The following is a 72,089-nucleotide window of genomic DNA, read 5'->3' as shown; positions in this document are numbered from 1 at the left end:
TTTTTACCTTCACTGGTGTGGCTAAGGAAGACTAAATTTGTCTTCTGGGTATTTCTCCAACATAGTAGTACTTGTTAATCCTCAATGATCTGTGGAGCTTCATACGTCTTAGACCAGAGGCTTGGGAGATTAGCAAAAGCACTAGGTATAAATTTTAGGAGCAGTCCTTTCGGATCATTCTAGTTCAATATGACCTGATTGATGTTTAGGGGGTTGTTTACTTAAACTCTTTAAGCATCACCTTTTCTTCATACCCCCACCCAAATAAAACCAAAATAACAACAACAACAACAACAAATCTGTCTCCTACACACACACCACAGAAGGAAAATAAGGTCAAATCTTCACTGGTTTAGGCCCTAGGGAGATGTACCGGGGGCCTTGTTAACAAAGATACTTGATTTCTAACAGTGCAGGAAGGAAATACATGAAAATTTCTGCCATCTAGGATATATGGAATAATAATAGTAACTAGTGGGATGTAAATACGTTTAGATAATATTTTTGAAAAACAGTCATGATGATTCACTTAGAATGCTATGGAGGGAAAAAAGAGTGCTATGAGTATTTAAAAATACACCTGTGAATTTTTAGTTTGACTCTTGGAAAAACAAACTCCAAATTCTTTGATGCCTTCCTCAATCTGAATTCCAGGCTGGATGGAAAATGGCACTTACTCAGAATGGCATTTTTTTCTACTGTTATGTTATTTAAAATATTTTTTTTTGTTTTTCTAAGTATCTCATTCCAACATTCTTGGTTTTTTAGCAATCTAGAATATTGGCATTTCCCAATAAAACAACAAGTTAATGGTGATGCTATTTAGATAAAGCACCCAAATAAAAGCAAAGCAAAAAATAATTAAATGTATCTATTTTTATAAAATAATACTACTTCAATCCATTGAAAATTAAATCATGTCTTATTTTCCTTTTAGCCATTCCCCTGAAAAATATCTCTGCAATAGATTTTCAGTCTCTCAAAATTACTGATATATATTCAATGTCTTGAAAGTCTTTTATTAAAACTAAATATCAACTTAAAAAAAACACCAAAAACATCTTTCGGTTGAAAGTCGAATGAAAAGTCATGATAGAAAGAAAACAAGTTAATGGTGAAACAAGTATAATTAGAATTATATTATAATGTAAAATAAGTGAATTGTATCCTACACAGTATATGTTGGCATATATTGGTATGATAAAATATACCAACTAAAAACGGTCTGTGATTTTCATTTTAAGAACAGATCTATTTGGTCACAGACCTGAAGCATTTTGATTACCAATGGCTTAACAAGCATAGTTTAAGCATTATGTTTAAAATGCCAGTGATTAATCTAGTACAAAAGTTTACTATAAAAGATTTTTAATTGGTGCTGTTTTAATGCATCACTATGTATGATCATTCCTTTACAACCAACTAAAACATAAGATAATCTAAACACTAGTTTAATTTCTATAATGCTTTACTGAGATTAAAAGAAAGTAGTTATACATGAGAAAGTAGTTAACTACTTTTGTCTTTTATGATGCCAAATTTGGGATGAGTTTCTCAGACTTTTCAATTGTCCTGGAATTCTCAGTTGTACTCAAAGTCCAAGAAGAACTTGTCTATATCTGAGATATATGAAAAATTTGTGAATTTGAGCACTGCACAAGGCTGGCAAAAATGATGAAGTATTCTGAAATAGCATTTGACTTTGAGTCTATTGCATTTGGTTCTGCACAATATTGATCAGTGTACTTGCTGGGTTAGCAACAAAACTTAGCATCATTATTCAGCACTATTTAAATGTAGCTAGAGGAACTCCTTATTTTTCTTTTTTCTGTTTTCTCTTTTCTCCCCTGATGAATTGTACCAGAACACTTTTAAATTAGACATGGCAACAGGTGGGACACTAGGGTACATCCATCTGTATTTTTGAACTGCATCTCTTGGCTCACAGGTGCCTTACGGAAAGAAAAACAACAGTGAGATTTCTTTCACTCTACCTGTTGAAAGTTGAATTTGCCAGAATAGAACCTTTAAAATTTTCTCTTAGTATTTACAGGCTTCTTTATCACCCCACAGCATTTCTGATGACAATTTGATAGACTCAGTTTCTGAATGCCCTTAGTTCAAGATAAGATCTACTCTATTCACCTGGAGTCTGATTGCTAACCATGCAAAAATTATTACAGATAAGCCTATTCAGATCTTTCTGTAAAATGCTATCCTGTGTAATATTTACCTTAATTAACTTACTACTACTACTACTACTACTCCTCCTCTTTGCTCCCTTCAAAACCCAAAAGGACTACAATTAATAATGCATCTCCAACCAAAATTGATCCATTGCCAACATCTTTTGCAAAGAGACTTTAGACTAAACAAAATAAAAAAGATTCTGTCGCAAGGTATTATTTTTTCTTATCAACTTAAAATTTGAAGTAACCCATTGATATTTTCCTTGGACCAAAATCAACAATACATTTTTGTAACTTACAATTGGTCTGCAATTCCATTTTTTAAAAATTCCACATTTGTATCAGAATACATACCTCTTGTGCCTTGTCTCACATTGTTGATGGACTTTTACTGTTGCCACTGCTGTGGCAACCTGCTAGGTGTAGATATAACTAGAGGGCTCCTCATTTCAATTGTACCGGGAATCTCAAGCTTCCCACCTAGTTCTTCTCTAGTGCATAGGCCTCTTGAGGGAACCTGCTCAGAACTCATGCATGCACCACCAGGGAATGAGATGGAGTTCACTACACTTCACTCATGGGAGATGAGCCGATAGGTTGGTCACTTCTGTGGGCAATACTATAATACATCTGGTAGATCTTGGCAGGATTGAGTTGATGACCAACTTGATAATGCACATTGGTTTTCACTTTCCTCCTACTTTTTACCATTCTCTCCATTCCCCACTTCCTATTCCTGAAACCACTTCCTCAATAAACCACCATTTGAAAGCCATTGCCACAAATTCTGCTTTTGTAGAGAATCCAAACTAACAAAGGATACTAATTTCACTTTAGGAGATACAAGCCTTAAATTGGGAATTATAAGATTGTGTTCCTTCTTGCCACTAAAAGACTAGCAAAAGGTTAGCTAATTAGTGTAAGAGAAATTATTGAGGGAATCTTCTTGCACTTATCAGTAATACTGAACTTCAAATCAAATGTTTCTTTTTCAAAGAACTTTAATATCAGACCAGAAAGTTGCTGGGGCTAGAAAAATGCTCATGAAAACTTAAAGAAACACCCCTTGCTTTTGAGAGTTCCAGGTATTTTCCCAGATCCCACCAGCTGACGGCTATGAATCAAAGAGCATCCACCAAAGTACTGGCAATAAAACAACAGCCACTCACTCAAGCACCCATCAGCCTCCTCTAGGTGTCATCCATCCTGGGCATGGTGCTGAAGTGGCTCAAAAAGAGGCTCTGTTGTAGTTGTCCATATCCATTCACCTAGACCTCAGCCTGAACTGGTAGGACCTCCAGTCATGTCCATTGGGCTTGTTTCCTTCTTCTCACTGTTATTTCAACCTCTTGTAGTTGCCAGTGGCACTGGAGCTATGGTCACTTTGCTAAGTCCCTCTAAGGCTAAGGTTAAACACTGGACATAGCTTCTTCCACCCACAAATGTCTCCAGTTCTCACGTACCCTGTAATGCCTGCTGCTCCTGGGCTTCACATTGAGACTCTACCCAGCAAAGACTCAGGGCTAAGCTGCTGTTCAGTCACACCCAGTCTGCCGTCGTGTGCAGGGTTTCTTCACAGTGGCTTTCCCATGTATTTCATTTTTAGAGTTGTCTGGGCAACTGGGAAGACTCACCAGGCCTCTTCTCCCCTGAGAGGAGCCTGCTGTTCTGCCTACCCAGGTATTCTGTCCTTCTGATTATTGTTTCCCTCTCAGATTCTAGGAAATTAATATTTTCCCCTGAAAAACAAACAAACAAACAAAAAGGCTGAATATTTTCCTGATTATGCTTCACTTGTTCTTCTTGTACATATCAGGGTCATAGACAGATCAAATATTTTCAACTCTGGAATCCTCATGCTTTAGCTAACTGCCAAATGTAGTATAAAAGTGAACTAAATAGTCCTGTATATTTTTTCTTATTTTGTCTGTAGCTGTGCTATTTATAAGCGATTCAACACACTCACCCATTTTAATTGCTTCACAGTATTTTATTGTACCTACATATGCAAGTATCTATACACACTAACATGAATAAATCTTACAATATAAAATTGAATGAAAAGTAAAGTATACAATGTTATCTACACAGAGATGTTATTTATGTAAAAACACATAAACACTGTGAACTCAACACCATATGCTGTCGTGGGTACAAATATACATAATCAAAATGTAAAATAAAGACATACCCAGAAAGAATATGTACCATCTTCAGGTTATCAGTTACTTACCCCTAGGTATGAAGAGACCATATGAAGAAAGGGCAAGAGGATGTTCTAGACGTAGCTACAACACCATAAAGTCAACAAAACCAAACAAAGAAATCTATCTGAAGCAAATATGGCCAAACATTATTAAATCTAAGTGGGTGGTACATTTATATTTTCTTATTAACCTTAGTATAGGTTTGAAGAAATTAATATTTAATTATTTCATAAAATAATAATCAAAATAATAAAATATTAGTATAATATCACAATATGAAAATAATCTGCTTCATCATTGGGCAATGTTTCAACCTCAGAAATATTACTATGGATAGCTATTAGAAATCTATCAAGATGCATTGTACATCCTCGAGAGATCTTTTGCATTTTTTAAAATCCTATTTGCTTCTCATCTGTGCTTTGGTTGAATAGAAAACAAGTTAATAGTATCTTCTCTATAAGACTCCATTATAATCTACAGTTATTTTCTTCACCTCCAGCCTAAACTAATGATTGTATTTCCCTTAAGCCAGTTATCATCAACTCACCTAGGACAGATTTTTGTTCCCCGGGGTACTTGTTCAATGTCTTGAGACCTTTTTTTTATTATCCTAACTGAGGAGATGGGTGCTATTGGCAGCTGGTGGATAGAGGCCAGAGGTGCTATGAAACATCTTACAAATCACGGCTCCCACAACAAAGAATTTTCTGGTCTGAAGTGTCAATAGTGCTAAGTTTAGGAATCCCTGCACTAAGTACTCTTATTTTCCAAATATTTAGGCATTTAATTATTTTCTTCTTAACCATGTTAAAGCTCTCCATATCTCAAAAAATGATCATGGCACAGTAACAAAAATTTGGCCTTCCCCTTGAAGGAAAAGTCTTTTCATTTTGTGTCCTCTTTTTCTGGACACCAATGTGACTCTGGATTTAAGACCATTTATCTTCTCTCTGATAGTATTTGTCTGCTTTCACTATCCTATCAAATAATAAATAAGATTCCCTCATTAGCATTTTTCCTTTGGGACTTTTTATTAAGGTCCTAACATTAAGTCTTCATTTCCTTGCTTGTATTTCTTGACATCACCAACCTGTTAAGAGAAAACATTCTAAATTCTGTATTTTAGTTGCAAATTTTTGCATTTGGCTTTTCCTTCATGTATTGGTCATTTGTACCAACTAACAAATATTGCATTTGTTGTAATAGTGAAGAAATAAGAAAGTAAATGTTTGTTTGCCCAGATGTGTTTGCTATCCACTGGGGTCCTTTAGCTACTTTCATTGAGATGCAGAGGATAGCCATTAAGTTTCAGAACTAAATCATCTGACTCAGCAAAAGGCTTACAGAGAAGATGTTTACTTTCCATAAGATTTTCGGAAAAAGTTGGAAGATACACAAAATGTCCTAACCAAGGAAAAGATCACAGATCCATAGTTGTAAAAAAATAATGTGTTTGTGTGTGTGTGGTGTGCACATACATGTGCGACTCGGTTTTCTTTTATATGAAAGATAAAGAAGTGGAATCATTTAAAAAAAACACACATTTACAGGAATTATAACTATTCTTTCATGGAGGTATCATAAATTTCATATAAAACCTTTGATGCAAAAACATATTTAACCACAATATACTGTGTTTCCCTGAAAATAAGATGAGGTCTTATATTAAGTTTTGCTCCAAAAGACACATTAGGGCTTATGTTCAGGGAATGTCATCCTGAAAAATCATGCTAGGGCTTATTTTCCAGTTAGGTCTTATTTTCAGGGAAACACGGTATGTATTAGATTAGAACAAAGGTTGAAGGAAGCAAATCCCCATGTGAAGTAAATAAAACAGGCTTTGATCTGCTCAATTTGGGAAATAAGAAATCCAAGATGATATGAAATAATAAAATGGGGATACTCCCTTTGAGCCTTGGCATAAGGCAATGCTTGTAGCAACAGTGACAAAACGGACATCAAGTCTGAACGTTCATGTACCAGGCTTATGTATGCCTGGTACACTTACCTGGACAATGACATCTACTCTACTAAAGAGGTACTTAATTTTTTGTGTTTTACTTTTAATAACACCACCGAAATTGAAAACATATAATCTGTACTGAAAAACCTAACATTTAGTGTGTGTGTGCGCATGGACTGGGTGAATCCTCATGTTAAGAAATGGGTGTGGCAGACAGGGAAGGAGAGTAGTTTGAGAAACATCTTCAGTACATTAAAATAATATTTTAATTGGTAAATACGTAAAACTGACTGTGTGACCGTGGGTAAATTCATTAGGCTCTTTGCACTTCAGTTTTCTCTTCTACAAAAAAAAGAATAATAATGGTATTTACTTCACATATTTGTTTGGAAGTTTAATACACATAAAGTACTTAGCATAGTTCCCACTCTTTGGAAGACAAGCAATCCATGTTAACTATTATAATTAAAAACGATGCTCAATCCTGGAATCTTGATGGGATCTTTTGCAAACCATGTCTTAAAAATAACAAAGTACTGAAGTTTATTATTGTTACTATTATTGTAAAATAAAGTGGATTGAAAGTGTTCATAAAACTGTTTCATTCATTAGCATTCTAATAAGATTTTCTGAGTGGGAGACAATAGGGTGGCAATAAGCCTGGTGCCCTGTAAATCACGCCTTCCCTATCTATGCCAGAGGTTGTGCTCATAGCAGTATGCCCATGAATGTCAACTGTCATATGTGTTGTTGGAGAAGTAAGTTGAGAGTGTCTTATGTATATTGTTTCACAAGATAGGAAAAAAAGAGTGAACAGTGATAGATGAGACAGGTTGCACAGCAATTGCAAAAGACCTTGAAGGCCATGGTAATAAATTTAATTATATTCTATAAGAAATGTAAAGCCATTAAATTTTTAATGTAGTAAAGAGCAGTTCTTTATCCATTCATTCACTCAACAAACACTTCCTGAGTGCCCACAGAAGCTCAGTCAGTGCCAGCTGTGGTCAGCAAGACAACCTGACAGGTGGGGGCCTTGGGAAGATGAATAAGTAGCAGCACTGTAGTGGGGAACAGGTTAGAAAGAGAGGAAACTCCAGGTGAAGAAACTCTGCTCTAAGAATAAGAATATGGAGACATAAGGTAAATGCAAAGAACCATACTATACCAAGTTCCAAAATACTGGAGTCTGTTCTTCAGAATCATCACCAAATTTTTTAATCTTTTTTTTTTTTTTCAATTCTAACAAAAATATATTTTTTTTCTCTCCATGAAATAACATTTAACCTCCAGGTGTCACCTAGTTTTATAGATGACTGAGATGGGTTTTTTCTTCCCCACTTACTAGTTATACAAATTCGGGAACATTATTTAAACTCTCTATGCCACTGTTTTTGCTTTTGTTTTTTCTCAAAGATAACAGTAATAATAAAAACCTACTGCATAGGATTAATGAAATAATTAATGTAAAGTTCTTTGTATAGTCTCTGTCACTTAGTAAGTGCTCAGCAAATTTTAGCTACAATTATTACCTTCCTACCTTTCAATGCAAAGATAGATTTCAATCCCCCAAATCTCTCCATTTGCACTTTCCTCTTTTAGTTCCTAGCTAAGAAATAGACATTTTCTCAATTGGCATGGAGTTAACTCTAGACTAACAAATGGCAGTAAAATCTTATTTGTTTCATTCAAAAGAATGAATGGTGGAATTTCAAATTATTAAGTGGATGATTAGGAATGATAATTGGTCATAAATACCACTTGAGGCCCTTTTGTAACAACTCTACCAATTTTGCCATATAGGAAAGTCTTAGGAATCTATTCAACTGCAAATAACCATCTTATCTGCCCACTTCATTTGCAAGATGGCCTTCTTACAGCAACATTGTACTCTGTGATCACAACCCTTAGCCACGAGTAACTGGACAAAGGCCTCCTGGCACACTCTGGGCCTATGAAATACTCTTTTCTAGAAATTTCGAACTAAATAAATAAGTTCTGGGTATTTTTTGTTTGTTTGTTTTCTTTTGTTTCATGAACCACCACATTCTTATCATAAATTTCCTTTTTTCTGCTTAAGTGGGCCTTTGTTAGTTTCTGTAACTGCATGTCAAAATATTCTAACATCAATACATGCCATATATTTGTTTCAAAATCAATCCCAACCTGACCATGTCAACAAATAGATGAATGACCAGGGTTTTATTAACATTATGTTGAAAATATCAAGATTTACACTATAATATATTTATTTAAACACAAAGCAGTAAGAGATTAACAATGATTATCCTCATCTTAACATAGGGAAATAAAGATATCACATTACCTTGATAAGGTATCATTTTTTTATTAGACTTTGCTACTTATAATGTCTGTCAGTTATAGGCATCATTTCTGGCTCGTATCCTTGGGGATTACAGTTATTCATTTTTATTGGTGATCACCTATCTATTTTCTGCATATATATTATAGGACAAAGCTCATAAAAATAGGTGAGAATAGAGAAATCTGGTAGACATGCCTACCAAAATGAGAATGACATTGATAAAAACTTAATTTCAAAGTCTTGAACAAAATAAATGCATCGTTCCAGGATATTTAATGCCTTTCTCAGTCCTGACCATTTGTTAAGATAGAGAACTATGAATTATTATAATTGCTTGAGGGGGCTTACATTTAACTGGGAAGTTTTGCTAAAATATTAAATCTCACAAGTGGCAATACAGAGCAAATTACAGAAGGTGTTTCACTAGCTATTTGATATTAATGTGCTTGAAAAATAAACAAAACATAGGAAATGAAATCAACCCTGTCACATATAGAAAATGGAGAATTGCCTCTCTAGTGTCTATTCTAATCCAAATCATTTTCAACATGTAAGACTAAACTCCAGTATTACACGTGCTATGTCCATTTAAATCTAACACAGTAGAACTCAACTTCCTTGATTTTACAAGTTTGGTTTTCTTCTGAGGAAAGCACTTTACATTTTTGAAGTAATAAAAACAACTTTCATTGTAGATCAATATCAGCCAAACACTTTTAGAACTTACTCCCCAACCTTGTCCATTTATTTCAAATTTTTTTCAATTTCCACAGTTGGTTTAAGATATTGAAATTAATTTTACTAACCCAGAGGGGAACATTAATATTAATTTTCATTCTGAGCATAATATAAAGAGATTCTTTCCATTATTAAAAAAGAAAAAAAAAACTGTTTAGCACATCCAAATGAAGAACATACAGTTTATAACAGCACAATAGCAATCATGAGAAGCTACAAAATGGTATTATTCTCTTAACACTTCCATCAAACCAGCCATAGAAAGTGAAATATGAAAACTAAGCAAAACTGTTCAGACAGCCATGCATAGACACATATTGTAAATACTTCTATTCAGCTTATTAAATGTTCTCATGTTGGCTCTCTGTAATTTGTGGTTGTTTCATCAGCAGAGAGCATTGTTTTTAAGCTGCAGTGAGCATCACTTTTAAGAGTTAAAGGAAATGGAGAGCGTGAAAAAGCTATGAAAGCAAGCAGACTAATTTGTGGTAATACTGAGCTGAATAAAGGACTGATTTCATCAAAGGCAGATGGAGAGATATTTCTGGTTTTTCAAATGTTAATGAATAAATATCATTTAATTTCATAAATTTTCAAAGTTATTCTGAAGACAATTATTTCATAAAAATTTCTCATTTCCACTACATGCAGGCAGCTGCACTGAAGACAATGGGAGACATGTGTGTGCAATTCAGGGCAGGCAGTAATAACTCATTACCGTGATTCAGAGGTGAATTTCACATGCTATAAAAGTTATCAGGGAAGATGACAAGTTACTGACGAGAGAATTCCTCTTAAACCCATGTTCAGGGATACTGAACAAGATGAGAATTTATGCTAGTGAAACTTGGTCTGTTTGCCAAAGGAAATCTGTCATCCTGAAGCAACACCCATGACTTTTCCTGTCCTGGAATTAACCAATTTATATTATCTGATTTTGAATTACACATGTGGAGTCTGGACATTCTTCCATAGGGCATGCTTGCTCCTTCATCTAGAAATAACTTGAAGAAAAAAGTATCAAAGAGTATCAAAAGCATCATAGCTCAGGCATATAAGAAGAAGCTGCAAATACAGTTAACATTAATTGTTTAGGATGCCACATTTAACCTTAGCTGATGAATAAGAAAGATCCTATATCCCTCCATTTTTGTCTCTTTCTTATTTTCTTCCTAATTCTCTCCCTGGTCCTGCATTATTTTTATTTTATTTTACCTGGGACCCCTTTCTTTTAAATTTCTTTAAAGTTCAACTTATAAATAAATCAAGAGGAAGCTCTTCATTTACCTATAAAAGAGGTCTACTCTGTGTTAAGCAATAATAAACATTCCTAAATTGGTACAATTCTTTCTGGACTACAAATATTTTTTCCCCCCACAGGAAATAGCACATATTATCATCTTCATAATCATAACTAACATTAATTGAAATTTACTTTGTAATAAGAATTGTTTTAAGCAATTTACATAAGTAAATGTTTATTCTCTTAACATTGTCATAAACTGAGTTCTATTACTATTGTTCTTTTAAAGAGAAGGAATATGAGGCTCAGAAAGAGAAAAATAATTTTCTGACATAACACAGCTACTAAGTGGAATAGCTGTGATACCAACCTAGACAATTTGACTCCAGAGCCTACATTTTTCACCACTATTTCTTTTTTTTATTTCTCAGATTTTAGGAGCTGCGAATGGTGGAGCCAAAGAGGCTTTCTAACAATGAGAAAATTTTAGTAGAAATGCAATAGGAACTGTAACCATTTTATTGAAGTTATTAATCTAAGTGATTGGGATTGTGGTTGCAGAGACAATGCTTAAAGAAATAAAAGCTGAAGCTTTGGCAGAGGTGCATAAACACCTAAGTCCTTGGGAAAAAAATATAAAGTGATGTAACTGTGTATGTTTTTCACATATATAAAACTTAGGGAAAATGGAAACATACTTAAGTATACATTTATTCGTTTGATATTTATTGTGTGCTTTTACTATACATAATCTGTGGAGAATACAGAAGTTCATAAACATGACCTTACCCTCATGGGTCTTACGTTTCAGAGAAGAGCCTAAAGACTACAAACATCTTACACTGGAAGGATACTTCATATTCTTTAGAGATCTCCCATAAATTTTTTCCCTGTTAATCCTCTAGTAACCCCGTTGAACTAACTAACTTTATATACATTTTATGCATTTTACATGATATCAACAAATAGAGCAAGACATTCTGATTTCAGTAAAGAGGAAATGCTTCTGTGGGCAATGAAAGTCAATTTGTCACTCAATATTCAATTGTGCGATACTGTTGTCAAGTATAGAGACTGCTGGCAGCTTCTGTTTTGAAAGTAGAGAACTGATCATGATTCTGGTTGAGTTGTACTATCATAAGGGAGAGTGATGGAGAAAATATAAGGCGAATCATTTTCCTCTTTAATTTATATCAATAATTTCAAATAAGGGTGTTTTTTAGTAGAACACTGTCTTTAGTGTTTATAATAAACTAGCATGAAAACAGAATTAACTAAGTTTACCAAGAATTTGGAATTTGCTTAAAAGCAAAACATTATATAATATGTACTAATATAATCCTGATATACGAAGGTCCCATCATGCTCTTACTTCAACCTATTGTGAGAAAGAATTTGGAATAAAATGGAAACAAAACAAAACAAAAACACAACTCTAAGGCCGAGATGTGACCTCTAAGTTTCAGGCAGATCCAGGTATATAACGAATGGAGTTTTTATCAGACTATTTACCAATGTTTATTTTTTTTAAAATTCTGGCAGAAAAAGGCAGCCTCTGTTTGACATAATTTTTTTGTGCATTCTGAGGTCTCTTGAGAAAAGTGGACAGTTTTGAAACAACAAAATGGAATCAAGAAAAGAAAGTGGAGCAAGTGAGCAGTCCCTAAGCATAACTTTGTTTTGGAACAACTAGACCAATAGCAGTAAGTACTGTAGCTTCAAAATTGTTCCTCCAACATTTGAAAATGCTGCTGCCTTAGCTAAGGGCAGTGTTTTTGTTTTGAATATATATAGTTTTGTTTTTTTCCTCCACACATTCTACTCACACGGTGCTTTTAAAATGGAACTTGTCATTCAATCGCTACCATCTGAGGAAGCTCCTGGTGTAATAGGTAAGAAGTCAAAAATAATTAAGAGAAAAGATAGTCTTGTACATCTCCCAGAAGTCAAGATAGATTTTATTTTTCTTTTTTTTAATAAATAACTCCCACCAGCCCTACCAGAAATATCACATTTGCAGCATTGTGTGATAGCATTCAACTTTTACCTTTTAGTGAAAAAAAAAAAAAAAAATTGAGGTAATTATCTTGGCTTGATTTCTTAGTGAAATATAGAGGCTTTCTGTAAAGTAAGAGTGCTAGAATTGCTTTTCCCCCCTCTTCAAAACTGATCTTAGAGTTCAAGGAACAAACTTCCACTTAAGACTGAATGAAATAAAAATCATTCACTGTAGTCAACACAAAGCAAACACCAATAATTTTAGGGCTCAATTTCCTTAAAGGATAAAATAATTTTAGGTTAATATACAAAAGTTCTCCTGCAATGATTTCACTTGCAATTTCTCTATGGAGAAGCATTCATCAGCTCCAACCGGCTTTTCAACAGAGAAATGCCCTAGAAAAAGAAAAAAGTGACATTCTATATCAAAGCAAGAGAAAGAATGCTTTAACAATAGGGAAGGTAATAATACATATTCTAGAACCAACATATTTACTACTATAATATTTTCAGTTTAGTTCCTCAGGAAGCAGAGTTCATGTGAATACTAGCACAAGCAATGCAATATCATGTTAAAATACTATGTCATATAAATTTGAATATTTAAATTTTAATCCTTTATATAAAATGCAATATGGACATTTGAAATTAGCCTCAACTTCCCGAGTACGTATAACTCCTATTCATAATATAATTATTTATTTTATAGTTCTCTTGTAGTGATAATAGCCAATATTATTTACAATATTTATTATGGTTTCCAAAGCTTCAGATTGCTTTATGCATAACAACTAAGGATTGCATTAAAGAGATCAGCATTTCAACTAAAGTTTCATGAAGTTTTTGGCTTTCAATATGCAAAACCTTTCTAGTTGGCTGTAAGTGAAATGTTGCCCCTTTACATATATGGAAGCATACCATTATCTGTACATGCAGATTACATGGCTTTTGACTATTCTCTGAAAGTGAAATTGAGAAGAATTACTTATGTTCAACCCCCTTTTTTCCCATCTTTGCTCTCCCTTTTCTTTTCATCTGACCCATTCTAAGAAAATTGTCTTAAAGTTCTGGACTATAAGTCATTCTAGATTGCACCAATGGAAATTTACACTGTACATTTATCCTACCCCTGGCCTGGAAAGGTACCCACACTAACTCAGATGACACACTCCATTCACCCAGCTCATACTCCCTACCTATGTAGACAGCTTTCAACTTTGCCATTAGATACCCGAGAAGAAAGACCAAAAGAATGTGAGTATGATGATCCTTTTCAGTAAGAAATAAAAATTCAGTGTTAAACAAGGATATTTCAAGCTTTTTAAAATAAGGAGGGGATAGGAGGCTAAAAGAGTAGAGTATTGAGGGAGATTAGAAAATTCAGATTTCTGAGTATTATAAAGTTGAGAGTTTTAGAAGAGTGTTTGTTGTGAGCTCAAAATGTCTGTTTATCCAGAACGCAGATGGAGGACGGGAAGCAGGTTTCACTGGAGGGTCTATTTGTTGAATGAATGATGGATGAAGGAATAAATAAATATATTATTTCAGTATGGGTGGAGCAGAACAAAAGTATCATTCTTAAATGCCAAAACTCAGGTAAATACTACTACTATTACTCCTGATTACAATTACCATGATGTACTCTCATCTTTACTTTATATATGAGTCTATAGGAAGTTGAGTCTGCTACGGTAATAGCTAAGTAATTTACTCAAACCAGTCTCATTTACACAGTCACTATTTAAACCCATCATGATCTGTCACATGGCCATCAGCTGCCCTGATGTTTGAAGGAGGGAAGCAGCTGCCACTATCCATCCACACTTCATATTACATTTGACTTCAGTGGAGGCGAGTTAAATAACGAATGACAGTCTTGGTGCCTGGATCCATATTTCCAATCTGGTGCTCAAGGCTGATGCTGATGACACATAAAGATAATATAAGACCCTCCAGGACAATTTCCCAAGTTGTGAGGGATCAAATAGCACATTGACAGCGTTATCACCTGCTGGTCCTTCCTGCTCACATTTCCCGTTCTTTGTCGTGGGAGATGGTTGCTTTACTGATGTCAGAAGAGACATGAACTGGAATGCTAACTAAACCTTGGTTCAGTTTTGCAAAATAGGTAGAAGTTCAGGCTGAGGGCAGAGTACCTCAGTTCAAGCCCTGGTTCCACTTCTCATTTGCTATGTGACCTTAAACAACTCATTTCCTCAAGCCTAAATTTCTTCATCTACAAGATGGGAACCACAATGCCTACCTCATGGGGATTGTTGTGAGGCTTAAATAAAATAATTTAAGTCAGATATATTATAAAATATGTTAATTATAAAATAAATATTATATTTTATAAAATATTATAAAATAAATTATATATTTTAATATTAAAAATCATTAGCTATTTTAGTTATTACAGTTGTACAATGCTTTTTTAACTTATATATAAGTTTTGCTCTAAATCTATCCATCTGAACTAGTTGTGATATTTCCATGACCTGTTGCAATGAGATCACAAAATCTCTTAAGATTTCGCAACAAATCATATCGATCTATCTTCTCTGACTTAGCCAGGTCCCTGAAGTCTTCGACTTTTAAGGGGTGATGGCAAAGTTATGCTATCAGACATTTTAACTAGACATACCTTTAAATTCCATTCCACTTTCACTTTGGCTGCTCTGCAAATTTTTAACATCCCTAGACACCAAAATCAATCAAAATTGGCCAATATCCACTACAATTCCATTTATTTTTCATTTGGATTCTCTTTCCAACATTTATTGACAGCTAGGGATTCTATTCTAGGCTGTTTCTATTTTAAGTTAAATCTACATTCCATGTTTAGCAATGCAATGCCTACAATAACCAGCTAAACTTTAAATCAAACACCATAAACACTCTCGACCAGATACTCTTACATAATTTTGTGAAATTTTAGTGAGGGTTACCCAGAGTCAAAAACGCTCTCTCTCTCTTTCTCTCTCTCTCTCTCTCTCTCTCTCTCTCTCTCTCTCTCTCTCTCTCTCTCTCTAATTTTCAAATAAATAATAACAGAGAAAAAAATTAAATATGGCATATTACAATAAACTGCCATCGGTTAACCTATGCTATTTCAACTCCCTTAGCCTTACTATGTATAAAATGAAGCTGTTTGCCTACACCATTTCTATGTTCTTTAAAAGTTTATATTTAAGACTTTAAACATGTCATATCAACATATCACTATGCTACAATATTTAAACCAGATATTTTACTCTGTGCTTCTAGAAAGTAGAAGTCCAAGACATTTATTGAATGCCTATGGTGTGCTAGACAATGTGTTAAACAATTTTACCAACATATTTACTGAATACTCACAACTCAGTGAGGTACATATTATCATTTGTATGTTACATATAAGAAAAATAAGGTTTAAAGACACTGGGTCCCTTGCCAGTGTCACAAGCCTGGTGATACACATCAGTTTGTCTGACTTCAAAGCCGATGCTCTAGCATTCATACCCTTGATACACAGAATCTAAGTAAACAAGAATAAACTGGCATTTGTGCCAATTGGAAAGGTCCCCATCTAAGTTCAGCTATATTTACCAATTTTTGGAATAGGCTAGGATATCTTTCTGGAGCCCCAGAAAAGAATATTAATACATGTGTAGAACATTAGTGCATTACTGAAAGTCCTTTAATATGATATTGTGCCTTAATTTCCTCAAGCAAAGGGGTCTCCTAGGATTGTGATACATAATATTCTAAACATAAGATGTCTGTAACAAAACTAAACTCCAAGAGAAGAATGACCAGCAAATGTTCATTTGTTCAACAAATATATTCACTGGGCCCTTGCTGTGTGTCAGACACTCTATGTACAACCGATGCAACTGTAGTCTTTACCCTGAAGCATGGACAAGCTTGTATGAACTCGGAGAGCGATTATGTGGTTCTATCATGTGAAGGCAGATTTAGCGAGCAGCAAATCAGCCATCATCATCAACAAAAGGCTTTATGCTGGGAATAATAAGAGATTGAAATCAAATATAGATTTTCACCAGATTATAGAGGGCCTTGAATGCCAGCCTAAGGAGTTTGGACAATTTCCCCAAGATGATGAATGTGCAAATCACCCTTAGTGTTATTTCTAAATTCAATTCACACCAAGAAAAATCAATGATGATTAGCATAATCAAGCATCAATCCTCTAGTGCTATTTTTGAAAGAGTTTAGATAATTCTCCTACTTTGTCAATTTCTACTTTTAAAAAGGAAATTTGCCATCCTCTTTCTCTTCACATACTCAGCATGATTAGACAGTCACTCTGTTGATTTCCTCTAGATAAATTGATCCAACATGGATTGAGCATCAAGTCAGAAGCATTCTAATACTTTCTCTGCCATTGCCCCCTACTGCTCTTTCACAACTTTTCCAGCCTCCTGGTATCATCTCCATCTCATGACACTTACGATGTGAGAGAGGAAGTGCTGTTAATCATACAGAAAGATTTTATTAGAGATGGAGGGATGTGAGATTTCTACTAGTCAGAATCTAAAGTTGGTTATGGGGATTTCCATTTTCAAAGAATGCAGGACACTAAGCAATACCTAGCAGAGCTGGTATGTCCAAAAATTAATAATAGAAAATGAAACTAGCAACACACCCTTTTTCTATATCTTCATATTCCAAGGTCAACCTTGAACTATAAGATACTTCCATCTCTTTGATTTTATAGGCCTAGAACTATAAATTATAGACTATCAATCTGGAAAATAGTGAAGGAGACAGGTTAGAACCAACGCATTTTTAGAAGTTTTCCTCATGTAGATAGTAAGGAAAATTCATTAGGTTTTTGTTTATTTTTTCTTTTTTTTCTATATAAGTTTATTTTTGATAAATTCTAAACCTATCTGACTTTCTACTATTAAGAAGAAGCTCTTTTGTCCCCATTTCTACCTAGCAAAACTTGGGATACTGCTACACATGTTTGGAGAGCAAGGAGTTCTCTATATAAGAATGGACTACTTAGATTCATTTAAAGGATTTTGAAAGTTATCCTATAAATATAACTTATTTGGATTATACTCTATGATATGAGAGAGTCAATCTATCTCACAAATTTATTACAGTTTACTTTTCATTCATTTGTTTATTTGTTTATCAATTCATTCGTGAGGTAGCATAATATAATGGAAAGAATATGGGCCTTTGGATTAGATGGACCCATGTTGAAATTATAGCTTTGACACTTAGTGAAAGTGAGTTTATTTGCTTAATCCACACAGCAGCAAGATGTATGCCTGAGAAATGTTCAGTAGTCAATCTGGTAACTTCTACCAAATTTGATATGTGAGGATACAAATAAGTTTAAAAAATAAAAGTCTAATACAATGAGGTAACTAGCTTAAAAATACATATGTAAGAATACATAACATAGACATCTAGCCAACTAGGGAAAAAAGTCATTCTGACCTACATATTCTAACATGAGTCTTCAGGATAAGAATTAGCCAGGTAAAAGGGACATAGGGATAGGGATATTGAAAGGAGAAAGTGTATCTCATCCAAGACAAGACTGTAGGGGTACCACAGCCTTGAGTAGAGAGAGGAAAAACTGGCATACAATGTACGAAAATAGCTGAGTCTCATGGAACTCAGAATGCAAAGGGGCATGCCATTATCATCCCAGCAACTGGTTTCAGCACAACACTGAAAATTTTAATTTTTGTAAGAGGGCCAATAAAGACAGAGTGATTTCATATAAAGGTTTTCATATAATTGTTCACAGTAGCCTCTTATGATTCAGAGCATTCTGTTACAATTTCTCCTCTTTCACTTATAACTTCATTTATTTGAGATGACTTTCTTTTATTCTTGGTTAATCAAGCTAAAGGTTTGTCAGTTTTGTTTACATTTCCAAAAAATCAACTTTTAATTTCATTGATTTTTTTTCCTGTTTTTTTTATCTGTTTTATTCATGTTTGCTCTAATCTTTAATAATTCCTTCCTTCTGCTAACTTCAGGCTTAGTTCATTCTTATTTTTTTAAATTCCAGTAAAAGGTGTAAAGTTAAGTTGTATATTTGAGATCTTTCTTTTTTCTTAATGTAGTCGTTTGTCACTACAACTTCCCTCTTAGAAGTGCTTTTTCTGTATTCCATAAGTTGTGTACATTGTGTTTTCATTTTTATTTATCTGAAGATACTTTCTGATTCCCTTTTGGGTTTCTTTTTTGACTCATTGGTCATTCAGAAGCGTGTTCTTTAATTTCTAAGTGTGAGTGAATTTTCTAGTTTTCCTCCTGTTATTGGTTTCTAGTTTCACACCATTGTGGTTGGAAAAGATATTTGAGGGGATCTCAATCTTCTTAGATTTGTTAATAAGTGCTTCATGGCCCAACATATGATCTATCCTGAAGAAGAATGTGTTTTCTGGTGCTATTGGATGGGATGTTTTCCATGTGTATGTTAGACCAAAGAAGCTACTATAACAATTATGCACTAACAGGTAGTATAGCTTAGAAGAAATTACTACAGTTATTGAAACATACAACCCACCAAAACTGAATCTGAAAAAAAAAAAATCTAAAACCAGTAAAGACTAAGGATATTTAAACAGAAATAAAAAAAATCTCTCAACTAAGAAAAGCCTAGGACCAGATGGTTTCAACTGGTGAATTCTACCAAACAGTTAAAGAAGAATTAATATCAATTCTTTTTAAACTCTTCCAAAAAACTGAAGAGGCGAGAACACGTGGAACTAATCTAAGTGTACATTGATGAACAAATGGAGAAGGAAAGTATTACACTCTCACACATACACACACAAATACTTCTCTGCCATGAAAATGAAGGAAATTCTGCCATTTGTAGCAACATAAATGGACCTTGAGGTCATTATGCTAACTGAAGAAGACAAAGACAAATGCTATATACTGTCACTTACATAACCAAAAACAGACAAGCTCATAGAAACAAAGTAGATTGGTGATTGTCAGAGCCTTGGGGGTGGGGGAAACAGGGTGATGTTGGTTAAATAGTACAAATTTTCAATTATATGGTGAATAAGTTCTGGGGATCTAATATATAGCATGAGGACTATAGTTAAGAGTACAGTATTGTATATATACAAGTTGATAAGAATAGTAACTATATGAGGTGATGGATGTACTAACTTTATGATGGTAATCATTTAACAATATATACATATATTAAATCATTACAGTTTACATATTAAACTTAAAACATCATACGGCAATTATATCTCAATAAAGCTTTGAGGGAGAAAAAGATCTTGCAAAATTCCCTGGAGAAAAAAACCTGGTTATTACTTAACTGCAGAATTTCAAAGATGATAAATTTGTATTAGTTATTTCCCCAGAATGGGGAAAAACATTTTTTTTTTGTGTGTCTTATTTAAGAGGAATTACCTTGACTGTTATAATTTACAGGTTTCGGTGGATTAAAAAAGTTAAATCTTTCTTTTAGTTCAAACTGTATCGAATAGCCCAAGAAGGGGATTAAAAAGTAGTTTTAGGCATTTACAACATATTAATTTTCCAACAATCACTAAATATGTAGTTAACAGCCAAATATTCCTACTTACTTATTTGTTTCCCCACTGTTAAACCTTTCATAGGATTAACAGACTGAAATTATCATTTGTTTTATTTGGATATTAAAATATTTTGGTCCTCTGGTCATCTATAATTTTGAGAATTACTACTTCTGTACCACTTTTTTCTTTTTTTTTTTTAAACATTTTTATTGTGGTAATATATACATAACCTGAAATTTACCATTTTAACTGTTTTTAAGTATACTATTCAGTGGCAATAATTACATTCATAGTATTGTACATGCATCATCACATCTATTTCTAAAACTTTACCAGTCCAAATAGAAACTCTAACCATTAAGCAATAACTTCCCAAACCCCTCTTCTCAGTTCCTGGTAACCTGAAATCTACTCTTTTACTCTATAAGTTTGCCTATACTAGATATTTGACAAAGCATGAGCAAGTAAAGAAACAAAGATAAATTTGACTTCATCAAAATGAAAAGAAAAATTGCATCAAAAGACATTATCAACAGAGTGAGATGACAATTTACAGAATGAGAGACAATATTTGAAAATAATGTATCTGATAAGGGTTTAATATTCCAAATATATAAAGAACTCCTATAACTCAACAATAAAAAGACAAACAACCCTATTTAAAAAAATGGCCAAAGGACTTAAATAGACATTTCTACAAAGAACATATCAAAATAGTCAATAAATACATGAAAAGAAACTCCATAGTTTTAGTCATTAGATAAATGGATAATCAAAATACAGTATATATCTACAATGAAATATTCACCCATAAAAAGGAATAAATGTCTGCTAGATGCTACAACATGGTTGAACTTTGGAAATATTATGCTAAGTAAAATAAGCCAGACACAAAAGGACAAATATTTTATGATTCCTGCACTGTTTTTGTTCATCTTCAGCATTACTGAAATTGCTTCACTTCACCCACAGTGTTTCTGAAAGTCTGGCATTGTTAGTTTCTATCTTTTAAATCTGTTGGGGTTGTGCATGAATCATCTGTATACTAGTTCCTCATATAAAACATCATTTCTTACAGAGAATGCTATACTTTGAGTGATAATGTACATTATAACATACAATAGTTAAAACATATAAACATACACATATATCTTAATCCATTCAGGAATCTATAACAAAAATATCATAGACTGGTGGCTTAAACAACAAACATTTATTTCTTATAATTCCGGAGGCTGGAAAGTCCATGATCAAGGTGTGGGCAGATTCAGGGCCTGGTGAGAGTCCACTTATCGATTCACATAGGTCTGTCTTCTCAGTGTGTCCACACATGAAAGAAGGGGTGAGAGAGCTTTCTGGGGTCTCTGTTATAAGGGTACTAATATCATTCATGAGGGCTCCACTTACATCATGTAATCACTGCCCATCACTCCCTGCTCCTAATACTATGATACTGTGAGTTATGAATTTGGAAGGGGGGGGGTGGACACAAACATTCAGGTTACTGAAACATGTATATTGAAGTAATCCTTACATCAAACCTTAATGAAATAGAGTTTCTGTGATGATATTTAATTCTAAGGAAAATGTAGAGGCCACTCTTGGTATTATTTATAAAAATAACATTACTTCAAGTAGAACTACGTAGAGAATTTGGAAAACTAGACAAATTATCTAAGCAGGAGAGAAATATGTACTTGGTGTGAATGTTCATATGCATTTTATATTTTTATATGTTTTGTTTGATAAAAATGCAATATTAAAATATTGCCCAGGAGAAAAATAAATAGGTACTCAGACTTAAGTTTTTTCCTTAAGTTTCTTTTACTAAATAAAAATTAAGCATTAGATATTGTGAAACATGGAGAATAAAAGAGATATCTTTCCTATAACAAATTGTTGCATTTGTATAAGTTAAAGTATTTTTTATGGAATTCTTATGTTTAATACAAACATTAAAATTATGATGTTTTAAATGTACATCTTATAAGAATTATATTAAATATATTAAAAGAGGTCCAGCCTGTGACTAACAATAAAAACCACGTTGCATTGCATTTTTACCTTCAAGAGAACTCTAGAATCCAGTATTTCTGATGCTTTTTCTGACTAAAAATCTCTACTCTCAGAACCACAGCTGATGCCAAAGATAAATAGAATTGATTCTAAAGCAGCCTAACAGGCAACATAAAAACCATTTCTGCTGAACAAGTTCTTTCTACTTTGGGAATCCAAAGCCTAATCTTGTTACATTTGAATGTGTAACCCTGTCCTGTCACATTCTGATAAGCATCTTTTAGTGCTGGAAGAGCAATTTTCTCTTTAGCTTTAAAAACTTCTGCCTTTACTATAAATAGCAAGTGATTTATTGTCAACTTGCAAAGTTTATTTTTGAATTTACATTTATTTTCATTTGTGTGAATATTTTTAGGTTTTGGAAAGATATTGAAATTTGAAATGGTTTTGATTTGCACATATGGACTCGCTCTTTTTATTTACCTCACTCACCTTTCTAACAATAATTCTCTTTATGCATTATCCTTCAAAGGATCCTGACTTGGACTTCCTGTTGAGAATTATTTGGTCTTGAAAGATGAGGCAGAAAAGTGATAAAGGGTAAAACATCCAGACACGATAGGAATTAATTCTTTATCAATGAAGTAGTTTAATTATCTTTTGATCTACTCTGCAAAAGTATTTTGGAATACATCTATTGTTTATATAATCATAGTACATTAACTTCTCAAACATACAACTTTTTAATATGGACCAAAAACATAAACTTCAATTGCATTCAAAATACAAATTTTAGCCATGGATAAAAGTGGTTCCCCAAATATATCCATAGCTACCACAAATTTTAAATTTCCATTTGTGTACCCCATACCACTATAACATAATTTATGAGAAAATAGGTGCCCAGGAAATTTGAGCTGAATGAATGCCTTTCAATATTTGTGGTACCAGCTTGATCATTGTTCATTTTAGGGAAGAACTCTTGTGTCCATCTCCTCACGTTTCCATAGAAACTTCTATTAGAGTTACTTTCTTACTCCCTTCACTCACTTTTCCTCAGAAGACAAGGAAGGACTTGCCTATTTATGATTTTTGAAGAAAACACGAGGCTTATTAGTTTAAGATACTTCCTCTCTCTCCTTCTGATCTTTTCTTCCCTTGTTATTCATCACTTGAAATTCGGAGACTGTCCTATTGTTGGACACCTGCCGTTGTCTAGTATCAATGATTGAAGGGAGGGAGTGTAAATATGTTCATTCACATGGAATGCCCAATTTCTGTTTCCTGGATATATTTCTGTTGTCTGACTATATCTTTTATTTGCCTTTTGAACTCAGGTGGAGAATAGGGATGTTATGTTTGGCCTTCTAAAATTCTAATTGTTTGTAGAATACAAAATAGCTAGCAAGATTTCCCATGTTTGATGTTGTCTGAGAAGCTGCTCTCATGTTCCCTTCTACAATGAAAAAATATCCAGTTTGATCTCTCCTTAGCAGCTCTCCAAGGGAATGGCACAGCCAGGAAAGGTTTTTGATGCAATAAACCAGATAAATAAATAGGTTTTTGATTGTGCTATACCTGTAGTTCTCTAACTTCAGCATGCAACAAAGTGTCTAGGAGTCCTCCTTAAAATACAGATTGCTGAGCCCCTTCTGCAGAATTTATGACTCAGAAAGTCAGCGGAGGGACTGAGAATTTGCATTTCTAACAGGTTTTCAGGTGATACTTACGCTGCTATTCCAGAGATCCCATGTTGAGAGCCATTGTGGCAGGGACTCACTTGAGGTGTGTCTTTAAAAATATTAATGCGTGGGCTCTACCTTCCAGATATGTAGGTTTGATTGGTGAGGAGCCCACCTATCAGTATCTGCTTCCTAAAAGCTCCCCCAGCTGAGTAGAATGTGCCATAAGGGTTGTAAACCACCACAATACACCAAGCTTAGCAAATCAATGATTCTGCAGTCATGAAAAGCAATGAGGGTTGCCATAGGTCATGCTTCAAAGTGCCCTTGCAGTAGTGGACTGTTCTGCATTGGTTGAGCCTTATTCATTTACTCCCACCAAGTAAGCTGATTTGTTTTACTTCCATAATCCCTCCTACTCTTTTAGATTATAATTGGAAATGTTATACTGAGTAGGGTGCATGATGACAAATAATTGATAAATGAGTCTGATTATTAGCCATTAAGTACGTATAACTCAAGAAGGATCATCACATTAACGTTGTTGTTACATGTGAAAGGATTAGAACTAAAACCCCATGGTATATAAGACAAAATGTTGAAATGAAAGATGACATTTTACAAACAATTGCAAAGTGTATCTGTGGGGACAGAGTCCCAGAGAGCAGTTTCCAGGCTCTCGACCTCAAGTGGAGGGGTGCTGGCTCAGGTAGTAGGTGGCCGTCAGCTGTAGCTAGTTGGCCGTCAGCTGTAACCATTGAGCCATTGGCCACTAATATAACTGCCGCGGCTACGTTGGGGAGTCGAGCAGAGTTGAGGGAAGTCAGAGAGTTGGTCGGTTGGCCGAAAAGCGGACAGCAGGTCGCACATTGTGTGAATCCAGCCTCCATTGAGACTATAGTGGTACGACTCCCCTACCTATGGCTCCGTGGGTGTTCCTTTTTGGCCTCACCATATCCTGTGTTCTTGTGTGGGGAGTGGGAGCTGAGACCCCGCATGACACCCCGCATGACACCCCGCATGACAATATCTTTATATTTATAATTGATCAAGTAGTATTGTAGCCTACAGCCATTAAAGGGATAAGAAAGAAGACTCATTCAAATAAAATCTAGATATTAGCCCACCTAAAAGTAAAACATTAATTAACAGGTGATATTTTGTCAATGCAAAGGTAAACAACACTTTTCAGACCAAAAATATGCTAGCTAATGTGTCTGTGCCATTTTTAATAAATAACATATAATTGCCTGAATGGATAGCATGTTCCACCCAATCTTGAAGTAGCTTACCCTATTTAAACATATTCATACTTCAGTCTATAAAACAAGGTTCTCTGCCCTTTATCATGAAGATAGAAAACTAACCATTAAGAATCTATTAAATTAAGAACTGTTAAATGAAAAAAGAAAATAAAAAGAAAACAATAGCAGTGTATTCCTAAAGCATATTCATAGTTTTGTATTCTTCCAAGGAGTGAAAGTTTTCTGAATGAATGGAAAAGTCTGTGAACTGTGATATTTTTCTTTGTTTAAAAATGTTGGTGATCCTTGTGCTCAAGAATTTGAGGGTCCCTGTTATTCAGATGTCAGCCTAAGGCAATAGACTCTGAAATGCACTATGTACAATGGAAAATCATTGCAAAATGCTCTGGTTTCACTTTATGACATTTCTGACTGATACTGGGCACAAGTTGTCAACTGAGATAAACTTTCAGGTGAAACCCAATTGGAATAAAAGAGCTTATTATCCTCCACAGACAAATTCTGTGGAAATAAGTTATCTGGTCCTGGGACTCATTTCCTTACATTTTTAGATTCTACCACTTCTGTATTACAACTTCCATTCAATTTTCAAATTAAAAAAAAAAAAAAGGAAAGTTACCCTTTCCATTTTCCTGTGATAAATGACATTAAATTTGTATTCTTACCCTTGCTGACCAAGGCCACTGTTTATTCAGGGAGGCTCAAAAAGTCTTTGCCCTGGTAGTTCTCAGCTGAAGTTCCTTCAAACTTAGTTTAAAGCCCTTTTCTGGGTCAATTCCAAAGGACTACTTCATTTAAATATCAGCTTTTACAGAGATGATCCTTCTGACCCTAATTAAGTGGAGCCACATCCTTTACCACTTTCCAGGAAAATGCTATCTTATAAGAATAAAGCCTGAAAAATGTAAACTAATGAAGATATTCCAAGCTAAACAAAACTACTAATAAAGAGAAGCCAGCTGTTCAAAAACTAGCCCAGGCTAGGACCTTAAGAAAATGAACTTAATGGTAAGAGATTAAAAGCATATACAGTCGTCTGGGTCAATAATGCTAATTGTCCCTGGCTGGATGTGATCTCGCTTAGCTATGAACTATCATAACACTTGGCTTGAACCACATCTTTGTAATTGTGATTACAATTGTGATTTTGGGTTAACTACATAACTGTTCTGAGCTTCAATTTTTTAACTCATAAAATGGGGCTATAAATAGTCAAAAATGACTGATGTGAGATAATGCAAAATACTTAGTACAATAGCACCTGGATTATATATCAAATATGTATGAATCCTTTTAGTGTATACATACACTATAAAAATACCCTAAAAATAAGTTTCTTATACCAGAATAATAGGAACCATTTATACAATGCTTACTATTATTCCAAATAATTTACATGAATTGGTATATTTAATTCTCACAATAATCTTATGAGGTTGAACCTATTATCATCTCCTTTTTGCAGATGAAGAGATTAATGCGTGGAGAATCTTCACCAACGGTCAACCAAGTAAATTGTTGAGCTGTGATTTAACGTAGGTAAACTAACTGTAGCAATTGTCCTTTTAGACCCTTTGTTCAACTACCTCTATTGCACTGAATTATTGTCACCACACATGTCTTGCAATGATGTGAAAATTTTTTTGTTTTTTGATCATTTTAGTATTAACCCAGAAATTGTGTGTGAAGAGGTTGATATATTTTTAAATGCACCATACTTACTCTGTTGCATGTGGAGATCCATTCATTCTTTGTTCCATGAGTTTATTGGATCTGCTAATTTGTATACAGTTTAAAAATACATTGAATATTATAGGATAGGAGTTAATTCCTAGGGGATTCAGAATGGCAATCAGATAGTCTCAAGCCACCTAGGATCTTTTTCTCTCTCTCTCATATTCATTCTGAGTATAGAGAATCCTGAAGTTCTTATTAAAGTAAGGATCCCAGATCCCTTCCTTAGAGATCATGATTCAACAAAGTATTGAAATCTATATTTTTAATAATTAGTCCTGATAATTCTTATGATCATCAAGTTTAGAGAAACCTCATCCATTAAAAAATGACAACAAAATGTAATTCTGCGATAATTTTAACAGTATTAGACATTAATTAATACTTAATTAGGTATTATTGATTAATTCCAGGTATTGATATGAAATTAACAGATATAATGAGAATATTATTTCTAAAGTAAGAGCTTCAAGTATATGACAAAACTGATCTTATTGTTTCAAAGCAATTTTTCATACTACTAAAATTATTGGGAGTCACATTTCCAAAATATGATAAGTGAAATAAAAACCGAGTGTGTTGACCTGATCTAGAAGCAACCTTCCTAAGAATTTTTAGACTGAACTCTTCAAAGGAATCTGTCCATACTCGCAATGATTTTAGTCCTCAACACTTAACAAATTCAAGTTTCAGTTTTTATTGTTCCCAAATGAGGAGTTAACATGGCATAGGTTATTTGAGTTAAGAGTGCATGCCTAATTATGGGCACAGGCATTTCCATATGTACACTTGTGCATGTACTGTCTTTCTGTCCCTGGGGAAGGCACGAGGAGGACTTTGGGGTGATAGATCAGTTCCTAAGATGGTAACTGTGTTCAGTCATATCCCAGGATGAGTGACAGACTTTGCACTGTAAGACAGTTAGGATGGTAGCAGTGGAGGAGAAGGGAAATGTTAGATCTTAAGGGAAAGAAGTAAAATTGAGACAAAGTAATGTCAGGAACCTTCTTCAGACCTCAGATGCACTATGAGGTAGCATAATTCAGAATTTAATAATGTGGATTTTGGTTTTGTCTGGCTTCTATCGTCTAAGGAAATATATACGATTGTGCTTTTATACAAAGTGATAGCCAAGGTAATTGCCACTAAAAGGTGAGTTCACTGGTATTGTTATAAGCTTGACACTATAGGTGCTTCAGAGTGAGAATCATGTGTCCTCATTTTCTTCTTGTTATGTAATTATACCGTGTTTCCCAGAAAATGAGACCTAACTGGAAAATAAGCCCTAGCATGATTTTTCAGGATGACATCCCCTGAACATAAACCCTGATGCATTTTTTGGAGCAAAAATTAATATAAGACCTGGTCTTATTTTTGGGAAAACATGGTAGCTAACACGACAACAAATAGATTTTTTCATGTTTCCTTGCAAAACCCTGAAAGGTACTTCTATTGGTCTTATAGAGAAGGAAACTGAGGCTAAGAGGTGAAATAGTTTGCCCAAGTTCACACATGGCTAGTAGTAGATGTGAGATATGGACCTAGATATGTGAGACTCCAGAATTTTTAATAAGAACACTGAACTGTTACTAGCACTGTTTATCCCTCTTTGTGTGGTCAGCTCCTACCTCAGTCGTACCAAAATAGTGTCCATATGAGAAACTTAGAGATGTCTCTTTTCACCCTATGGAGATTTACCTCTCAGTCATACTGACCCTGCCTCCATCTTGGACCTTTCATCTCATTTCTAGTCACTAAGCTGCCTGAGACCAAATCTCCATCTTTGAATCCTGGTTCTCCTGACTAGACATACCCATACAAAACTTCCTGAATCTCTGTGTTGACTTGATTGCTTTTTCTTCTAATTTCTTTAGCTACATCTTTGCTCCCTTATTTTAACTTTTCTTGTTTTATGATAAATATACGTAAAGCTCTAAAGTTCTAACTCAGCTTTGGCTGTGTCTTACAAATTAACATTGAGTGTGCATCATTAACAATCTTTAAATATATTTTAATTTATCTTTATTTTTATTTTTTAAATTAAATTTATTGGGGTGACAGTGGTTAGTAAAATTACATAGGTTTCAAGTGTACAATTATGTAATACATCATCTATATATCACGTTGTGTGCTCAGCACCTAGAGTCAGTTCTCCTTACATAACCAAATCTTTGACCCCCTTACTCTCTTCTACCATCCTCCCTCACCACTTACCCTCTGTTAACCACTATTGTCTGTGTCTATGATATGAGTTTTTGTTTGTTTGTCTTGTTCTTTTGTTGTTTTCAGTTTTATATCCCACATATGAGTGAAGTCATATGTTTCTAGGCTTTTTCTGTCTATTTTGCTTAGCATAATAATCTCAAGATCCATCCATGTTGTCGCAAATGGCAGTATTTCATCTTTTCTTATGGCAATGTAGTATTCCATTGTGTATATATGCAACATCTTTATGCAGTCATCTACTGGAGGACATTTTGATTGTCTCCATGTCTTGGCCACTGTAAATAAAGCTGCAATGAATATTGGAGCACATTTATATTTACAGATAAATGTTTGCAGATTTTTTTGGGTATCTTTAAATGCAAGGATTATTCAGTGAGATAATAGTTTCCATATATTGGACTTTTGTCATTAATCTGTTATTAATTCCTAATTTTATTGCATTGTGAGCAAAAACATAGTATATGTGATTTTGGTGTTTTATAGTTTATTGAGTATTTAATGATTATTGGTGAGATAATTCATATCTATTATAATTATTATATTATGATTTATTTTTGTTATTTTATATTTTCATATGCTGTAGTTGTTTTTTCCTTCTCCCATTAGAGATAGTGTTTTCTTCTTTGGTTTAAAATTATGCATTCTTTTGTTGTTATTGTGAGTAACTATAACTTTAGAACCATACTAATGATTTCTATCTTTATTGATTTTTTGAACATATCTACCACTTCTATTTCTATCCTCCAATCATTTATCTTTTCTTTTACATTTTCTATCGGTTTATACTTTTCTGCTGCTTTCTGGGAGAGGATCTATCTTGCCCCTAACAAGCTCTGAGTATTTTTAACAGGCTCTTATGTCCTTTTGGTCTCAATATGCTGATACTGTCTAAAATTTTAGTATCAGCTTACTAAGAATGTGCTTTGCCTTTCTCTACTTTTGTCTTAGATTTCTTTCCCCCTCCTAAAAAAACAGTTAAGTCTTTGACTATTTTGCTTCCCATAGTCTCTTATAGCAACTCTTAAATTGTTAAACCTGTTTCTCCAAAAGTATTTTCGATGAGGGTCTTTGTACACTAAACTTCCATGACTGTTACTTCCATTATACTCTAATTTTTCAGCTCTTTAGTCACATTTTCTTTCTTTTTTCTGTTACTTTCTGGGAGAATTCTTACATATGATATTTATGTATTCTTCAGTATATATAAATCTTACTAGTTATCCCACTTGTTTCCTAGGATGGAGAGTCCTAGGAATGACAGAACCATTGTTTATCATGCCTATTTGCTTCCACTTCCCCAGGCAATTACGCTCATCAAATTTTCATCTTTAATTTTGTTTTCTTTTCAAAACAATAGGATTGGGAGACGGCAGTCCCCTCATATTTGTAATCCATCAGTTACAAGGTGGGAGCAGAACAATGAATGCTGGAAGGTGACATCTCAGTCCACATCTATTTTCTTTACCTTCTTGCCTGATATTATTCTATTTCTGTGACATTATCATGCAGAGACCCTAATAGTTTGGGCAGTCTGCTAATTTCTGAGCTGAAGGGTAAGGTACTGTTTGGCCAAAGGCAATAGATGTTAGAGCATTAATTGAAATTTTGTTTCTTTCACTCCTATCTGTGACTACCTTTCACCTCAGGCATTAGCCTTGACCTCTCACAAATGTGGCAGATCAAGTCAGCCTGTGTTCTTTCCATGTTATCTTATAATTTTTATTTTGTTTTGTTTTGTTTTGATAATAGAAACCGAGTTTCTCTTTATTGCTCTAGTTTAAGGTTGATGTTAAAGGTTAAAGTTAGCAGTTAGGCTCTTTTGCCATCTTAAGAATCCTTAAGTTTCTGTATTAGCAGAACCTTGGTTTCTCAAACTCTTCAGGACTTTAGATAAATTGGGGCTTGTCTTATTCTAGCTGGCCAGGCCCTATATACACACATGCAAACATATGTACACATCATGAAACTAGAGTTCCACCTTTAAATCCCAGACTTGTGTTTACATTCCCATTGTTAACTAATCTCCTGTGCACCTGCCTATTTGGATATTTGAACCTATCTGGGGTGTTAGTGTTAATCCTGTCAGGAAAACTGTCATTTAATATAGAGGGTGCCAAAAAATGTATACACATTTTAAGAAAGGAAAAAACTGTATTAGAATTGTAATAATATATACCGATAACAAAAGATGAATACAAGTCATGTGTATACATTTTTTGGCACCCCCGGTATAAGGAATGGGGTATATAGTTATGGAGGACAGTAAAGGCAAAAAAATCGACCAAAGTAACACTGAGATAGCAACTGCAGGAAGCAGAGACTGCTGCTGTTGCTGGGGGAACACTCAGATGAGGAACACACAGAATGGGGATGTCAGCATATAGAATCTTGGAGAAGGGGCACTCTAGAGCTCATACTAAGGCCTCTGAAAAGGCACCAGCCAACCGGGCTAATATCTGTGACTACAATGATACTGGTACTGAGAGTATAGAAATAATCGGAAACTGGGCCAGGTGTTACAGCTCAGTGATGCTAACAGAAAGAAAAAGCAGACTGGAAGAGATCTTCTGTTTCTCTCCTCCATCCTTCAAGTCTTCTTCTAAGCCCCCTACTAGCATAGCTGAACAGGGAACCAGCTGAAAAGGAGAAGTGTGGTTTGCACAGTCTCAGTCCCAGGTTCACAAAGCAGAGTACAGGAGAGTGGGTTTGGAGCTGAACAATCATTTCATTACTAACTGCTCTTGGATTTTCTGCCTACTTCATGGGCAACACACTTGTATTTACCTATATGGCTCTCTTCCAGTCACCTGCCAACTTGCCTGGTATGACGTCTAGTGAGCACTGGTCATATTCCAGGTTGGATACCCAATAGAAAGGGAATTGGCTCTGGGAAGCCTTTAAAGCTGTATGTGCCAGAGGCTCCCGAAGCCATAAGCTCTTATCAACTATTTTCTCCACTTACAAGGTCAGATTCCAGAAGAACATGACTTGAAGACTCTGATTAAAGCTTGCAGCAGCAGGTATATTTATCTGAATAAGGGACCTTTATTTCTACTCATCACTGAGAGAAAATGGGAACAGAGCTTATTTCTCATTTCTGATTTAGGTGGATGAGTAAAAAAAATCATGCATAGATTAGAAGACCTAATGCCCAAAGAGATTAGATGACTTGCTTCAGGTAATATAGCTCATTAATGCCAGAGCCATATCAATCTTCTGACTTATCCTGTGTTTCTCCTGTTACATTAGGGTATCAATTCAGTTTCACTTTAATTGTAGATATAGACAATGCACATTTACATATTATATATATATATATATATTATATATATTATATATATATATATATATAATATATCATATATATATCTTCCAAAAATTTGGCTCAGTGTATCAGAAGATATGAGTTTGGAAAGAGTAAATTCTTTTCTCTCTGCAGTTTGTGATCTAAATGGAAAGATAAAACATGTATGTACATGGCTATAATCCAAGGTAGAAGGAGACATTCTCTCCTGAAGCAAGGTAAGTAAGTAGAGTAGAGATCATTAATGTGTGGGGAAAAATAGAATCTATCAAAACTCCTCAAAATGATCACTCCAAATAGTCAGGGAATGCCAAATATTTAATGCAGGAATTTTATATAATTTAAAGTATTATATATGATAATTGCAAAAAAATTTGTCTTTTAACCTCAAGTGTGAGTTACCTAAATTTTCTGATTTACAATTATTTTTAATGCCATTTCCAGTAAAAACAAGCAAAGACAATACAACACACAGAAAAACTATATAGCCACAAGGATGTGCTCTCATTCTGTTTTGATTAAAATTTGTTGGGGTGACAATTGTTAGTAATGGTACATAGGTTTCAGGTGTACAATTCTGTAATACATTATCTGTATATCACATTGTATGTTCACCACCCAGAGTCAGTTCTCCTTCCATCACCATATATTTGATCCTGTTTACCCTCACCTACGACCCCCTTGCCCCCTTACCCTCTGGTAACCATTAAACTATTGTCTGTGTCTGTGAGCCTTTGTTTCTTAATTTGTTTGTCTTGTTCCTTTGTTGTTTTCAGTTTTATATACCACATATCAGTGAAATCATATGGTTCTCTGCTTTTTCTGACTGAATTATTTCACTTAGCGTAATAATCTCAAGATCCATCCGTATTGTTACAAATGGCATTATTTTATCTTAGGCAGAATAGTATTCCATTGTGTATATATACCATATCTTCTGTATCCAATCATCTATGAAAGGACACTTTGGTTGTTTCCATGTCTTGGCCACCATAAATAAAGCTGCTGCTTTCCATTATAGTATTGGAAGTCCTAGCCAGAACAATCAGGCAAGAGAAAGAAATAAAAAGCATCCAAATTGGGAATGAAGAAGTTAAATTGTGACTTTTTGCAGATGACATGATGCTATATATTGAAAACCCTAAAGACTCTATCAAAAAGCTATTAGAAACAATAAACAAATACAGTAAAGTTGCTGGCTACAAAAGCAATGTACAAAAGTCCATTGCATTCCTATATACTAACAGAAAAAGAAAAAAAAATCCTTTTGTAATTGCAACAAAAAGAATAAAATACTTAGGAATAAACTTAACAAAGGATGTGAAAGACCTATACACTGAAAGCTATATTTTAAAAAGAAATTGAAGAAGACACAAAGAAATGGAAAAGACATTCCATGCTCATGGATTGGAAGAATCAACATAGTTAAAATGGCTGTGTTACCCAAAGCAATATACATGTTTAATGCAATCTCCATCAAAATCCCAATGACATTTTTTAAAGAAATTAGAACAAAAAAATCATCAGATTTGTGTGGAACCACGAAAGACCCTGACTAGCCAAAGCAATCCTAAGAAAAAAGAACAATGCTGGAGGTATTATTACACTCCCTGACTTCAGCTTATACTACAAAGCAACAATAATCAAAACAGCATGGTATTGGCAGAAAAACAGACACATAGACCAATGGAATAGAATTGAGAACCCAGAAATAAACTCACTTAAATATGGACAGATAATTTTTGACAAAGAAGCCAAAAACCTACAATGGAGAAAAGACAGCCTCTTTAATAAATAGTGCTGGGAGAATTGCAGAGCCACGTGCAAGTGAATGAAACCGTGTACCAAATTAACTCAAAATGGATCAAAGACCGAAACATAAGACCTGAGACAATAAACTGCATAGAAGAAAATATAGTTACTAAACTTATGGACCTTGGGTTCAAAGAGGATTTTATGAATTTGACTTCATAGGCAGGGAAGTAAAAGTTCATTTTTAAAAAATGGGAGAGAGCCTGTATCCACTAGATCTACGGATATTACAAAATTGCATCCTTGTGTATTTTGTGTTGAAGTAGCTATCAATTGCAACACTAATTTATTGCTCAAATGTTGAAGAATACAAATCACCTCCAAATAGTTGAGTACAAATAAACTTCAAATAGTGCAGCTATTTACCATAGAAGTAATACAAATACGGATCTTGACAAAAGGAGCTAAGAATTTTGATGTCAATCATTAGGTTATTTTGCTGGTAATGTCAAATACTATTAACTGTAGTGATAAGACTGAAGATATTATAGTGATATATGAAGAAGATAATTCCATAATCACCAATAGTAAAAGAAAATCAGGATAAAGATCCAAAGCAGTGACATGCCTTTTGGGTTTTATTTGTTTATTTGGTGAACTGGTATCCATTGTTCCCAGAATGCTAATAATGTTGTAAAAAATCCTGAGATATTCTTACATTTTCTCCATTGCCTTTAGGCAGGAATTTCTTGACACCATTCAAGAAAACTGCCAACATACTTTGGACATTTGCTGGAACAATTTAGAATCAGAAAATTCTTTTAGCTAAACTATCTCTCAGAAATTTAAGCTCATTTTCTATTAGCTAAAATGCAAATTAATACTTCACTTGTGTCTTTTTTAGCCATCGGTACCAAAAAGTAGTTTTAAGTCTCCTTTAATTTATCTCAAGATTTTTCAACCTCAACACTATGGACATCTGGGCTGAACACTTCTTTGTTGTGGGGGGAAAGCTGTCCTGTGCATTAAGATGTTTAGCAGCATCTTCGGCCTCTACCCACTAGAGGTCAGTAGCATTCACTCCTCCCGTTATGACAACCAATTATGCTTCCAGACATTACCAAATGTACCCTGTGGGCAGAAACCTGTGGTTGAGAGCCACTGCTTTATTTTTTTTAAAGACTGCCTCTAACTTAAAGTATCTATTAGATTAGTACCTCATTATACTAATGAATCTATTTAAGGCAAACATGGGCATTGAGTTTGGAGAATTTATGATGTAAAAGAGGTGTGGAATTGGGAAGATGGGCTTGAAGAATATAGGACAATGAAGCATTTTACCATTAGTATTTGCCATTCATGCTCTTAGTAGACATTTAATATATATTTGTCAAGTAAACTGACCATTAAAGAGAAACCAGGTTTAGGGATTTCTGGGATGCAGAGATAAGAGTCATAAGAGGAAAGTGGAAGAAATGTAGTTCAAGAGGATATAAGTCAATATAAAACTGAAACAGGCTTTGCAGGAGGTCAAATGTTTAAGGCACAGCAAGATTTTGCGGGTATTCAAAGATTTTAGAGCTGGTGCTCAATCTTATGGTATTCTGACCCATCAGCAGAGGAAAAAGGGCTCTACAAGTGGTCCAAAAGGGGTTTCTTGGGTCTCTGAGAGTCCTGAGTCAGACAGGGAACTTGAGCACTGTTGGGGTTTGGTGAGGAGCTACATGTAAGGTACAAAGAGAGGTCCATAATAGATCATAAAGAAAATAAATGAAGGCATGAGTTTGGGGTCAGAGGAGACTGAATATTGAGAATGTACACAGATTGGGAAATGTGACTGGCTGGGCAAGCCTGCAGAACCTTTCCTGGTGTTAAGGTTCTCATGGAGCATGGAGTTTGGGTCCAGGACACCTTGCGCTTACTCTTAGTAGGATACTGTTGTAGGAGATTCTTACAAAATTATTTTGAGTAGCTGCGTGTTGTAAGTTCTGTGTTTTCATATACATCTTATAGCACATTGCCAACCTCAAATACTTTCGCTACTCTTCCTGTAACTAGATCACTTACTATGTTTTTCTTACACACAGAAGAAACATTTTTCTCTGCATTTTCTGTCTTGTTTAAATTTATGCAGCCATGGTTATTTTAATTAATTTTACTGTCTATATGAAAAAAATACTTTAAGAAAATAAATATTATTTCATCTATAATTATTGGTCTTAATATTTATTTTTATAAAAGGAGACATGAGAAACATCACCTAATTAAATGGGAAATATGGGCTTCAAATGTACTTAGGGTACAGGATTTAACATCTGGAAACAACTGTGCATGAAAGGTTAATTTCAGTTTAAATATTTTCTCTAAGAGTTGTCTTAGAATACTCTTTCCAAAACAAAGAATTAAACTATTTGTTAGATTTTCAAGTGTTTCCCTAAATATTCAAATGAAGTAGTGAGGTGGTGAAATCTCTCCTCTGGCTTAAGATATTTTCCACTGACTTATTGTAACTACACAGCATGTTATAATTCAGATGCATGTTATAAATACTTTGAATTACCTAATTTCCGAAGGAAGAAAATATAATCCGTCTTTGACATCTTTAGATATTATTTTTATTGTTTGATAAATTTACTAAATTGTATGTTTTAATTGAAAAACTGGCTACTGGGAAAAATTTAACATACATTTTATTAACCCAGATAGACTGTTTCTACATCATGATATACAACTGTATTTTTCTTGATAGTTTAAGATTTCCTTTGAGTCTCTGTAATGATATTAATCACAGTTGGCCATATGTTACTAATATTTGTATTTATCTATTTCTGTTATTAATTTAGGAATAGCAAATGTTATAGGTGGCCATTCCCTCTTTCCTTTCCCTTAGCAGATATTACCAAGTATTCTTCCTGCTCAGGCTACACACAACCTCAGAATCCCCCCAAATATGGCACTCCAGGCAGCTATTAATAATTTTTAGAGTGGAGATGAGTCTTCATGATGGCCAGTTTTATATGTCAGCTTGGCCAAGCTATCACACCTGTCATTCAATCAAACACTAATTTAGATGGTGCTGTGAAGGTATTTTTAAAATATGACTCACATTTATAATTAGTTGAGTTTATGTAAAACCAATTATTTTGAATAATTTGGACGAGCCTGATTCAATCTGTTGAAAGACATTATGAACAGAATTGAGATTTCCCATCGCTTCTCGGCCTTTTGGCTAAGATCAAGTGCAGAATTGAGATTTCCCTGAGGAAGAAGACGTTCTGCTTGTGGACTATAGCATCTGCTCCTGCTGAAGTTTCCAGTCTGCTTTTCTTTCTGGACTGCTGTACAGATTTCAAACTTGTCAGGTTAGCCCCCACTATCATTTAATCCAATTCCTTGCAACAAATCTATTTATCTATCTATATCTTCTATCTACTATCTATCGTCATCATAATCATCTCTCTCCAACAAATTCTATTTCATTTGTAAATACGCTTTCATTATCATGAACATAGGACACTTTTGGGCAAACATCAGAGGACACCATGAATTCATTGTGATGTATTTGCTCGGGGTGGGGGGAAGTAATTGATGAACATTAAGGAGTATAATGTCCAGAAAAATAATATTTTATTGCTACAGTATTTAAATTTTGTTTTTAAATCTGAGAACCTTCTTTGAAAAGCACTGTAGTCAAAGTGGATCATGTTCAGAGAAGACCAAACTGGCTGATGAGAAATAAACCATATCATATAAAGGAACTACTGAAACCACTGTATTCCTTAACTTTATACAGTGACATATTTCAATTATTTCTCGATAAAACTGGAAAAAATTATGATGTTTTATAAAGTCGTGTATCATCCCCAGCTCTCATGCCATGTTAGTAGCCAAAGAAGGACTCCCAAGTCTCCTCACTTCTAATCCAGGCTCATTTCTTTTCTAAATTGTTGACAGTGAATTACTGAGAAAACATGGACATGTAAAATTTCATTCCCAAATTGAGGGAGACAAAAGTTTAGAAATGTTTCTGTTTGAAGAGATCATTTTCATCCCTCATTTTTCTGTTATTTAGTTGTTTAAGTTCACATGTCTTACAAAAATTGATCAGGTTCCCTCTTCTAAAAGACAGTACCAGAGTTGTCTAACTTGTATCTAAGCTGGGAAGAAAATTAGTGGTAGAAATAACTTCCATTTCTTCATAAGAATAAAAGAAGAAATAATATTATTAATATAAAACCGAGCACTCATGAATTTAATCTTCAAGTTTTAATATTTACCTTAAATAAAACTAAATCAACACAAGATCCTTGAAGTTTGCCTAATTTTTGATTACATCATTTCCTCTAGTCCTTCATAAGTATATATTTGAGGTATCAGATATAAAAATAGTTAATTTACTATCTTCCTTTCATCTATACATGATTCTTCTTTTCTTAATTTTTACTTACAAAGCAGAATTGAAGACATTAAACTCTGGTTCTGTTTTTATATTATTATCAATAAACATATGCACACATATGTAATACCCATGTGCTTATTTCATGATCAGTCATTTATAAGTAGCAAAGCAGTAAAACAATTTTTTTTGCCTACTGCTGTTTCCAAGGTTGAGTCAAAAGTAACGACACTCAAAATACTCCCCATAGAATTTCAGTTCTTCTAAATTACTACTCTGAGAATTTTTTCAAGTAGAAAAATAAAATTTTCTTGCAAAATATTTTTTTATTCTATTTTTAATCTGGATTCAGCTAAACCACTTGAAGAAGCAAACTGAGTTCTTAAAGTGACTTGAGGATAAAAATAGAAATTATTCATTGTACCTGAGACTCAACCTTTGAGTCTGTTTAAGATTGAGTCTGTTTAAGATCCCTTGGTAGTCAATGAGCAGTTACATTTTTCTTTTTCTTCATATCATGCATTTTGGAAAAAAAAAAAAAAATGGACAGAGTGTGGTAACAGCACCCTTCCAAGATATGATCAATCCTGTTTTACTATGCTTTCAAAAAAATGATTTTTAGGTTTCCCTAGAAAAGTGGTTTCATTCATATGTCTCCTTTCAGCTCTTTATGCTTGCATTTCTTTACTTCTCTGAATACTTTAGCATTTCATAAACTTCAGCAGGTTGGGGCAAGTGGTAGTTGCTTATGTGATTTGATTCACATTGTATATTGGCAAATTTTCTCCCCAAAAATCAAAATAAAAATCCAACAATTTGAATACAATTTTTGAATTGAATTATAAGTTCTTAGAGTTCAGAGATGAATATTTTATCCTATTTTACCTCATGATAATGTGCTAAAATAGAAAAGGAAATTCATAATTAATCACAATTAATTCCTTTTTCATTTAGTTTCAGCTTTCTTTAGCAACAAACCTAGAATAATCTATAAATAATTACCAAAGATCTCATGAAAGCACTTATGTCTGTTTTATTTTGAATTAACAACTTTAATTAAACAAACAACTTTCCTCTTGAGTCAAACACATATTTAAATACATATTGAATTATTGGTCAATATTCTACAGAGCTTATTTCATGTAAAAATGAAAGCTACCATTTATTATTGAGTGCTTAATTTGTACAGTTGCTGTGATAGCACTTTGAAATAATTATTCTAACTTTACTGATGAGGAAATGGATTTTCTATTAGAGAGCTTAACTAAATTTTCCAGAGTCACACACTATTTGTTTGAGGATCAAGAATTTGAACTCATGTCTGAAATTCTAGCTTTAGTGTTCTTTAAAATTGTGCTAGAAAATTTGAAGAATTTTAGTTTGGTTGAGAAATAAAAACACAAATACATTTACAATAGCCGTCTGTCTTCAGAAAGAATAAGCACTTTAAACTTCATTTTGCTTATTTCAATGGATATTTGTTGTTATCTCTTGAGACCACTGAGTTGGGAAATCTCAATAATATGGAGATTAGAATGACATGAGCTAACTTCTAAAGCAATTTTCATGACAGCAAGTTCATATTATGTTTATAGCAATACTGTTTATGATTAACTTACTTCTCTATTTCTTATAAGAAGCATTTAAAAATGGTTTGGGGTCCATGTCATATGCACAGGGATAGTTCTCAGTTGTCTTTGTGCCCCAGTCTATCTGAGAATAGGGTATATTCATCTTAGTAACATTGGATCATGACAGTGGTATTAATATTTCTTGGTCTAGGACGAGAGGTGATATTTGTTTTTCTCCCCCCACTTTCCATCTGCCAGTTATGTTTCTGGGCAAAATGTGATCGAGGAAGGCAAAGTCCCTGTTCCCTTGTTGCTGATACCCAAATGGGTATCAGGAGGTTCAAGGCAGATTTTCTGTATACTTAGAATATGCTGCCACGTGATTCAGCTATTCTCTTCCTCCATAGTATGTTGAAAAGCACTGTTTAGAATATGTGTTTCTTGTTAATGACTGTAGTTACAATAAGCAATTTGGACAGGTTTCAAAAAAACAAACATATTCACCTGTTCCCAAACAGAATAAATAGTGGGATGAAAAAGGAAGAAAAAAAATCATGAAACTGGAAATATTGATGTACTGCTTGTCAAAACCAGATCAACTATAAAAAGAGAAAAGTCAGTCTGAGAACAGCAGATAGAAAATAACTTACCAGAAGACTTTAGGATGAAAAGAGCCAACGCTGATCTTACTGGTAGAATCCTTATTCTTTTTTTCTGGAAAAATGTACCTCAGACAGTCTATGTTGCCTAGTCTTTATCTTTCTTGGTATTATTTCTGATATCCCTGATTATTTGGAGTCTTTGAATATCTTTATCTAGGCAGATCAAACTACTTTTTTAAAAAATGTTTTACTGTCAGGGCCCAGGAAAGTGAAAATAAACTGGCTATACATTATAATATTTTTCTGCATACTGCCTGAATCCTAAGAACAAAAATATTTATAAGGTATGTGGCAATGCATAAAATCTCTTCTTTATATTTAGGTAAAAGGATTTTAATGAATCAATCCAGAAAACTATAACTAGCAAACTTGTGTGTGTGTGTGTGTGTGTGTGTGTGTGTGTAGGGGGGTGGGAGGAATGAGATGCCACCAAAAATTTAAAGATAGCACTGAAAATATATTTGCTATGGTTGAATTACCTAACTTTAAAGTCAACCAGGAGAGACTTAAATATTATCATCTATGAATTATTTTTAAGATAAGTCATTCCTTAAGAGATAATCCTGATGTGACTTGATTTGTATGGTTGTGGGAAATGACTACCATGAACAACTTTTCTCAAAATAACCCACTCTGCTTTTTGTAATGTCAAACTTATCCCCATGGACATTGTAGCTTCAATCTTGCAGGCACAGAAGTCTAGCAGAGGTAATGTGTGCAACTTAATTCACTATATCAAGAAAGGAGTCTATGGAATCACATAAGTCCAGAAAGTATTAATAAAAACTGTAATTAATGTGTCAAGAAAGGCAAAACATCTTTATGGAATTGATATTTGTTAAGATGAGATTTCCTGACTCTCCCATGGGGATTTAATAAAATTATCTTTATTAACAATACTGTTTTCACAAATCATAAAATATGTTATAGAAAGAAATAGCTAGTATTTGCAATATCTTTAGTCTTGGCTCATTGCTATGTCTTTTCCCTAGCTCCCTATTTCCTCATGCTCTAATTTTTAAACCAGTGTTTTCATTACTTAAATGTTCTGTGCCTTCTATAAAAGCTAAGTGTGGGATCTGGAAAGTATGAAAAACACACAGTGAGTGTAATTTTAAGCAATGATCAAATCACCCATGATTAAAACTGTCTAGTGATTAGAAAGAATTACATGCACTCTTTCACCATAGTCTGCCGCACCCTGTGTAATCTATCCCTGGCCTGCCTCACCGATTTCATGTCATTCTGCACTTCTTTCCATTCTACAAATATTTATTGATTATCAGCTGCACACCAGTAATTCTTCTAGTTGCCGGACATCTAAAGTGAAAACACAAGCGCCATGGTGTACCTGCTCTCCTAGAGTGAGTCTTCTAGCAGGAAGAGATAAATCTGTCAAATCAGTGAATGTTTATTTTTCTATGCATTTATACCTATAGAAAGTTATCGGGGGGGGGGGGGGAGCACTTACTTTAATCCCTACTGATTGCCAGTTTTTATTTGATGTCTTTTGATAAAGGAATTAAAGGAGATTATAATTATAACACTGCTGTTAGAATGAATCAGGTACAAAGAATGTCAGACTTTATGTCAATACATTCAAGGTTCAATGGAGTGTTTGATTGTTGTAACATTTTGTCATGTGCCTACCCATTGGCCAGGGAATATTGGAGTATCTTGACTTGACTAAGGAGATTATTTTCCCACAGGAAAATTAGGGTACTCTTTCAGGTGTGGTGGCTGTCATGAAAGTTAAAGTATGGTTGGTCTCTGTGTCCACAGGTTCTGCATCCCCAGATTCAACCCACCCTGGATAGAACATATTCAGAAAATAAAATGTACATTGTTTCTGATGTGTACCATGTCATTACACCTGCCATAGTTGTGTCTGTACTAAAAATGTACAGACTTTTTTTCTTGTCATTATTCCCTAAACTCTACAGAAAAACAATTAGAGTTGACCCTTGAAAAATGCAGTGGTTAGGGACACTGGATATCCTGCCCAGTTGATAATCTACGTCTAACTTTTACTCCCCTCAAATTGAACTACGCTCAGTATCTGTATGTAGGGCACTGGTTTCAGGTACCCAACAGCAGATAGCAAAGCCTCTGGATGGTCAAGTTCTCTATATAAAGTGGTGTAGGTCAATGCATACAGTCAGCCTTCCACATCTGAGGATATCCAATTATGGATCGAAAACAATACCGGTATTTACTGAAAAAATATCTATGTGAGTGGATCCATGCAGTTCAAACCCATACTGTTCAAAGGTCAACTGTGTTTACATAGCATTTGCACTGCATTAAGTATTATAAGTAATCCAGAGATGATTTAAGATATGTAGGAGGATATGTAAATGTTACACTATTTTATATAAAAGACCTGAGTACCTGTACATTTTGGTATCCCCGGGGGTCCTGGAACCAATCCCTTGTGGATACAGAGGGATGACAGTACTAGGTATATTTCTATTTTTATTCTCTAGTGAAAAAAGTAGGACATACATTATGGTGTCAGTTTTCCAAGTGGAGAATCTGCATACTTGGAAGGTCAAGTTGCACAAGGCTATTGAGGTCACAAGTGGCATGAACCTGTTTTAATTTCAAAGCTAGTATGTGTTTCATTCTCAGGGCTTATTAAACTGAGGCTCAGAAAGGAAATTTAAGGAGTTTCCGAATGTCGTGACATAATATGCACAATATTGTTTATAGATCGGGATGTGATTTGTTTGAGGAAGTGGTCTATGGATTTAATTAGATTCTTGAAAACCCTGTGACCAAAAAATATATAATAATAATAATAATAATAATAATAAGAATAATAATAAAGCTAAGAACCACTGTATGCATACCACATCTATTAAAAGAAAGTAAACAAATATGAATCCCCTATCACTATGCAGCTCACATCTTTTTCTTTCATGTTTGAGAAGCTATGAGAAACAAAACTAAATTATGAATAAGGCAATGCATTCCACTATTTACCCTTAGTTTGGGATTATTTACACTTCTGCTTTCAGGGAAGCATCCCACAGAAGCATATCTGTAAGGGTTTGAGAGGTAGTGACAAATATGTACTCACGTCTACAGTCCCTTGAATCATCTCCACATGAAATCATAAAGGACTCACATTTAAACTCTACTCCTTTTAACACTTGCATAAGTGGGAAACGAAGATTACCATTTTTTTCACTACTACGTCACATCACGAAAGAACTCAGACCACCTCCTTTCTAGCTTGTGTAATTGTCTTAAGGGAGAACTAAACGCTAGAGGAGATTAACCTTAAGGTCCACATAAGTAACTCGATTGGAAGAGAAGCTGGAGACCTATCTGTCAATGAAGTTGCACTACTTTAGAAAATACAGTTAGTCATGGATTCCCCAGGAAACCAAAACAAAACGTTTATTTTTGGCTCTAAAAGTAAAATTATAGGTATAACAGATGTGAAAGTACTTTAGAAAAGTAGTTAAAGCATGAGAAAAATGTGAAGGCTTATGATGGAAATGATCCTTCTGCCCCCTTCTCAAAAATGCTACATTATAATTTGCATGAAAAAAACTGGTAGTAACAAAATGCAATATTAAATAAGAATGTGTAAGTAGGGGGTAATTTAAGAGTGATGGGTATTATGATTAAGAATTAGCATACTTTGGTAGGATTATCTAAATTTATTTTTTCAGTGATTTTTATTTTGGGTACTTAAGAATGATATTTTTTTTTCCCTTGGGAGCACAGAGATTAATACAGGTTAATTCTATTTGCATCTTGCTGAGTGTTCCAAGACGGCTCATGCAGGATCAGGAATCAAGCACAAATGAATTCACACAACGCCCTTCTTTCCTGGGTGTATAGTCGTTTCTGAGTTCTCACACATAGATGAAAGTTAAAATTCAATGCTAGGTGGATAAAAAAAGACTACTGTTCCAGCTTCAGAATTCTGTGTGTGTGTGTGTGTTTTTTTTTTTTTTTTTTTCCTCTGTTAAATGATTTAGGTAAACAGTATTTCTCCATGTACTCGGTCCTTATTTCCTAAGTAAATATTTTTATTAGATTGAGGAATCTACATGTATCAGTCCAAAACTGTGTTGTATAATCTTGGGAGTATACAAAGAGCCAAAATTAACCCAAAATTGTAATTCACTAATCTTCTGGCATCTGTCAAATTGCATACAGGTATAACCAACTACTACTGATCTGGATAATAAGAAAGAATGAGTTTGGTGGGTTCAAACTAATGATACCTGCAATTTATAATATGTTGATTTTGTGGGGCCTGTAGGTCTTTCAAGTGAAGATATCTAATAGTGAGCTCTGGTTGCCCAGAAAGTATCTTGTGCCAAAGATAAAGATCTGGTACATGCTAATAAATGGATACTATTTATTATGTTGTATGTCTAAGTGGGAGTAACTAAAATGAGTTATGGGATAAAGTAAGGAGTGGAGGATGGAACCCTGGGAAAATCAACATTTAAAGGGCAATTGAGAACAATCCTATAAGAAAAGAACATGTTAGTATGGGTTTTCCAAGATGTGGACTGAATTAGATGTGCAAGAGATTTACTAGGGAGAACATTTGTAAAGGATAGAAGGGAGAGTGAAAAGGAGTAAGACGGGAGAAATCTCAAACCGAGATGTGGATCTGACACCTGCAAAAGGAGAAACAGAAGAAAGCATGTGATAGAAAGAGACTTATACTGCAATGCATTTATACCATGAACAGTGCAGGAGGAGTGTGAGTTTGGTACAAATGTGGTGAATCCAAAGGCACAGCAGCTAGGGCTGTCAGTCATGTGGGCTTCCTGAAGCAAAATTTCTTAAAGAAGATCTGAGAGGCAGATCTTAAAAATATGAGAGCAACGAGAAAGAACGGTGCTACCAAAGTCACAAACAGGAAGTTGTATATATTATACAATTGTGAAGGGAAATGATGGATAAATCATTTTAAACTACAAATTTGAGCCTGAGACTTTCCTCTGTGAAATCTGTAGTTAATAGTCACGTGCAAAATGTGCATAATTGGAAGCAACGTTAATATTGGAGAAAACATACTTCGGGAGAAGATGATGGATTGGCTTTAAAGTTTGGAACAATTTATAATCTTCAAAGGTGTACTTTGAGTTGATTTGAAATATTTTGCACTTGAATTTCTTAATGGAGTTAATTAATCACCTCTGATTTCTTTGCAAACACAGCACCAACCAGAAACAACATAGCCAAGTAGTACAAGTAGAAATGAAACGCTATCTCACCTACATATTTAGTGGTGAGAAACTTTAATTCTTACTTCTTATAACCACAGCTGCTCAATTTCTATATTACCTTTCTTTGGGGATTTTAAAGTTATCACCTTTTTCTATCAGCCTTATGGGCTTATTCCTGAAAAACATGAGTACACATCTCAAAATCTCTGCCTAGATGCACATAACTGTCAACCAATGATCCAGAAGCAAGGATCCACTTTCAGAAGTACTTTGGGATGTGTCCATCATGTAAGCACTACAACACAGATATGGAATTAAAAGAGAGCAAGGAGAGGGTGGGGAAAATCTCTATTTCAGGTCACTCTGACCTACCAAGCTGAATGATGACTTCTCTGATGGCCTCCCCCAAGACTTTAGAGTGTGATTGCTCCTCATAAGAAGGGAGACAGATTGTGGGTGTGTGTGGAAAGTGCAAGATGGAAACCACAAAAGATGGGATGGCTAAGTCCTGGGGTAGAAAAAAGAGAGGGGATAAGGCAGATTAAGACTATCAGTTCCATAAGGGTGGGCCTCATGTCTATTTTTGCTTTTATTTGATCACCAGCCCAGTGCTGACCTATTGGCAGAAATCAATAACTTGCAATTCTCATGTTCAAAATTAAATGGATTTTGTTCTCAAATTGACTCATGTTTTAAATCTAATTTCTTCAATTGTACAGTTCAGGAGAGCTCAAATTGTACAGTACAGGAGAGCGCCACTTTCTATGGTTTACCCCGCAGAGTTTAGCCTTGTTCTGGAAACAGTATAGATGTTTAAGGACTATTTGATGGACTTGTACTGTTAAACAGTTTTAATGTGATTTAACCTCTGAGATGTTTAGTTTCCATAATGTGATCACTATTGATATCCCCTTTTGTTTCTGGATGATAAATATCCAGTCCTGACTGTTGAGGAGAAAGTCTTCTGCGTTCTTCAGTGTCTAATAGTTTTGACACTTCTCTTTACAACTCTGAAGGAAAGAGGGGTGGCTCAGATCATCTTATTAAAATCCAAACTGCCTCCTCATATGTATCTGACTGGAAATAACAGCCAATCGATAGATTTTTTACATATGAAATAGCTATATATTGAAAAAACATTCCAGAATAAGATAAAGGTGGGTCCCCACATCCACCATAATCAGACTTCTGGTTGGCATCCACTCCTCTGGGTTTATAGGCTTGCTCTTAAAATCACCACTTTAATAGAATCATATTTACATTTTTTAAATTTCCAGGATATGTTGATTTTTAAAAACTAGAACAATTGTATGACTAATATCTAAATAGAAAACACTTTAAAAAGATACAGCATTACAGTAATCTCTATTTCCATTTTTCTAAAAATGAAAAAGTCTATAGACACATACACATTAGGGAAATGTTATATGCCATATAAATGTATATATTATATATACATATATGCATATGCATACAAAAAATACATACATACACACAGAGCATAAAATTAACAATACACTTCTGAATACAAGCAAGAGTTGCAAAACTCTGAAAATATGGTTATGAATATAGATTGTGTTTAGCTTGTTCTTATTTTTGACACTGGCAGAGCTTCAGAATTCTTAAAGCTGAAAATCATCATTTTTGTTATTTCACAATTATGAAACATATAAAATTGGAGTGCTTTTAGAGATGTATGTGATGATGAAAACAGGAGAAGCCATTAAGCTTCAATACATTTATTAAAGTGTTTACAGATCAAGGTGATTTTATTTTGAGCTGAATTCAGGTGTAGAGATGACATCAGTAATCCATCTGAATTGTCCATTACTCCTAATACTAAAAAGAAAAAAAGTAAGAAAAAGCTAATGAAATCTATAATGAAACCAACACTGAGAAACAACTTGAGGCAGAAGAAATGTATAAGTTTATGGAAAAGTTTTCTTTTTAGGAAGACTTTCAGATTTTTGAAGATAAAATAATATTGGTTACATGTGTATTTCTTCACAATGATCAGATATTCCCTATTTACTTCTTGTAGACATTTCCATAATCATCAAATTGAACATGCAAGTTTGAGTTACTTCTAAACTTCCACATTGTATTAAGGGGAAAAAAAAGAAGTTGCAAAGCATAATGAGTAGTACAATTCCTTTTATGTTGCAAAAATATATTTTATATTGTTAATAACAGATATATATCTACACATGTATAGTTCTGTATACATTAATATGTCAGGAATAAAATACTACATTTACTTAATAGTGGTTGATCCTGAGGTGGAGGTTTGTGAGAGGTGATGGAACACTTTGTAATTTCATGTTCTACCTTTCAGTATTCTGAAATTGTTGATCATGTATTCCATTGCTTTTATTTAAAAAGTCAACAAAGACTCCAGGCCCTTATAAGATTTCTTGTAAGATAGAGAAGTTTGGTTTCTAGCATTGTTTAAAAAGAATTTTTCTTTTTGATAAATTCTAATTGTTCTCATAAATCATTTTAAATTGTTGTTGCTTCTCCCTTAAACTGGTTGTAACGTGGGTTATGTGTAGGGAGTTAGAAAGATCTCTCACTAGGCAGAATAAGAGTACGATTTGTGAAGGAGATCACTGAAAAGTAAGGGTATTGACAGATTTTGGGAGAAGGAACAGAAGTTCAAGGAGAAAAGAAGACTTCTGGAATAATGTACAAAGTTCCTCCTCCTCCTCTTGACACCAGAAATGACTAAGAATGTACCATAGGTGAGTTGGCCTCTCAGAGAACAATGAGGGCTGAAGGTGCATCATATATTTTTCTCAGATGAGAGGCAATTGAGCTTTCTAGTGGAGGCTAGAGAGTTGGCATATCAGGGAAAGCAGGAAATTTAGCAAAGTTTCCACCGAAGATAATGATAAATTCAGATACTGAGAGAAGAAAACGTATGTGGTAAAAATGGTGGATTAAATACCTAGATCACTACACTTCCTCAAGACACCATTAAAATGCTAATCAATGGCAGATAGGGGTTAGAAGTCCTTCAAAATGAAGAGATAAGAGCAGACAAGAGACACATTAATTTTTTGAAGCAAGCAACTGAATGGAAGTTTGCGGAAGATCAAGTTGAATACCAAGTGACTGCACAGAGGACTCCAATGACAAGCAAACTTATTCATGATGCAGAATTCCAGAAAGACTCAAGAATTGGAGGCCCCATTTAATGATGGCATCCAATGTGAGGTGCGGGGTTGCGTTTGTTTGTATGTCTATATAAAGAGAGAATTAGAACCTGCTCATCCCGGCAACGGCAGTAGTCTGAGGAGCATTCCATCATATGGATGCCCACGCCCATGCTCAGAAGTTCTGACTTAAGTGAGTCTGAATGGCATCTAGGCAAGTAGAGTTTTAAAAGCTCCTGACATGATTATGACTTGCAACCAGAAGAGGGAACCACTGCTCCTATACAAATTGACCGTTCTTTAGAAAAGCAAACAGGCTATAAATGTAGGGACCTTTCCCGTCTTATAGTAGTGAGCTAGAAAGAGAAGCATTTTACTCTCTAAGTTTTCTTTTCCTTGGCCATCCTGCCTCCAGTCCTGCCTATTAGTGGCAATGTGACTTTCCCTCAGCTAATCATTACAACACTGAGTCAGTCTCTAGCTGGTGCAACCCGAACCTAGCAGATGAGGTTATTGTAGGTCAGACATGTTTTATATATTAAGGAAAAAACAAAACAAACAACAGAAAAAAAACAGCATCACTTTCATGCACCATTGAATGACAATCTTGAAAACATTTTTTCTCTTGTTTACATATGACTCTGTGCCTTATGATAAAAATAGACAGTTCAAAAGAAAGAAACAGCGCAGGTGGTCAAAGAGTTAGATGCCCTTTGGTGTTGATTTTGACACACAGATTGCTGCATTTAAAATTAAGCATGTAGGATTTTCACGTCATGTGTTTTCATAGCATGAGAGCAATTTTGATTATTATAAGACAGTATTGCCCTGAAAATAGAAGGCTGTCCCATAGAATGGAGGCAAACGAGGATTTAGAATTCTTGTAGGTTGTCCTGTCAGTACTAATTTGAGTGCTAAAGTTCCATTTGCAAACCTAAGTAAATAGGAATGTAGACAGCTTGAACAAGATGAAATTGTGACATCGCCCAAAGGAACATGCTGATCAGGGAGCACTCACCATGAATTTGAATCAAAAGCATCTGCTACAACTTTAACTCTGCTTCGTGCTGTTGGGACCGGATGGCGAAAAGGAAGGTTTAACCCGTGACACCTGGGATGGAGGGCAGAGTGCCATACACTAGCCATTCTCATAGCCTCTCCAGATTTTTGCAGCACGTGGGGGCTTGTGTGAGACAATGACTACATCTAATTCCTTTGCAGCTGTCAATCACAGTGGGCACTGGCAAATTCGGGTTCCTGAATTCATCAGCAGCAATAAATATTTATTGCATGTTTAGCGAGCACCTTGGTAGCAAGACTGAATTTGCACTAAATTTGAGTATGAAATGTCTTCTTATTTAGAAAATACACGTAAAGACACATGACAGAATTCTTTCCCAAAGAAATGATAAATAGCTGCTTATATAATAAAAAGCCTCCAAGCCTAATATCACCCAGGGTCTTTGATTGAATGAAAACCTATTGTAGGCACAGAGAGAAAGACTTCCTTTGGATCTGAGGATTTGGGCCCTATGTAAATCCCACAGTATTATCTCAGCTAGCTAAGGCTCTATGCTTGAGTAGACAGCCTAAGAAAGTGGCAAAGTGGTATTGTTTGGACTTCTAAAGTTTTAGTTTTATAGAAACCACCTGAGGCAGGGCAGAGCGTCAGAGGGAACAGACGTGCCTTCCTACATACACGGGCAAGGTTTAGCTTCAGGGGATATCACAAAGAGTTTCAACAATTACTGATCCAGGAGAGCTAACCAAGTTGAAGAGTGGGATTCATGCTACTTATCCACACTCCCCATGGGCAATGGAAGCAAAGCCTTCATATGCAGACATAGGCAAGAGTTAAATAAAAAAGTCTCTTCTCCCCTAACGGTTCCTAAGTTTCTTTTCCCTTACAGTCTGTGTTCAGAGCTGCGAGGAATACAAAATATTTTCCTACTAACTAAAAATGACCTTTTGCTGTTAGACTATACTTATGAGGGGAAAAAAAATCTGCCTCAGTCAATTTATTTATTTATTGTTGTTCTATCCTGATCACTAAGGCAAGTTGAAAACATAAACAAAGGGAGAACCACTTTCCTGAGTGGAAATGAGATTGAAAAGAATGAATAAAAACTAGTCCCAGAATAATGAGATTTTAATTTTTAATTATCAAACGTTCTTGATTTGGTGTGGTGTGGTGTGAGGGATTTGTGTGTGTGTGTGTGTGTGTGTGTGTGTGTGTGTGTGTGTGTGCATGCATGCATGCATGCGTGTGTGTGTGTATGTACTCATTTTTATACATATAAGTTTTCTCTATGCTCATGGTACAAGAATAGTCAGGGCAGCGAGTAACAAAACTTAACGGAAAAGGCACTCCTGTGAGTAGATACATTTGTAAAAATGTCCTTCTTCCTTCAGGTGGACTGCTACCCAGCCACAGGGTCAATAGATTGATGATTTCAACCCTCACTCAATCTCCACCCCACTGCAGGTGCTTTTGTATAGGGCACAACCAGCATAGTCTAGCTGGTTTACCATCCTGGAAAGGAAAATTCACTGTTGTCCTCCTTTCTATCTTCTTTAAATTATCTCATGAGAAGACAAAAACAAAAGCAAACAAACATTACTTGACAAATTTTTCTACTCCAAGGGATGACATAGTTAAATAAGGCTGTAAGCTAAAGATTGAAAATATAAGGTTCTCAGTGCCCTTGGAAATACAACATCTTTTGCATATGCACATGTGTATTTTTCTAGGGGCAAAAGGTTTACAAATGTGTCAGTGACCCCAAAAAGTTAAGCCTTAGGCCAAAGTAGAGTGGAATTAATTAGTTATAAACATTCACTAAGGAATAATTTAACTTTTAAAAAGTGCCCCTGGATTTTCCAAGTGAATTTCTAATGCATTAGGTCTGAATTCACCAATATTGCTTGAAATTTTTATTTCATAATTTTAAGGGATGATTGCAAATGAGAAGTTTTAGCAAGTTGTTTATAACATAACATTTTAATCTCAAAATCCAAATGAGTGAACTTTAGAAGTTGGACTGGAAAAACTTGATGGTCCACTTTAACTCCAGTTTTATAGATACTTAATTTTTCTCAGGTTCTATTTGTAGAGGTGATAAGCACATTCTAAATCTGAAAAAAAATAAATTCTTCAAAAAAAGCCAAATAAAGATACTTGCCTCTTATGACTAGATGTGTGTTTTCTTTCATTTATTATTAGTCCATGTTTCTAGTTTTCCCTAGCACATTGGCTCCCATTTTGAAAATAATATTTAAAGATTATAAAGTTGAGCTAATTTCAAGTGATGTTGTGTACTTTTCTCTGTCTCATCTGAGAACCATACAGTTGGAGAGCAAGAAACGTCTTGCTATTTTTCTCTTTTAAGCAAGATTATACACCACTTGGCTAGATTTTTTTTTCCATTTTTAAAGATAAATTAGTTAAAGGATTTTCTTCTGTTTATGTACCATATAAACTTATGAAATATATTTAATAAAATGACATTATTAATAAATTAATTGTTTATCCATATGATATACACTATAATGTCTGCATTGTTGCTTTAGAGATCTTGGGATTCCCTAAATATTTTAAAGTTTTATCACAGTAAAACATCGTTACTTTGGTTCCACAGTTTAAATTTTCTGATTTTTTTCAAAAGGGCTAACGCTGAAGTTAGCCTGTATGCCTTTATAATACCATCTTTGTTTTTGAAATTTTCTTAACATGCTTTTCTTCATAGATGAAGCAATTTGTTTCATAAGCATGCCTACATAAAACATAAAATGCAGTTTTATTGAATTTGATAAAACTGATTTTATGCATTTGTCTTCCTGTTCTCCTTTAACACTAAGAACAACAATGAGCTTTATTCTTGAGCCTGAGAATGACAAGCAATTTGCTTCACATAAATATTTCCTTCAGTTCATAAGTATACATTTTCAGAAAGAATTAACATACTTTGTAGATTTCCTATAACTCATTATCTTAAGATTTAAAGAAAAAAAAAAAAAGGATAAGAGAAAACATCTAACAACACTGCCTGCATTTTCCTTAGAAGTTTTCTGAAGATCTCTCTATTCCTCAGTTTTGATGGAGATTAGAATTCTGATCATCTGATGAAACTCTCTCCTTTCTTCCTTTCACCCAATTTGTTTGTTTATTTTCTAATATTAGAATTACAAAATTAATGTGTGTCTATTTCAAAGCATATCATTTAAGCAATGTGATACTTACAATTGTTAGAAGTCAAGTAGTTTTTAAAGGTTCTTTTGGTATAGAACCCTTCACCTGAAAACACAGGAGTAGAAACCAGCTGGAGTAATACCAGGCATCCAGCCATGTCAGGTCTGATGCTTCCTGGGCACTCCCTTGTACTACCCCAATTTTCATTTGTGACTTCTGTCCTTTGGGAGCTCTTATCATGGGGTCAATGGCAGGCCCTTCAAGTCTTAATCCATTTCCTGGCCTTAAATACGCTCCTTCCCTTTAAAGCTATGGTATTTCACTTTTGGTTTCCACACAGCTTTGTCTCTAGCCAGGAAGTGGAGTCCTTTCTGGAAGCCCCTCTTTATCCACTCTCAGGTCTATCCTACTATGCTTCAGAAAGTGCCATTTCTGAATTCAGATACCTGTGTCCAACTTGGGACCTGCTAAGGCCAGAATTGACTTCATATAGTGTTTCCCTGAAAATAAGACCTCGCTGGACAATCAGCTCTAATGCATCTTTTGGAACAAAAATTAATATAAGACCCAGTATTATATTATATTATATTATATTATATTATATTATATTATATTAATGTTACATTATGTTATATAAGACCCGGTGTTATAGTAAAATAAGACTGGGTCTTATATTAATTTTTGCTCCAAAAGACGTATTAGAGCTGATTGTCTGGCTAGCTCTTATTTTTGGGGAAACATGGTATTTATTTCAGTCATGTGGGGGAAACACAAACATAACTTGTGGTCATCTATCAAGTTCTATTATTTGGCAAATACTGAGAATGCATCAGACCCTCTCCTAGGGGTTATCCCATATTAAAAAAAAAAACTAAGACATTTTATTCCAATTCTTAAAACCAGTTAAGAGACTGTTATGGACTAAATTGTGATTCCCCAAAATTAATATGTTGAAACTCTAATGTCCAATGTCACTATGTTTGGAAATAGGTCCTACAAGGAGGTAACTGAGGTTCAATGAAGTCATAAGGTGGGGCTTTAATCTGATAGGACTAATATCCTTATAAAAGGAGGAAGAGATATGGGAGCTCTCTCTCTCTCTCTCTCTCTCTCTCTCTCTCTCTCTCTCTCTCTCTCTTTACAGCACACAGAGAAAAGGCCATATGAGGACACTGTTAGAAGGTAGCTTTCTACAAGTCAGAAAGAAAGGCCTTAGGAGCAACCAACCTTGACAACACCTCTATCTTGGATGTCCATTCTCCAGAACTGTGAGAAAATATGTTTCTGTTGTTTAAGCCATTCAGCCGGTAGTATTTTGTTACGGTAGCTCAAACAGACGAATACATGTAAGATAAGGCACAAAAAATTATGATCAAAGTAGTATGTGAGAAATAGCATAAGAAAAGAGAACCAGGAACAGAATTAGGATTCTTCCTTTACTGAGAAGAAAATTGTATTATTATTATTATTTTCTCATACTATTTCTCCCAAAGTATCAAGGCTCAGAAACTTTGAGAAACCAGGAAAAAAATGTAGTTGTTCACCTGAACTAAAACTAATGAAAAATAGTTCTGTTCATTTGCTGTTTTTTATTCTCCTGCTCTCCCTCCTGCAACTTTTTATATATTTTTGCTATTGCTCTCTCAGGTACACATAGAAGTCCGAGTATAGAGCCCAACTATAGTTAAATGGTTATTGACATAAGATAAAATAAACAATTTCTCAAAAGGAAGCAGATCTCGAAACTGGGAGAAAAAGTTGCCGTCATTTCCAGACCCCATCTACTGTGTGTCTTCTAAGCTTCTCTACAGGCAATTTCTCCTTTAGAATGAAAATGCCTAAGAAATAAAATGGAGTAATGTCTACATTAAAAGTTAGACATAATGGGTCTCATGAAACAAAACAATAGTCAGTGATAGAATTGGTTGATTTCCACTTTTGTAAAATCAAGCGTTGTTTTGCTTCTTGAATCTTTTTTTTTTTTCTTTTCTTGCTTTAGTATTTAATTAATGTTTCTTTGGAAATTATGGGTCTAACTCATCTCACCAGTGCTTGGGCTAGAATCTTAAACAGAGGGCAGCATATTGGGAGGTAGGCCGGGAATATGGCAGTGGTGTTCAAAGTGAGAAAAACAACGGAGATATTAAGGATGGCATAAAGAAAGGGCATGGCTTTTTAGCACCTGGATTTAAGATATGGATTCAAATTTCTATGATCCCCAGGATGCATGCATTTTGGCAGGGTTTTTTTTTATTCTTAGCATCAGTGCTTCTTTCCTATACAGTAATTCTGAGGAACAAACTCAAGAATAGCATTATTTTGAGATTTCAGTGCTTGCTTCATTTTGAAATCAAAATAAAAGGAAGTAACATTGTTACTTGCTCCTTTTGATGGGGCATTGTGAGCAGTGCCAGAGTATTTTGGAATAGTTGGTTATCTTTGATGAATATAATTCCTCATGAGTTACTACAAAATTCAAAGACACTTTGTGACTTAATCACTATCACTTTAGTCTTTTTTATTTGATCTATTATTTTTTTTAATTCAAAGACATTTCTGCTATTTATTTTTAAAATAGTAATTCTGTGCTTAAAGTCACTTAGTTTCTACATATTCTATGAAGATGGAATATAAGTAAACTTGTTAATTATAAAAATAATTGAACTGATTTATGCTGTAACTGATTAGTGACTCTATGCCACATCACACAATAATGGTTCTGCAGTTGGTTAAAAAAAATTTCATTTTATTAGTTGAAGCTGAAAAAGTACATAGACTGTGAAACAAATAAGGGATTAAAGAATACAAAAATGGAAGGATTGATAGCCACTTTTCTGATAAGTTTGACAAATCAAGTAGTTTTGACAAATAAAACTATGTAAAATGATAACTATTTTTAAGGTAAAATTCATTTTATTTGGAAAAAAATTATATAGGCTATAATAGAATCTTTACACTGATAATATTAGTCATTGCTCCTGCTATTAGGAAAAGTTGTTTGATATATGCAGACATTTACTTAGGAGAGCACATTCTAAACTTTACTCTTGGGTAAAATGTTTTAGTGTTACTCTATACTGGACAATTATAGAACAAATCATCCTCACACTCTTTATTAAAAAATGCCAAGTTACACATTTTTGATGCTTTAGAGAGCTGGCTATGGGATTTCTCCTAAGAACTCTATTTACTCAATGTTATTTACTTTTTTTGCATCAACGTGGGTGCCTCTTACATACCTAGGAAACACTAATCATTCTTAGTAAAATAAGTATCCCAGTGGTCACAAATGACTTGTGGATGTGGTGAAGGAAAGTTCATTGATCTCAAATCCAATAATCCTGTACATGCAAACAGAAAGAAGCCTTTATGAATCCCATTTATTTATAGGTTTCTATTAAGTGGTTCAGCTCATAGGACTCAAGGTACTGGTTTATCATTACGACTATGCCTTTGAAACCAATAACAAAAATACCAATAGCAAATTATGAATAAAATCAGTTTTACTTAGCCCTGTATGCATTCAATAACACTATTCCATTAGAATAATTGGCTCCTTCAAATTTTAATAAAACCTTGCTTCTTTGGTGTTTTCATCCATGTGATGAGTCATTTTTCCTAGAGCTTTGTTTTACAATGCACTTATTTAAATAACAGTCTCATCTTAGTCAATATTCATTTTTCATTAAAAAACAAAACCAAATCATGTAAAGATGTTCTTAGCAACTGTAACATCAACTAAAACTGCCTGAAGAGTAACATTCATTTATGATAATGTTGTAATAGCATTTGAATTAATTAATTGAGATAAATAGTTTCTACTCTAATACATTTTAAAATTATATGTCTTAAAAAAATCTATTTGCCTTCAAAGTCTGTTCTTCATAACCTAACATTTTAGTGTTGGGTGAAATATATTTCGGTAAGAAAAAGCTGTTACCAAAAAGATATAGCTACCAAAAGGATTAACTAAACAGTAATCTAAAGAGTCAATTTCTGGTAAATTAGAGACATAGTTGGAAATAAATGGGGCCCTTTGTGCTCTAATTGTCTATTAGTTATCTTGCTAATGAAGTCCAGCTATAGCGTTCTTGGGGTAACTGAACGACACCCTTGGGGTATTCAAGGCAAAGGAAAATTCCAACTCAAATAATTGATAGTCTGGGATCTCTCCCTACATCTTGTCCTTCTTTTATGTCCCAAATCCTTTCAGAGTTAACATTCAGATTGAAAGCTTTGTCTTAAAATTGTTCCTATGATTATTTCCCCATAGCCTTTCTTTTGCTGTCATAATTCTTCACCTGTGGGGAAACAAAAGTCACACAAAGTGCAGCACAGCAATGAGGTGGATGTAACCAGCAGTTCAGACAAGGTCTCTATTCACATGAAAATCTCAACTGAACTGCAAAGATGCATTTCTCTTTGAGCAATGATGTAACACGTTGCAGTCAGCTGTTTTTTTCAGAGAAGGAGCATATTTATTTGAGTAATAAACATTTATGAGCTAATGTTAAATAGTTAATGTTAATACGAGTAAAACTATTGCATGTAAAATATCTCAACCACTATGTCAATGCACAGAATTAAAAAAATAATTATTATTATAAATCTAGACAGCTGTGCTCAAATATACTGTCAAAAATATAAAGAGGCAATACCATTAGATTAAAAAATAATAATGAAAGATAGGACCTGTATTATAAATATATATATCACATTATACATTGAGCATAAACAGGATTTGAGGCATAAAGAGAATTTATGTCAATATTATTTTGACTTGACTGTCAACTAACCAGCCCTTTAAGAAGGTTATGCTGCCAAGTGAAGTTTCTAGGCTGGTGTCAGCAAGTATTTGGCAGGATCAGTCCTTAGTTCTGAGCTAGTGGCAGACATGGCTAATCAATCACTGTTCTTTCTTGCTGAGTCCAGATTCAGCCTTAGGTATCATCACAAGTGCTAAATTCATTACTCTTTATAGTAGCTGCCTGAAGAATTGTGTTGCAAAAGATTGTATTTGCAATCCCAGATTTGGGTGGCTCTTTTGGGTTGAAATAGTTGAAGATCACTGATCTAAAACAAAATGTCTCATAGTATATAAAAAGAATCTAATTTCAGTATCTTGCCCATTGAAAGGAACTGATTTACACATGTCAACCAGCTAAAAATGGCTTCCAAAGTTCCAAGTACCAGTGGTGATGGGATTAAAACTTTTCTCCCTTGTTATCACCTACTCCTCTTGCCTCTTTTTCATAATCAAACCTTCTAAAACATGTTTCCTATATTATTGATCTATATTTTCTCACATCTAACCCCTTAACTTTCTTCTGTTCGGCTTTCATACCCACCAATCTGCTCAAACTTCCTCGCTTAAGTTAACAATTACTTCTATGTAATTAAATCCAGCAGCTAATTTTTAATATTTATTTAACTTCCAAGCAGAATTTAGCACTGCTGGCCACTTCCTCCTTCTCCAACCTTCTCTCTCTTTGATATTCATCATACCACACGCTGCTGAATTTCGTTGTCCTCAATTTCTTGCCACCTCCAAAACTTATAACTAGATTTAAACTGTTCTTTTTCAGGGCTCTGTACAAGGCTCTCTCATCTTTTCTCTTTGTACATCTTCTCTCATACAGATACACTCTATGTCTTAAATTACCTTCTATACACTGATATCCCCCAACTCTGTATTTGCAGCATGAACATCTCTCAAGTCCCTACTTAGCATCCCTGCTTGGTTCACAAGAACCCCAGACTAACCAAATCAAAGCTGAATGTTCTGTCTTCCTTATAGAAACCCTACTGTCTCTTCAATGTTCTTTACCTCAACAAATGGTCTGCTCTCCACCCTATTGCTCAGGTCAGAAAGAGGAGCCTCTCTTAACTTGTTTCTTCATCTCACCTATCACCATCCTTTTAATATCTTTTGCCCCTTCTATCTTTCAACACTTTTCACACCAACCCATTTCTCTCAATTCCCATCACCACTAGTTGAATTAGTCCCTATTTCTGCTGTCATTTCATCCAAGCCATCATCCTTCATATTGCTGCCAGAGTGAAAGCTGTAAAACTCATAAGCCACATTATTATTTAAAACTCCATAATCATTCTCATTGTCACTTACATTAAAACCAAAATGCTCACAGGATTTCCCCCAACCTGGCTATTCTCTGTGTGCGTCTGAATCATTTGGTCAATCTTTCTTCTCTGCGGGTAGACGGAGCTTGTCTCTTCAGTAAAGCGGTTTCACTGTCTTGCCTGAGCACCATCAGGTGCATTTTATTCCTTTATCTGGGTACATCCTTCCATTATTTAGGTAACTCTTACTCATCTTTCAGGATACAGATGATAGGTTTATTCTTCAGGAAGTCCTTCTCTGAATCCCTATGCTGACTTAATTTTTCCTGTTGGATGTTTCTGTAGCACTCTTTACTTACCTTTTTGGAACAATTGCCTTACTTGTACATCTTATTAACTCCATACAGGCAGGTTTCATGTTTTTCTAGTTCTTGGCTGTATCCTCAGTATAGGCACTTCAGAAATATTTTGTAAATATTGGTAGTTCTGGGAATTTTGTAAAGGAATTAAAATATACATTTTTTTTCATCTTAAGAGCATCAATTTTGCTTTGGAGAAAGTGCCCCTTTTTCATGCGATGTAATCCAGTGGGACTGTAAGTCAGGAAACTGATTACCCCCAGTTCAAAGTCAGGGATGAGATTAAATTTTCATGATTTGATGACCTCCTCTGGAAACTGAATCTGAATATAGTGGCAACACACACACACACACACACATACACACACACACACACACACACGCTCATATTAAGCCTGTAGATATAGCTACCAGTTTACACGGAATACAAGGGACAGAACATATTAAATACCATATTTGTTGGTGTCATAAGCAAAAATTTTAGGATACAATAAGCAAAACCTAGAATCTAGAAAACTTACCAGGACAAAAACTGCTTTTTGTATTAAATTAAGAGCCAGTGAGAATCAGAGGGAGAGAGAATCTATAGAGTAATAGATACTTAGGAGACATAACAATCATATGGAATATTTGGACATTGTTAGGATCCTGATTTCAAACAATCTAATAGAAAAGTACATTTATGAGACAACCATGGAAATGTAAATACTGACTGGATTTTCAGGAATAATTGTTCATCTGTAGCTATCACAATGGCATTGTTGTTATGTTTAAGAAAGGCTCCTTATATTTTAGAGATACATGCAGAAATATTTACAAATAAATAATATTTCTGAGATTTGCTTCAAAATTATCCATTTTGGAAGAGAAATGAAATGGGATTATACAAAAACCAAGCGTGGACATGAGTTGTTGATGTATGATAAATGGGACTACATTTATTTTGAAATATTTTTAAAATAAAATAAACATCCTGCATCTGCGGCTTATCTGCAGACTAGGTGTGTGATCTTGGACAAATTATGTAACATCTTTGTTTTAGCCTCAATTTTCTATATTTTATAATAAGGAGAATAGTAAATTACCCCATAAGAGTGTCATGAAGGTTAAATAAACTAGTTCATGTAATATGTTTAGAGTTATGCCTGACCCAGAAATATGTGATATAAGTGTTTGCTATTATCATTATTAATTGTTAGAGCAGGAAGATAAACTGCATGAGGAGAAAGAGCTGGAAAGGAAACTGAATATGTGAGAAATCTACAAATCTACAACAGCAATGAAAGTCAATAAGGTAAGAAATTAAGTCTTAAGAAAATATAATGATGTTCTTAGGAGACAGTTAATGCATTTGACCAAATCTTACATAATGTACCTATGATTCCAGAGCTTCAACTCAGTATAGAAAAATAGAGAAACCAGAGAAAGAAATGATTTCACCCTATTTGTTTTATTTTATTTTATTATTTTTTAATTCACTTTTTATGTCTTGTTTTAAATTTATTTATTTTATTGTTAGTTTCAGGTCACGCTATTTGTTTTAATCTGTGTTGAACTCTAAGACCTCTAGAAACACACAGTTGATATTGTACTTTACAATTAACATGATTTGTTCATTGAAACATCTTATAGAGCATTTCCAAAGAGAGCCAATTTCTCTACGATAAAATTTTCCAATGCTGTGTCTTTATGAGAAGCACATTTCATAGTTCACTACCCATGATGTTTTTAACCTTCCAAGTTAACGGCTTTACCGAAATTCAGTCTGCCTATATAAATCATGGAAAACATATATTCCTTTCCATACAAGGTATACTTTATTATTTTATTATTATTAATATTATCATTATTATGACAATCACCTCTCTGTGCATTCAGAGTCCATTTTCAGTTTGGAATGTTTTTGCCTGTTTGTTGTGTTATAAGTGGTAACTTCAATAACCACCTTAGTTACTACATCAGTGAAGAACTTGTGTGTTATTGAAATGATTTTCCAGAAGTAATGTGTTTCTGGCCCAGCTTGTCTCATTATTTTATTGAATGTATAAAAAATGTTAGAAACAGCAACACTTTAAATTAACAAAATGATCATTTATAGTCATGTGGGAATATTGAAAATGAAAAGCAACAAAATATGGCCGCATGCCTAGAATAAATATATGGGCATTTTTTTAATGTGTGCAATATTGACTAGTTTAGTGTTTACATAATGCATCTGATGGAAACTGTGGAAGTGATTTATAATTACTTTTAAAAACACAATTTTATTTTTAAGTTGGCTCAGATATTTTGCCTTCAAATAAACTCTATGTGAATTTTTGCTTTTCACTGTGAAAGACAATAAAAGTTAAACCTTTTATGAATGTATTAGTAAAATGTTTACAATAGAAATATTAAGTTGTTTCATATATTTAGGTATATCACATAATATAAATTTAAGACAAATTAAAATTAAATAAAGTCATCCATTTTATGTTACACACATCTCACTTACAAATATTATAATTTAAACAAATCTCAGTATAGAAATAAGAGAGAACGAAGGAAAGTACACTGGGTACAATAATTAATATTAATAATTACTGTAATAATTTACAATGTGTTTATTACTTGGCAGGACTGTGCTAACTGCCTTATGTGCATCATCTCATTATTCATCACGCAATCCTATCAGCAGTCATGGCATTTTTCCCCTTAAGCAACAGTAAATAAAAAGAATCTAAGTTAAAACAGTGAGCTTGCTTTAGAGCTTTAAGAAAATCCTCTATCTTGTCCTCACTTGTCATTAGGTTGCCATGCAAACCTTTCTGATGTAGAAAGTCTCAGGCGACCACTGCCTATAATGTAGATCCTGTTTGCACACCCATTTTGCTGAGTGGGGGGCCAATTCTAAGAACATTAATTAGTCCAAGGTCACACATCCAGTGAATGTCAAAGCTGGTGCAGGGGTCATCCACTGCATAGTAACTTTCTCTGTGTAGTTTTTCTTCTATTCATGCTCCTCTTTTCCTTTCTTCTTACCTGCTGCAGATGTTCACTGTTGGTAAAAGTTTACTTTAGTTAATCAAATCACTAATTCATCCAGCTCTCCTATCCTACAAAAAAAACTGCTCCCATTAGTGCAATATTTACAACTTAAGATTCTTTTCCTCCTCCTTTTCCTCAGAAAGCTATGAAAGCAGCCTGATCCATTCTAGCCCCTTGAGTACTTGCAAACTAGTATTTTTCCAACATTAGTTTGCTCCATTCCTGAAAGGACATGACAGAAGATGGGTAAGGGTGATTGCTTAGAAATTATGGCAGCTCCCAGCAAAACTAAGTGACCTGAAACAAAACACACTTTTAAAATTTTATTTTGCATGGTGTGTGTGTGTGTGTGTGTGTGTGTGTGTGTGTGTGTGTTTGCAGGTGAGATATTTGTGTCCTCATCCTATATTTTATTTAAGTGGACTATGAGATTGGACTCACCAGTTACCTGTGAATTATAAATTCCTTAAAAACAAATCCCCTTTTTAAGATGACAGTTTATTTGGAGGGACTATTAATGCAGAGAATGTAATGATATGATATATGGATCTAAAACATAATGAGTTTAAATATTCTTTCAGAATTATGGGATTATTCTAATTCATTTAGAAAAGATAATCCTTTTACTTTTTATCAATAATTGTTACAAAACAGTATTAGGCCTTTCATTTTGGACAGTGATGCATTTTTGCATGATCTGGTTATCTGAAAAAATAATAAAATAAAAATGAAGCATACTTAAAGACTGACTTTTTACTCAGCTCCAAAACAATGATTATGGTATTTATATATATAATTAAGAAAATAATGGGGCAGCTGGTTAGCTCAGTTTGTTAGAGAGCAGTGCTCTTAACAACAAGGTTGCCGGTTCAATCCCCACATGGACCACTGTGAGCTGTGCCCTCCACAACTAGATTGAAACAACTACTTGACTTGGAGCTGATGGGTCTTAGAAAAACACACTTAAATAAATAAAAGTTTTTAAAAACAACAACAACAAAATAATTAAGCAACATCTGCTATATCAGTCAAAATTCCACCAGAGAAGTAAAACAAATAGGAATAGGTTGGATATTATATATATATATATATATATATATATATATATATATATATATTGCAAAAGTAATTGCGGTTTTTGCAATTATTTTTAAACTTTTAAACCACGATTACTTTTGTACCAACCTAATATATATATATATATATATATATATATATATATATATATATATATATATATATATATATAACAAGAAATTGTCTTACATTATTAAGGGGATTGGCTAAACATGTCCAAAATGCAAGGCAGGCAGTCAAGAAGGAAATATAACGATCAGAAAGAACCTACAAAACCAGACAGAATTTTTTTTTCTCTCCCAGGAAATCTCAACCCTGATTTTAAGGTCATCTAATAGATTCAGTTGGGTCCACCCAGATTACCCAAAGTGCCATATTTTGCTGTGTAAAATGCACACTTTTTTGCCCAAATTTGTGAGAGAAAAATAAGGGTGCGCATTATATGTGGGTAGCACTAATTCCGTTTCCCTGAAAGTTTGGGCCAAAAACCTGGGTGCACATTATACAAAGTCATCTGATTGTAGGCTTTAAATACATCTGCAAAATGCCTCCACAGCAATTCCTGTGTTTGATTCCTAGATCAGCAATTCCTAGATCAGTGTTTGATTGAGTAACTGGGGCGTATAGTCCAGCTAAGTAACCACCTCAATAAAGTCATCACATCTGTGAATTCCCTACCCTCCTTAAGAGCTATTGTGTTGTCAGATCTGAAGCTCTCTCTGAGCTCCTGCCTGTTCATATCCTTCCACTTTCCCTTAGAGCACCATCGTATTAAACCACCATATTGGAGTTTTAAAAAATATGTCCTGGCTTTGGTCTTGTCTTTGAAATGTATACAAAACGGTGACACTGTATTTATTCAAGATATCCTTTTTCCCCTTAACATATTTCTAAGATGTATCCATTTTCAGTTTTTTTCTTGTTCTAATTCCAAAAAGATTTCCCAGAATTGAAGAAGTTGAATGTCCTGATGAAAATGTATTAGTGTCCAGAGCAATGAATGAAGTAGACCAACTCCAAGGCATATTATCAAGGAATTTCATAAAGCTGGGGACAGAAAATAGAATCGACAAACTCTCAGGGAGAAAGAAAAACAAGTTTCGTACAGAGTGTGAAACATTAGATGACATCAGACTTATCAGTAACAATAGTGGAAGCTAGAAAGCAGTGGCTCAACAAAGTGCTTAAAACTGTGAGGAAAAATGACTTCAAACTGAGAATTCCATTTTCAGTGCCTAAAAAACAAAATGAACTTCCCATGCAGACCTTTTCAGGAGGCTGTCTGAGATGTGCTTCTACAAAATTATGGCATTAAGAAAGAAGACATTCTTCTTTCTTGGGTTGGGACTCCAACCCAAGAGAATGGCTAAGTGAGGACGATGGTAATGAAGGGAGATTCCTGGATGACTTCCAGTTACAGTCATGCCACATAATGATGTTTCAGTTTCAGTCAGCGACAGACCACCTATACAACAGTGGTCCCACAAGACTATAATGGAGCTGAAAAAGTCCTATCGCCCAGAGATGTCATATCCATTGTAACATCATAGAGCAGTGCATTATTGATGTGTGTGAGGTGGTGCTGGTGTGCACAGACCCACTTCAATGCTAGTAATACAAAACTCGAGCACACACAACATGTACAGTACATCATACTTGACAATGATAATAAACAACTATGTCACTGGTCTATGTATTTACTACATTATACCTTCTATTGTTATTTTAGAGTCTACACTCTCTACACATAAAAAAGGTTCGCTGCAAAACAGTATGCTGTGACACGCCAGCAGCAGCCTCAAGATGCATCCATTTCAATGTGAGTAGCTGCTGTCATTCTCTTTTAATGCTATGCATCATTGGATTATTTGAATGCACCAACATTTATTTATCCATGCTCATATTTATGGCCATCTCATTTGTTCATACTTACTATTCAAATAGTAACTTTTGAAGCTTTTTGTCTGTATCTACTTTTTCACATGTTTAAGGATTTCTCACTAAATTCTTAGGATTGGAATCCTTGGGTCTCATGTTGAAAATACAGGCTAAACTTAAAAGATAGTCATACAGTAGTAATATCAATTCACTTTGCTTCTCTCAGTATAAAAATGTAGATTTTTATCAACACATTTTTTGTCAGACTATATTAGTTTCACATTGTCGCTATAAAAAAGTACCACAATTTATTGTCTTAAACAACACAAATTTATTGTCCTAGGATTCTGGAGGCCATAATTACAAAACTAGTTTCCCTGACCTAAAATCAAGGTGCCCATAGGGCTGATTCATTCTAGAGGCTCCGAGAGGAAAGTCCATTTCCTTCACTTTTCAGTTTCTAGTGGCTGCCTGTATCCCCTGGCTTGTGTTCCATTCCTCCAAAGGTTTCAAAGGGTAAGTGTGTGTTTTTATTTGCAAGGTACTGTCAAGCTCTTTTCCAAACTGGTTAAACTATTATACATTTGTACATTTCTACTAGCAACGAATGTGAATGAGTTTGAAGATATATAGTCACTAATTTAATTTCTTAATGTTTATAGGATATCTAAACTCCGTTTTCATCTTGAATTGGCTTTAGCAAATTAGCTCTATCTCAGAATTACGAATGTTATGGGCATATATTTTCATAATAGTCTCTTTTTAAATTTTATTGTGATAAGAACACTTAACATAAGATCTACCCTTTTAACAAACTTCAAGTGTACAATATATTATGGTTGACTACACTTACAATGCTACACAGCAGATCCCTAGAGATTGTTATTTTACTTAACTAAAACTTTATACCTATTGATTAATGGTTCCCTATTTCTCTCTTTTCCCAAATCCTAGCAACAATAATTCCAGTCTTGGATTTTAGGAATTTGACTATTTTAGATACCTCACATAAGAGGAATCATTCAATACTTATTTTTCTGTGTCTGGCCTATTTTACTTAGCATAGTGTCTTCAGTGTCCATCCATGCTGTTGCATGCTGCAGAATAGTATTGAGGCTGAATCAATACTAGTTCCTGAGGCTGAATAGTATTCCATGGTATATATATGCCAAATTTTTTTAATCCACTCATCTGTGAATGGACATTTAGGTTGTTTCTACAACTTGTCTATGAGTAATGCTGCAACAAACATGGGTGTACTACAAACTCTTTAAGCTCCTGATAGCGATTCTTTTGGGTAAATACCCAGAAGTGGAATTGCTGGATCATATGTAGTTCTATTTTTAATTTTTGAAGAACTATCATACTGTTTTCCACAGCAGTTACAGTGTTTTACATTTCCACAAAAATATGCAAGGTTTCCAATTTCTCCACATCCTGACCAACACTAGCCTTTTCTTCTACTCATCCTGACAAGTGTGAGGTGATATCTTATTATGGTTTTGATTTGTATTTCCCTGATGATTCGTGACTGAACATTTTTTTTTTTTATCTGTTGGTCATTTGTACTTCTCCTTTGGAGAAATGTCTATTCAACTCCTTAGCTCATTTTTTAAATTGGGTTATTAGTTTTTGGTATTATGTTGTATGTGGTCCTTATATATTTTGGAGATTAACCCTTTATAAGATATATGGCTTGCAAATATTTTCCACCATTCCATAGGTTGCCTTTTTACTTTGTTGATTATTTCCTTTGCTGTCAAAGAGATATCTTACAAATGGTTGATTAAATATTGCAAAATTCTATTTATATGCACATATTATGGTTCTATTTTTGTGAAGTTCTAAAATAGGTAAAACTAATCTGTGGTTTAAAAAACTGGAATAACAGTTGTTTCTGGGTAGTGGGGCTATTTATTAGGAAGGAATGTTAGATTCTTGCATGATGGAAATGTTCAGTATTTTGGTAGAGGTTTGGGTTGTACAGGTTTATATATTTGTCAGAATGCACTAAATGATAGACTTTGGATTTACACATTTCATTGTGTGCAAATTTTACCTCAAAAGAAAAAAAGTATTATAAATAAATATTGAACATAAGCTAATGATAATTAATGGTATATACTTGGAAATATTTGGTAGGAAGTACACTGATGTCTACAACTTAATTTGAAATGTGTAAAAAATAAAATTTACTGATGGATGTATAGAAAAAGAGATTGAGGGATGGAAAGAGGAAATATTATATTATGGAGCAAGTAAGATTAAATACTGATTATAATAGAATCAATAAGAGTAAATGAATATAAGAGTAAAATAGTTCACCATTGAATTCTTTCAATTTTTCTGTACCTTTACAAACTTTTATAATAAAATGTTATAAAATATGGAGTTAATACATTTCCACATAAAATACCTCCACAGAATGGCTGACAGTTTTTCAGATGTTTTGAGTGTTGTATGAAATTCAACACTATTGCATTATTAATTGCCTGAATTTTTTTTATTTTACTTTTATTAAATTACTTGCCTTCATTTGACTAATTTTATTTAGGAAAATTTGAATTTCAAAAATAATTATACTCTGTCATGATTCCATGAAACATCTTAAAATTAGTGGACACTTATTTTCATTAAGTGAAGTGAAAAATCTGGGTAGTGACATAGTTAGTGTAGGTATAAATGCCCACTTATTTTTACTTAGCTGAATTATTTGTAGCATGTTGAAGGAATTATTATAGCTATAAAGTTAAAAAAAACATACAAGACGGAACTAATGCTTAATAACTGCAAGTATTGCTCAGGGGAAAGTATTTGATCATAACTAGAAGGAGCCCTGTTTCAAATCTGGAGGTCCACTAATAACTTTTGTAAATGGAGAATTCCATTGGGAAAGATTGTGGAGCTAACGTGCTTGACCCTTCGTGTTTCAGTTGTTGTTGTTTTTTCCCCCACACATTGTCATTTGGAAAATTTGCAGAGCTGTTCATGGTTTTGTAATTCATGAAACAACTTTTATAATGCTTTTAGATAATATCTGTCGTTGAAATAAGTCTTCAGACTTTTAAAATACATAAACATGGAAGTTAATCTCATCTCTATAATTTACTAACTTTGTATTTTGAAATAAATTTTGCACAATAACTCTAATTCTGTTTATGATTAAGGAAGAACAATTATTTTCTTAGAGCCATTTATTCATGGTGTTCAAATTATATTAAGCCAAACCTAAAAAGAGTGAAAAATCAAGAAGAATAGTATTATATTTTGTGGATTTATTATTTGGTTATTTTAAAACTCAAATTGTTGAAAACTAACTCTGAATTGTTTTAACACACAGAATTGAAGAGGAAAGAAAACAAAGCAATACAAACCAACAATAAATAAACACAAAAGTCTGAAGTCTAGATGAATATACCACCTACTAGGATGTAAAACATTTGCAAATTATGTGTGGACATTTAAAACAAGTTCCCTTGAAATTTCAAGAAGGAAAACAGGTTTTGATTTTGAAAGAGTGTTTAGAAGTTTATTATGTGCTATTTTCACTCATTTTAGGATGTAAGTAAGTTTTTGTACTTTCCTTTTTAAAAATCAACTTGTTACAGGAAAATCACACCTTTCCTTTAGTCACACACATTGTCTCTAATTGTGTTCGAGAAAACAGACCCACTATTGTCAGGGTCAGAAACATCTAGTAAATAGCTGCATGTCTTTTCCTGATCAAACCCTTAAATTCCATAGACAGAGCATCTTGAAATCATCAGTGACTGAGAAGCCATACTGGAACTACCTCATACCATTAGTTCATCATTACAATTGGACAATTGGGTGTTTGGAGAATCCGTCCTTACCCCTAATGCAAAGATAAATGCTAGATTAAACTTGCAGGTCTATGACTATTCCCCAGTTCTTTCAGTTAGGATCCTAAAGTATCCTGATAATGTTTTGAAAAGCAAAAGAGTCCCTAAATAAACTAATATATATCAAGTTTGGTATAATGCAAATACAAATTGTTTTGCTGTATTTTCTTGCAGACCCTAAAGAGCTACTCATTTATTTTTAAACTCAGACCAATTCAGCTAGCCAGGTAAAAATATAAAGTTTAAATGTAGTAACCAGAAACAAAACAAAACAACAAAATAAAACTCACCGTTGCTGTCCAAGGAAAACATAGCACAAACAATTTTAAAACCTAGAGATAAAGCGAGCTTTTTGCTTACTGACCTATTCAAACTGATTTGTTAACTATGTTATGATATTTTGGAGCTATGAAAATAGAATTTAATAGCTAACCTAGTGTTTGTTTTCAATTGGGCCAGAATAAGACTTCTTTTGTTTGTTTATATGTTTTTAAAATTCATACGAAACTATTCAATGGAAACTACTACAGCCTTTTTGGAGGACAATTTGACAGTTTAGATCCAGAAACTCACACCTGCTTAGACCCTTGATCCAATAATTCAACATTAAAGTTTGTTTAAATTTTATTTTAAAGAAACTATCAAGAATTCATTAAAATATGTTCACTTAAGGTTTTGATTATTATAGTAGTATAAATATATAATAACCTAAATATATAGCAATATGAGATTGATTAAATATAGTTTTTTTGATACAGTACACTATAAAATATATATCTAAAATTATTTAAGGTCATGAGAATATAGTCACAATGTATTGGTGATAAAAATAAATTTCAAAATATTGTATACAAGTTATAAAATCACTACATTCATACATATACACAAAAATATAATACAAAAACTGGAAGAAAATTCAACATGATTTTCAAAACGCATAGATAGGTCTAGTGGAAAAATTAGAGATAATGTTTCATTTTATCTTTTTTATTTTCCGAATACTCTATGACAAATATGTGTAATAACTTTAATCACTAGATAAAAGTATTAAATTAAAAAAAATTAAGTATGAAAATATATAGACTCTCCAAGAATTAATTTTGGAAATCCCTCACATATTATCTTGAATAAATATAGTGAAAGACACAGAACAGGACTAAGGGGTCATGGGTAAGCCATTTAACCTTTCTGTGACTTAGTTTGCTAATTTGTTAAATGTGCCTCATATTGCTCTTTGAAGAGAAAATGAATAAATCTTGGTCCACAAACTCATAAGGCCACCAAATAGCTTTTTTCTTCTATATTTGAACTACCTTCCCTTTTCAAGGATCTTGGGGTTTCAGAAAAGGATCACCCTCAACAGAGTAGTGTATAAATCTCAGTAGACAATGTGTTTTTCACATAGCATCAAGGTATTGGTAAAAGGAGAACTTTTTGGGTGCTTAAGATATCCATTACGGGATCTATTATCTCTTGGTCACTTGTCCACCTAAGTTGTCACTGAGTTGTCTGGTTTCCTGATCCCAAGACACAAGGCCTACTGATTTCTCTCTTCTTCAATTACCTTCCTTTCCTCCCACTTGTCTGTGGGAAAGATATTTTTTTCTTAAGGTAGTATAAATGTGGTAGTTAGGAGCCAGTCTACACTTGACTAGAACCCCGACTCTGTCGCTAAATCGCTGTGTGACCTTTAGTAAGTTATTTAACAGCTCTATGCCTCAGTTTCTACATCTGTAAAATGGGGATAATTATAGTGTCTATTTCAGAGGATTACTGAGAGTATTGCCTAGTCAAGTGTCTAGAACGATGTTGGGAGCATTATGAGTTCCCAATAAGTATTAGGTATTTTGGTGACAATGATGATGATTATGGCTAGTCTTATTAGTGTAGTGGAGGGAGTAGAGATGGGGAATGAAAGGGTCAAAGCGCGTTTCACAATGTTTTTATTTAGCCATTGTTTCTACTGAGTTCACAACTGTGCCTATGTCTCCCTACTTTTACCCTGACACATGCTTCTCTGTTTACTGCTTATCTGCCCTTTATCACTTACCATGGTGGTTTTACAGGGCTCTCCCTACATTAAAAAGTTCAGTTATTTGGAAGCTCTCAAAGGAATCCTGGATCTTGAAGAGAACAGTCTCTGTTCAGCAATTTGTAATGTTCTACTTACTATGTCATATTTCATGATGTATTAACCCTGAACCATTGTCCTTGGGCAGGGTCTCTCCCATCCATGGTGAACATTCAGAGGCTGGGGCACCCTTTATCTCTTCTCTTAATTTAGAAATTGTAACTCTTATGTCCTGGGCTAGATAACTGAGTACCATTTTACTCTGAATCTCCAGTGGCTCTTCATGCAGGCGAGACTCTAGATGGTCCCCATCGGTAGCCCAAAGCTTCCTAATTTGGCATGTAAATTTGTTTCACCTGAGCCTTTGGG

The sequence above is a fragment of the Rhinolophus sinicus genome, chromosome 17, assembly GCF_057876585.1.
Source record: "Rhinolophus sinicus isolate RSI-liver-muscle chromosome 17, RSI-T2T, whole genome shotgun sequence".
NCBI classification, from domain to species: Eukaryota; Metazoa; Chordata; class Mammalia; order Chiroptera; family Rhinolophidae; genus Rhinolophus; species Rhinolophus sinicus.
This window is presented reverse-complemented; position numbering follows the sequence as displayed.